Consider the following 68,564-nt stretch of genomic DNA (forward strand, 5'->3'; position numbering starts at 1 on the left):
AAGACGGAGGAGAACGAGCTCAACGGCGCCATCCGACGAGCTCCGAAACCCTAATCTCAGAGCCACACCTCGATCCACCGTCCACGTGTTCTGAAACCACACTCCATTCCGGTGAGGAGGACCGCACGGAATCGAAACCCGAGCTGAACCAGACCGAAATATTCCGAACTCTCGAAGTGGTCGAGAGAGACTCTCTCGCCATCGCCGACAGCTTCACCACTCTCTTCGCCTCCCTTCGCCTGGCTCTTTCTGAGGTCTCTCCCTCCTTTTATTTCAGTTTATTTTCTTCGAATTTGTGTTTGGTTGCCGAGAAAGTGAAGGAAACACAAGGAAAATTAAAATTACTGCAATCCTTTAATTTTTTTTCTTTAGAGTTCTCTTGATATAAGATAATAATTGAATGACTTGAAAATTTATCTAATTATGGACGATGTTGTATGAAGGTCACTAGCAACTCGGTTGATCACATGCATTGCTTTAGCGAGGCTGCTGGCCGCCTTCAAGAATCCGGTATCTGTTTGTGTAGAAGTGAACTTTCTGATCATTGATTTGAATTGTGCAATACTGGAAGGTAATAATGTTCTTGAATTTTCAATTTCAGTGCTTGATTGTGCTACCAAGGGAAATCGGTATATAAATTCAAGTCTCAGGTAATTATTGAATGCTCTAAACACCTTCTCTTACGATTTAATAGATAGCGGAAAATGGAAATGGCTTTGAATATGGTAGGATAACTCATAATTTTTTTATGCATAATATGATATGAACATGTCTGCAATAATCGTGATTCATGAATTGTGGTTTCTGCAAGGACCATTTCTTGTTCTTCATATAATAGATATCGGACTATCTAACATGCCGCTATTAATGTGTGGCGCACATCTTGCGATGACTGGCCACAGGAATACTTTCTCATGGAAGTTCTTATCTTTGTTTTCTTTTTAGCAAATCTGCTAATGCAATGCACTGATAGACGACTATCTCGGTAACTTTTGAGTCTCAGTATCTGTTGGGTGCTTTCTTAGTTTTATGATGGAGAGGAATTAAACTTTTAGGAAACTTTTTCACTTTTTGCTGCGAAATATGGGGGGAGTTTGCTTTTGCAGCATAACAAAACTTTGATTTTCCTATTTTGGGCAGATTGAATGAAGAAATGAAGGGCATAGACAGTCTAGCATTGCAGCTGTATCCTTAAACATTTGTTTCTTTGTATACCCTATGTGTGTGTCTTACCTGCGTTATGCTTTGGCCTTCCATTTGTACCAATTACTTATGCTGACAGGTGATAAAAATTGTTAAATACAGTTAATAATTTAGAATTCCCTTGAACTGCTATTCCTGAAGAGTGCTTTGCTTTTGTGATGTTGATATTGTTTTGGAGTCCTTAATGTTTGTGCAGAAAAGTCTTGAGGAGAAATGTTGATGCTCTAGACTCAGGTGTTAACAAGCTCCTCCGACTTCCATGATGTAGACCTGTCGACCTGCCAGACGTATGATTGCATCAGTTATCAATGTGGGAACTTCTCTTCCAATTTCATTGTTTATTTATGATTATTTTGCTTGGAATTTATTGTCATTATCGGTGTCAGGTCATGGGACAGCTTCATCGGAACCTTTGTTACGTAATTAATGGGCGAAATAGTTGTCCGATTGGCTGCAAAATAAGTAGATGTGCTGCTTTGTTAGCTAGCCAAAAGGTGCAGAACGTTGAGAGCATTTCTAGACTGTTACATTGTAAGCAAATATTTGTGTGCAGTAACTCGAGAGATTAGTGTACAGATTTTATCTTCTTCATTCGTTTTAGGCCTTAAGCACTGAAATTAGAGTAATGTATGAAAAGTTGCTTTACATTTTTAAGTGTTGTCTATCTCAAAAACTGTAAGCAGATTTCTCCCTTAACTCGATATTTAATTGAATTATGTAGCTAATCTTGGTAATTCACTGAATCTACTTTAAGTTAATCTGCAAAATCTACTTTCAAACACACTATTTTTTGCCTTTGCCTGTAATTGGAACCCACTGGAAATCCCTTGGCAATAAAATTCTCACGGGCAGCATATCTTTTGTAAATTGTATGCCTTGGGTAGATCTCACCTGGGTATTTTGGAAGTGAAAATTATGGATACATTAGCTGACACGGGTTCTGAAAACTTGTCAAAACTATTTTAGGAGGTCTAAATCTACCCTTTTGCAGCTTGTAGCCCAGCCCACCCCCATTTGATTTGATGGTTCTCTAACCCAACTTTGCTAATGGGTTTGGAATTCTGGTCCAAATACTATTTCAAAAACAATCCTGTATTTTATAGTGACCCTATACAATGAACCAGACTAAAATTCGAAGTATGACAAAATTTTCAACTAGTGTTCTATTGTAGCCAAAAAAATAATTATCATGTGGTCCAGTCAACAGAAAGAAAAAAAATGTAAACAAAGAGATTTCATCAATTGGGTTTTATTTATTTATTTCATTTCACCTATCTTTTCAAATTGCCAAATCATTTTAGGTTATGATCTTACATAAATAAAAACTTAGTTTTTTTATAATAAAAAAAACTTAGTTAAATATTGCAATTAATGTCAACTTATATTGATTGATATGAGACAAAATTTAATAACAAAGAAAGAGTTTGGTCAATGGCCTCGACTCCAAGGAAGAAGAAACTCTAATGTAATAGATATAATACTTTTTGCTATCTCCAATCAATAATGCAACAACATATGAATTAACTTTTTCACGTATCATTGTGTTAGTGGCTAAAAATAACAAAATAATATTATACCCGTGAAAGAGTGACAACTTGGGTTATATAAATATCCTTCTTTGCCACTACACTATATATTTGCTTACACATTATATATTTTAATCTTTTTGGTAAATCCCATATCCTGTATCTTTGCTTACACATTATAGTTTATTCACGAATCACAATGATTTGCTGTTCATCACTGTGAATAATAGACAAAAATAAATACATAAGAAAATAATTAAATGGGATGATATTGGTAAGTTTCAGATTTAAAAAAATTGGGTTGGTGAATGGTGTGCCAATGGCTAATTAAAGCGTTGTCTCGACTCACATAAAAGTAAATATATATATATCATAACATTACATCAGCCACAGTGCAAACGAGATCTTAGTTGAAAAACTTCAAAGATACACCAGACATTGGAAGCCCTAAATGGTCCCCACATTATTCAAACTTCCTATAGTTTCTAAACATAAATTCAAAACCCTACTAATCAATATACTAGTTTTTCTTTTTCTTTTTTTGTTGGCGAAACGTAAAAGATTCGAACTTACTATATTTTATAATATTAAAAAACGATATATATATATACTTATTAAACAAATAGTTAGTCAATAACTTCTTAACATTACTGATTATATTGATTTCACCGATAAACGAAAAATCACAGCGTATAATCCATACATCATCTACTAATCACCCTTTATTTAGCAATGAAAATAAAGGGAACCTTCTGCACAGTGATGCTTGTTTTCTAGCACTGCAGAACTCGAGCTGTTTAGCGACCATATGCATATATAGAGCTGTTTTCTAGCACTACAAGTAAAAACAAAAACATTCAGTCTTTCGGTGGGGAACAAAAGATTTGATAACAGTAGAAGAAAGCTACCAAAAGAATCGAACACACGCATTGGTAGCTAGCAAAACAACTTAGAATGCAGTTGCAGAATAATATATATATATTTTGCTACACAAAAAAAAAGAAAAAGAAAAAAAAAGAGCCGTAATAATTCACAGGGTAATTGAGAAAAGACATGAATTTCAGGAATGTGGTCCATGCCATGATTTAAACTATTGCCTGTACGTGGCATTGCATGTTTGGTATGTTGTTTTTGTCCTTTGTATTTGTTTCGCATTTTGTTTGTTTACACACATCAATCAAACGTTCCAGAAGAATTAGACCTTGCAATTATAGCTTCAAAGCTAGGGATACTCAAGATACTATTCTCCTATCTAAAAAAGGTCAAGATTCAAGTTCAATTTAATTCAGGAATTTTTCTTTCTGGAGCTAAATGAAACACGCCTGCCACTTTACCTAGTTTGCCCTTGGCTCATGCCGTGCCTCGACCTCTTTAATTCATAATTTTGTCGAACATCTTATCCTTATGACAATCACGCTCAAGCAGAAAATCAAATGAATATCAAGAATGGCAGTCACTAGCTAGCTCTACCATAGATCCTCCAGCGATGATTACTTTACAATATGCTTTAATTAAAGGTACTTTTTTTTTTTCGTATTATACAACTCAATATAATATCCCCTAAAATCAACTGCTCTCTAATTGTGTGCCGTGTTGCCACTTGAGCCAAGTTGTTTGGGTTAGAAATTTGAATAATAAAAAAATCCCACGTTTGCAGTTCATGATGGGAGAGTGCATGCTAACGTTGTGGAATTGCAGAAATATATGTACAAAAGAGTGATAGAGATCCATTACATGTTTTTTGTGTGTGTAAAAGGTGAAGGAAACGTAGTGGATTCTAGAGTGTCATATGATTCACACACATATATCGCATTTCTTACTATATCTATAAAAATATTATTTTATCAAACTGTGAATTTGAATTATTAATTTAATTAAATTCTCACTTTAATGTATCGTTTAAATTCACAATCAAACAAATTATCTCTAAATGAATGGGGAAAAAATGAGTTCATGTTTTGAACAATTGATGAAGTACATAATAGTAGGTTGGTCACATTATAGTTCATGTCTCCAATTGTCAAAACGACTTTTTGGTTAAATGACCCATACTCACATAAATCACATATTCAATTTTTTATATACGAAATTGAGAAGAAGAGAATAAAAAAAAGATTACATCAAATACAGAGGTGAATACCCTTAGCCACTTAAACTACATTCTCTTTGTTAATATAATTTTATTGCACTCGGGATATAAAACGGGTGAAGCTTTAATACCACTCTCTTTAGTGGGAAAGGAACTCACCACACCGCTTATTTTAGATAGTTGCTAATAGCATCATCTCCGACATGCTATCAAACGGATACTTGTGTCCAAAATATATTATTCTGTCGACATAAGAAAGAGCTTGGAAGAAAAGGTGCCTTTAAATTAGTTGAGGCCATTCAAGAAAAGGCAGACAAGCTGCAGAATGCTCTTTACCAAAGAAGAAAAATAAGGCAATCTGCAAAATTTCTTAGAGATATCCATCATTGTAATTTGCAGCCTACACTTTTATTCCTTCCTCTCCTTTCATTTCGAGTCCACATATTTTCTGTGTGGATATGATATTTAATTTATGTTCTAGAACTGCGTCCTTTGGTTACCAAGAAAGAACAAACTCTAGGTCGTCTTGAATTTTTCATTTAATTATTATTTCAATTGTGAAGTTAAACATGAAATCCAAAACGATATCATGCTAAGGTAAGGATATCATTAGTTTTCTCACGTGAGCTCTGCTGCCAGTTGTAAGTTTTGACCTAACCACTTATCTTATTCTAGCTCTTTTTTTTTTATCAAAAGAGTAAGCAGCCAAGACTTTCACTTTGGATTGTCGAGAGCATATTTTGCGAATGTTCTGCCATTTTTTCTCCGTGAGAGTGTTCATGGCTTATGAAATGAGATTTCAAATTTTTGAAATATGCTTCAGTTAAAATAAATTATGCGTTGAGTATTTTTTAGAGTTTATTCTTTCTATGCAATTTCAAAATGTGTGAGGTCAAGGTTTCGATTTTCAAATTGTTTTTTATTTACTTTGTTCTTCAAAATCTGCATTTAGTATTTCAAACACTTCATTCATTTAGATCTAGATCATATTCTTGATTGGTTTCTTAAAGAATATAATTTCTTGAAGGAATTGATTCTTTTCATCTTTGAATCTAGATTTCATGCTGGTTTGATTCTGAGATGAGCATCAGGTGTCATGGAGTGAAGAAGTTGAAAATAAAGTTGTTATGTCCATAAAAAATTAGTTGCTAACTTTGCTAAGTTGGAGAAGGAAGTTGCACAAAGAAATAGAGCTTTTACCTAAAGGTACATGCAACTATATATATATATATATATATATATATATGTGTGTAATATATCCCTGCATAATTGCTTGGAATATAATGCAAATGTTTAGATTATTCCACGTATTAATTGCATGACAATATGCACGCAAAGGAAATAGACTGACGAGTGTGTGGAGAGTTTGGAATGGTTGCCGATGCAACAGGCAAAAGCCAAAGTGACCACTAATAACCCTTCCAAAGGTTACATTTAATGTATTTCTTGCTCAATTGATAGAGTCAAAAGGATTCAACTACTCCCATTGAGAACAAAACAATTCCTCACAACACAACCATGCATATGTATATATAAAAAACAAGCATATGATATTTCAATTATATAGGCGTCAATGATTGTCAGTTTTTTGGGTCCCAATTCACTTTATGAATTTCAAAATGGTCCATCAGCTTCTTATCTCAATAGTTTCTGATAATTTCTCAACCACGGTTGGCTCAATTAGTAAGGTCTTTGTATTGCATGTAGTTCTATTAGTATTTGAGTCTCGCTGTCAATTTTTTGTTAGTGCACAATTTATAATTTTTTATATAAATTCATATTATTGGTAACTGACAGTTGGATACCACGTGTAAGTGCTTTCGGCTTCAAATTGTGAATCTACTCTGGTCTCTTAAAATTGAGGTAAAGAATTGTGTATTGTTGTTGTTTGAATTTTAGTACAGGACTCCTAAAATCTCAAGACCATCCAGTGATCTCAGGTTTAAAATCTCATACATCTTGATAGTGTGTGTGTGTGTGAGAAAATTTTCTCCCATTATACTTTAGACCATCGTTTTTATTCAGAACAACGTACCGGATCAACTTTATTTTCTTATCAAATATCACTTATGCGTGAATCTCACTATAAAGGTTTAAAAACATGCAACAAACTCATGTGTGGAACATATGAATATTATGGTGTGGAAGAACCAAATTTAGTACAGTGACATCATATGAAACTCAACAAAAACTTAGTATTGGTGATATGGCACGAGTCATGTTGAGTGTTTCTAGAATACTTTGATAATAATTCTTTTCTTCTTCTTTTTTTAATGTAAGTAAAACGCTATGGTCATTGTACATTACTTACCCTAATACTTTTAGTTGATTACTTCCGACTAGTTTTGTTTTTCTAGTCAAATCTGTCGTTTACATCTTTATTTTCAATTCTCACCAAACTTACACCAAATTGCAATAGAAACTAAAAATACAAGTAGGTTTCAAATTATAATAATAATAATTTGAGAATTTTTTTATAAAGAATCTACAAAGAACAAATAGAATCTATTTACTTGAGTAATGAACAAACGGGATATTCTCCAATAAGTATTTAAGTTAATGATTGGTTATTTACTTTTATTCTCAACCGTTGGATTGCATCTAAGAAACTACCAACATATTTAATGAATACAATCCAACAATCAAGAATTAGAAATATATAACTAATCCTTACATAGAATACTTATTGGAGAATCTCCCTTAACAAACATCTCCTCAAAAAACCAAAACACAAGGCAAAACAAAATACAGAAGATGAAAAAGAAATTAAAGAGAAAAAAAAAAAAAAAAAAAACATGCATCTTTACAAATGGTTAATCCCTAACAAAGCCAAAAATAGGACCGGGGTCAACGGATCCGACGGCTGCCATTGGTACACGTGCACATTCCATGTCTCTCAGGTTCCACCAACGCCCTCCAACTGAAAATGACGTGGCAGCCGCCGTCGGGGAATGGCTTGACTGTTAGGTACACAACTACCCTCCCTACCCAATCCCAAAGATCTTCATTTTTCTGTGGATCATCAGTTTAGACAATGGCCCACAAGTTTTTCCTTTTTTCTTTTTTCTTTTTTTTTCGGTTGTCCTTTTTTATTTTATATTATTTTGTTTTGGAATTTACTCGTGGCGAGTAGTGTGAACAATGCCTGGCCCAAAAATCGGCTGCATTTTGCTCGTCAGCCGCTGAGCCTCTCCAATTTTTGCAATCATAATTTTTTTTTTTTTCTTGAATAAAGGAAACAAATATTTGTTTCTTCGTCAACTTGTTTTTGTTTTGTATGCTTAATTAGTATTTGTTTTGTTCGTGTGAACAGGTTTTAATTCAACCAGGGTGAAGGAAAACAGGTTTTCATTCAACCAGGGTAGGGGAAAACTGGTTTTTATTCATCCACATAAGGTTTTTCGTACACTAATATTTCTTCACATATATTCAAGGCAATGATGGATTTTTAATGTCGAGATCAAGAATAAAAGGTACCGTCTCAATCACGTTTAGATGTGGGATTAGACTAATTGATTTAGATAGTGCGTCTATTCCCTTGCACCCGAACTCGACCTATCTTGCCCTATATTACAGTAGTTTTACACTTTGTCAAAAGAAAACAAAAATTACAATAACAATAGCAATGAAAATATACGTACCCATCACACTGAAAAGACATTTCATTGATTTTCGAAAACATGTGGCTGAATCTGATCATGCAGCTGCCCACAACCCTAGGAGGAGGAGGAGGAGGAGGAAAGGGGAACATAGCAGAATTTAGAAAAATGATGGGCACATGGGGGCTGGAAGCCTTGAAATCATTTCAATTATCCTAGTACACCATGGCTCAGCAAATTTTGGGTCCATTTCTTATCTTTCTTTTCTTCTTGCATTAATTTTTCTGTCATCAAAATTAACTATATATATATAAAATGTGAAATGGTGAGCAATTAATAAAATGTGACATAAATAGTAGTACTTTATGGGACACCGGTCAATCAATGATTGTATGCAATGAGGTGGAGCTGCACCTTTCCTCCTTGGAAAAGCCATTATAGGTGTTGCATATTACACTTCTGCTCAACATGGGAGGTACACTCTAGGTATTCAATGAAAAGCCTAAACGAAGTTAGTATGCTACTGCACTGCATCGCTTAGTTTTTTTTTATTTTTATAAATAATAAATCTTGACCAAAATTACGCCTCCGCTAAAAAATTTATGGATCCGCAAGTGGTGGTATGCTTTATGAAATTTTCATGTGTGCAAGTAGAATTTTTTATGTTGGTGGAGATGAGACTTTCATGCATATGTATATATATATATATATATACATATACAAGGTGTGTTAAGTTAGCTTTACATGTATATTCCCACTAGCTAGTTGCTTACTTAATTAAGGGTTTGTTTGCTAGTCCTTTAATATGAAAGCAACTCTTTCATCGACTTGTTAATCAACACCCAATTAGTCCACTACATGTATATCGTTTCTAATTTATATGAGTATGATGGATTAGTACACGCACTTGATTAATTTTTGTTCATTATATATATGATATTTTTAATTACTTTTTAAAGTGTGACTACAAGCGTCAAGTAGGCTACGGCATATACATTTATAAAAATCTAGAAAATTATCATATAAAGGAAGGCGGACGTATAACATATGACCAAAATAGCGAAAATACTATACATAAAAAAAAAATTAAGCAGTTGATTTGATTGAATAAAGTAATTTTAAGAACTTTAAGCTCAATTGAAACAAAAGTTTGTTCTAGTTTGGGTGGTTGAGAGCATTGAGTACCTTTACTTTTGAGGTCTTAAATTTGAATTTTACACATTTTCATATTTATATATTTTTAAAAGTGAGAAGTTTAACCTTTGAATATAATTAAAAAGACTAAAATGTCAATATATTTAAATACCTCAATAGAATTGGAGTTTCAACTATCTAACCTTTAAATCGTCTCTCAAAGTCAAGCCTAATATTATTTTTTTTTAAAGGGAAGAAATCATTTTATTAATTCTTCAACCAATTACAAAAGATTCGACATGCAAAACGGTGACCTCGTTAAATCCTAAAGTCACGCTTAGTATTAATATTATTATGTTGATTCATATAAAATAAATGTACGCAGTGATGAAATTGGGCAAAAGAATGACGTGGGGCTACCAACAAAAATGACTTCATCTAAACCAAACCCCTTGTTGGGCTACCCAAAAAAAAAAAAAAAAAACCCAAACCTCTTGTGGGGCCAGACAGAATAAACTAATCCACATGCTTAGAAGATTAATGATTATATATTATGGACCATTTGCGGTAAGCCCTGTTGTTCTTGCAAAAGGTCAAAAAAGTGGTTTGAATACATTGGATTAAATACTTTTTTTGGGGCAAAATCTATGACAATATTACTTTGGGAGAATGACCATTGACTATAACATGTTTGGCAATGCGTTAAACTATGAAATGAAAGTTGGTCCTCAAATCACATGTAGATCTCAGTACTCCCTTCATTATTTGTTATATAATTTTACTTTTTATGATTTAATTATGCATCTTGACACCTTATCACCAGTAAACGGCCAGGAGGACATTTGGATTTTGGGAGCATTCCAAAGTGAAATAAACAAACAACTTCTTGTTGTTGTGAATAAATTTAAATCAATGGAAATTTGTGGTTAACCAAAACTATATTTCAGTTGCAATAAATTAAAACACGTAATAGTATTTGTTTTTGGAATTAAGTTAGGTTAATTGTTCGAAATTTTTTTTTCAATAAAAATAAAGTTTACTGCACCACAATGTGTGGTGTGGTTGGTAAATTGTCACATTCAGTTGGTGAGTTATCTTTTGCCTCAGGGTTCAAAACTCGTTTGAAGCACTTTGTAGCCAGAGACAAATCGAACTCCGATGTTCAATCCAAATAAAAAAATTTAGATGTTCAATCTATAAAGAATTTTTAGTATTTCAAAATTGCACATCCGTTATTAAATTCATGTATCTGCCAGTGGATGAATGAACAGCATATTTACCTAATACCTGCAAAGCTGTCGCAAAGGAAAAATCATATTAATGCATATTCAGGGCATCACCTAACTCTGCTGTCTCTGCTGTTTGCACATTAATGTCGAAAATATGCACGTGAAAATTAAGATAAGAGAGAAAACAAAGCTGAAAGCTAGGCATCCGGGCTTGCACGTTAATTTTTTTTTTTTTTTTTGTATTTTATTACATTTTTCATTTGTTTTCTGTTTTGAGTTCTGACATGATTAGACAAGGTGTTTCGTGTGGTGGGGGGTTTTTTTTTTTCTTCTTCTTTTTGTAAAGTGAGCTTGATGGTGTTTTTATAATCATTAGGGAAAGGAAACTAGATCGTAATGAATCTAATGATGGTAGATATATCTTCTCATCAAAACTTGTTCCATCTCCATGATGTGAGGCATGATGTGTTGTGACAACTTGTGAAACCCCATGTCCAGAATTTGGTCGAACAATTTAAATGATTTTGAAATCTTTTCCGTGCATTATTAAGTGGTTTTAGGGTTTGGACGTTCAGGTTGTAATCTTCCCGTCCACCGACAGTTTCAGAAACTCATTGCATCTCAACAACAGGTATCATTCAAGAAAAAATAGTTTCATTTTGGGATAAAGAAAGGTGTACCATTTGAGCAGTAAAACTCAGAGAGCAGATGATTAAAGAGAGGGTATTGGGATTCGCCAATATCAATAATGCATGCAAGTTGTGAAGTGAAGCTACAACCAAGCAGCACATGAAAACTGATTGACATAAAAAAGGCAAAACATGTAGACGTAATATACCAAGGAATCAAATCAAGAACACAGATTTGGTGTCACAAGTACATCACTAGTAATTTACTGTATAATTGGCTGCGTCTTCTTGCTAGGCAAAATATTCCAGGGGAATGATCTTGAATACCGCTATTACTGTATCGAAGTTTTGAAACAGATCAAACAAAATCGACATAATATTAATACTTTATTTGTATTTGTACCGTTTGTCTTTGAAATAATGAGACAATCGTGACTATTTGAGAATTTTGCTATCATAATAAAGATATTTGAGACACCAAATTGTTCATATTTGAAAATGTTATTCCATTGACTTTGGGTCATTATTTGAATCGTTCATTTTCTAAACGTGGATGTGTTGATATGTATAAGTCAAATTTTGTCTACGATTAAAGCTTTTTAAAAAAGAATGCTATTATTCAAAACTCTATATTCTGGAGGGTTATTTAGAAAAGATTCATTTCATTTCATTTTAGCCAAGCATCGTTTAAGGGAGCCAGCCAAGCCAAGCCGAGAAGTTGACTTGTTGTGAAATAAAAGATTTGAAGCCGTCGTGTTCATCACATGTTTGAAAACAAAGGGCAAATTTGGAAACAAACTCTACCCGAACTTAATTTATGTTTTTTATTTTTATTTTATAAATGTATTTATTTATTAAATTATGTTTTTCAATACACCAACATTTGCTTCATACACACCCCCTCTATAAAGCCTAATTATGAAAACCATAGTGTTTATTAAATATTCACAAGAACAATAATTTGGATCTCTCCACCATCCTTACAATATGTATTTTTTTTAGACACTCTACAAAATAAGACACAAGTAAATTATTTTTTAATCCATAATGTCTTCCATATTTCTCTATTTAAGAAGTATTAATATTATAAATAAATTTAATTTATGTAATTTATCTGGATAGTGGTATTTTATTAATTTTTAATTATTTTAGACTCTAGCATTGGTCCATTTTAAGTGGTGTGGATGTAGCATGAACAATATTTTATTTATCTTAAAATGGATAAAGATTAACAATTAAAAACAAAAGCTTGGGAGACATTAATTAGTCTTGATTTCTTTTTATATAAATAATATTACATTTGAATCTAATCTAAATTACGAAATAGAGATTTAAACTCAAATACAGAATGAAGAGTACATATGTTCTAGCGAACTTAGTAGTCTTCCATTAAAGCACACACGACGGCTGCTAGCAGCGACTGTTTGAACTTGTTTGGGTGACAAGTGTTGGTGTACCACGTCTCTTTTCTCTCTGCATTTCCATAGTATTTGGGTCAAAAAATTTATTTTGTCCAAGAGATTCTTTCGCCACTCTACCATTAATTTGTATAAAGCTTTTTTTGGTTCCTCACAAATAAATGGAACTACTGCAGTGAAATTGGGAGACTTTTTCCAGAAATATGTGGAAGTGAAATCCACACACCACTACATTAAGGCTTCTTTTCTGTTTAAAGTAACTTTACTGCTCCTAGCTGTTTCCCATTTTTACAAGTTTGGTGATTTTGAGCTGGTTTTTGGGTTTTTCTTGGGGTGAAAATTTGAGAACCCACTGTGGGAAGGTTGGTTTTGGTTCTTGTTTGTAGGCCCAAAGTGTTTCAGTTTTGGGGGGGTTGATCAGAAAAACCCAGATCATTAATTGGTGATGGTGCTTTTAATTTGTATTTTATGTTTGTGTCAAAAGCTCCAAAGTGCTGGTGTTGCCCCCACCTCTTGCCACCATTAAAAGAGCTCTGTTCTTCTTGGTTTTCTATAACAGGGAGCTTGTAGCTCTTTTTAGAGCAAAAACTGAAGCAACTTATTGTTAGGTTGCAAATAACATAACATATTATTTCATTCCTTCTTCTGTTTTTCTTTTTTCTTTTTTCTTTTTTATGTTATTCTTTCTTTCATGAAAGTGAGTGTTGTGATTCTGTACAAAACTGGAAAGTCTTTTACTATTGGTCCAGTGAAGGCCCTTACTCTCTCTATTAACCAGGCTTTGTATTTTGATAATAATACTTCGCATTTTAGAGCCAAATTTTCTCTGAAATTTCCCAGCTTGAGCTTCTCTCTCTTTCAGCAAGACCATGCTGCTGGTTTTGAGTCCCAGTTCCTTGTTGTTCAGAAACCAGTAGCAGTTGTGAGTCAAACCCATCTGGGTTTTCAGTGTTAAGCAGCACCTCCATGAATTTGAGCTAAAACACCAGCACTTTTAGCTTTTCTGAGGGAATATTTTAATAAAAAAACAGAAACCAAGATTTGGTTCTGGTGCTGGGAAGTGAATAATCAAGACTTTATCTGCATCTGGGTTGATTGAGTGGCGCTTGCTTTTTGGCTTGAATATGGCTACTAGGCTTCAGAACCAGGACCGGGTGCCAGAGAACCTGAGAAAACAGCTTGCTCTTGCTGTGAGAAGCATCGAATGGAGCTATGCAATCTTCTGGTCGATTTCAGCAAGACAACCAGGGTACTGATATTTTCATCTTTGCTCAACTTGGGTTAGTTGAATTTTAACTATGTATTTTCTCATAATAAAAAAAAATTAAAAAAAAAAAAGTCGAAACTTTTATTCAAAATTTCCCAGAAAAACCTTTTGTTGTTGTTGTGTGCTTTCAATTTCTAATATTCTGCAACTTGGAGCGCTTAAGATTCCCATTTCTATATTGGGTGGCTGTCTGGATTCTGCACGTGTTGGGTTCAAAGGGAAAGTTTCACCTTAGCATGGTTGTTTGTCCCCCATCCTTCCTCTCTTGGGTTCAAAAAACTCTTATGAGTTCCTGCATTATCCGCAACATTTGGAAATTCTGCCAATGAGAGTGATGATGATTCACTAATTGGACTAATCTTCACATTAAGATGACAAAAATTGAAGTGTTTCACGCTTTCTATGACATTCTATTAGTATTAGATGAGGGAAAAGTAGTCATTTTTCATTGTTTGAAATATAAATCTCCTAAGATCTTATGGCATTGTCATTGTCTACATTATCGATTGTATCGTTTACTTTACAGGGTGTTGGAGTGGGGTGATGGATACTACAATGGGGATATCAAGACAAGAAAAACAGTTCAAGCCATAGAACTTAATGCTGACCAAATGGGATTGCAAAGGAGTGAACAATTGAGAGAACTTTACGAGTCCCTCTCGGCTGGTGAAGCAAGTCCACAAGCTAGAAGGCCTTCGGCATCATTATCACCTGAAGATCTAGCTGATACGGAGTGGTATTACCTAGTTTGCATGTCATTCGTCTTCAACGTTGGACAAGGGTAATTCTTTCCTCACAATTCTTCTTACTCAAATAGCAGCTTAAGGCCTTTCTGATATTATGATCAACAATTTGCGATATAACTTACATGAATTCTACTTTAGAAGTTAAAGCTTGAAAGGAGGAGATTTCTCTTTTGTTAGATGTGATGCACTGTAAATTTCTTGGAATGTAAAAAACACAACATGATAACCCCAAAGTTCATTCTGTGTTCTTGTCTTCATATAACTTACATGAATTCTCCCCCAAACTCTTTTCAGGTTGCCAGGACGAACATTAGCAAATGGTCAACCTATCTGGCTATGCAATGCTCACTATGCTGATAGTAAAGTGTTTACTCGCTCTCTCCTGGCAAAGGTAGCTTGCTGTTTCTTGGTTTACATAAGAAGTATCACTGACTGAATTCGTGTTCATGTTAATTGGGTAGTTTGCTCAAAAGATACTAAAACATCTGTTATCTGTTTGGTTTTCTTTTGATGCCTGGATTTGTAACAACTGACACCCTCAGAGCGCCTCCATTCAGGTACGAATACTTATTCATCCACCTATATTTAAAAGTATAAGTTCCCAAGTCTCAGCAATGTACGAAATTATATGCTGAGGTTTTAACGCAATCAATAAAAACAATGTTTTGTCATGAACTGGCTTAACCCTGCGTCATTAGGGTCGAGAAAAGCAGTTCCAATCAAAGCAAAGAATAATTCTTGCTGGTACATGTTGTCACAGTTTCAGACACAACAGACTTTGAACTGTCAATACAAGTTTTCCTTTAGAAAATACAATTCTATTTTGTAATTATGGGCATAGGCAATGTACAAAAATCTCTCTCTCAAAACTAAATATGTTTCTCTTGTTTTGCCTTCCAGACTGTGGTATGCTTTCCATTTTTGGGAGGTGTGATTGAGCTGGGTGTGACTGAGTTGGTAGGTTTTTAGAACGCTGCTTCAGTATTTTCAATTAGAAGTTCATATTTCTTCGAATTCTGATCCACTATGTACTTTTCACATTATTTTTGAAGGTTATGGAGGACCCTGATCTCATTCAGCATGTTAAAACATCTTTCTTGGAGGTTCCATATCCCATAGCTTCCAAGAAAACCAATCCTAGTGTAGGAAGCACAAGAAATGACAATAATCTTGCCTGCACTGTGCTTGATCATGATGTTATGGACGCCAAATTAATTCCTGTTGTAGGATGTGAAGAAATGAATGTAACTTCACCTAATAACAGTTCAAATGGTTTGGGGCTCAATCAACCAGCTGACGATTCATTCATGGTTGAAGGGATGAATGGGGGAGCTTCTCAAGTGCAAAGCTGGCAATTTATGGATGATGAGTTCAGTAATTTTGTACATCATTCTATGGATTCCAGTGACTGTATATCTCAAACTTTTGTATATCCTGAAAAGGTTCTCTTGGGTCCTAAGGCTGAAAAGGCAAGTGACCATTGCCTGCATGATCTTAAAGAGCGCAATAGCACAAAACTGACCTCTTTAGGTCCCCAAGGCACTGACTTGCAGTATCAGAGTGTTCTTTCTGCCCTTTTAAAGGGCTCACACCAATTGATTTTGGGCCCAAACTTCCAAAATTGTCATCAGGAATCTAGCTTTGTCAGTTGGAAGAGAGGAGGATTTGTAAAATGCCGGAAACAAAGAGGTGGAAGCCCGCAAAAATTATTGAAGCAGATTTTGTTTGAAGTTCCTCGGATGCATGTTGATTGTGTGCTCGAGTCCCCAGAAGATAACAGTAATAGAAATGGAGTTTGGAGACCAGAGGCTGATGAAATTGGTATGAATCATGCATTATCTGAGAGAAGGCGAAGGGAAAAACTAAATGAAAGATTTTGCGTTTTAAAATCGATGGTCCCCTCGATTAGCAAGGTAGGTAAACTCCATTTCCTGATATTTGGTTATTGACCTTAACTGCAAAGTAAAATGTTTTTCCACTTTGTTTGGACAGGATGACAAAGTATCCATATTAGATGATGCAATAGAATATTTGAAAGATCTTGAGAAAAGAGTTGAAGAGTTGGAATCCTGCCAGGAGCCGTCAGATTTAGAAGCCAAAATAAAGAGGAAAATCCAAGATACTATTGAGAGAACATCTGACAACTGTTGCAACACCAAAATTAGTAATGGGAAGAAGCCATTAGTTTACAAGAGAAAGGCCAGTGACATTGATGAAACGGAGCCAGAAATCAGTTATGTTGTATCAAAGCACGGTTCAAGTGATAATATAACAGTGAATATGAACAACAAGGATGTTCTAATTGAGATGAAATTTCCTTGGAGGGAAGGAGTGTTGCTAGAGATCATGGATGCCACAAGCCGTCTCCAATTAGATACTCACTCAGTTCAATCATCCACAGCAGATGGGATTCTTTCCGTCACTATTAAATCCAGGGTAGGAAATTATAGTTACGTGAGGAATATGATCTTTCATTTCTTGCTTTTAAGAGAAATGGCATTAGGGATGAGCCCCTTCCCTATCATGTGACACATTTGAGTTCCCAGATGCCTATTACAAGTAACTGATCATTGGTATTTTCTTAATTTGCAGTTCAAGGGGTCAACTGTCGCTTCAGCAGGGACAATCCAGCAAGCACTTCAGCGAATCGCCAGAAGCTGTTGATGCTTGTTCTCTTAGTGATGCTTAGAGGGTTATTTGCTCTCTCAAAGTCTGTCATTGTACAATCGTGTAACGTTGAAAGGTTCTGTAGATTTTCGCTGTAAGAAAAATGAGTCTGTTGAGGATTTTTCCTGCAGGTAAGTAGTCTAGCAACAGGAATTAAACTTTTGTTAAATGCACAATTTTCTTCAAATATTTTGATATGCGTTTCTGTACCTAACAAAACCTGACCTATAGGCCATAACTTTGAGTTCATGATACAGTATTACTTACATTCAGTAAGATGTACTTTGAAAACAACTCAAGGAGGCCTCTAAAATCTGTCAGTTCAATAAGAAATCAAACAGATTATTACAAAAACAAGTAGTTGCCAACATAACATTGCTTAAGGTCATAATCCAATTGGGTTGGAATTTGGCAACTGTGCAACACAAAGACTTGGAAGAAATTACAGTTGGCAAAAAAGTAAATGTAAATGTAATGTGCTCAAGGTTTTCTGTTATTTATCAACACTACTCCTACCAAGAATTGAGAGATGAGGCCATGTGCACTAAACGAGAAAGATTTAGTTGCAATGGGAATAGCACGTTTTATGGAAGTCTTTCTCTCAAGATGTCTTTTCTCTCGGTCATAATTGGATTCTGCAACAAGTCTTTAAATTGAGGAAAATTATAAGAGCTGTGACTTTTATGCATGTCTGCAACTTGATTTTGTTCACACAAGGGCATTGGATACGTGTCATCAGACTGAGCAAATGTAGGAGACCAGGCTTCAAGTTTCACTTTAGTCATCAGGAGTGGGTTTTCTCACATCTTGGCATCATTTGGATGGTCAAAAAGGAAGGGAGATAGGTAAAACTTTGATATTGTAGACAATAAATAAAGTACAAAAGGCTGACAATTGACAAACAAAGTTACCAACATAAAAATTCTGCAGCTACTCAATTTTTTACATAAAATAACAAAGTATTTGTCATTTTGTAACAAAGGACCTTTTTTTTATCACATGGCAGAGAGCATCTAATCTTAAATAAAATGACAACCGCTTAGCTGCCGTAAGAGGTGCACTTACTAATACTTGGCTTCTTCTCTATAAGGAATCATTGTTCAGACAAATCACAATTTCATAAGTGAGTAAAAAAATTCCCATTATGGTTAGAACTCATCTTTCAAATTTTTTTATAAAGTTAGTAAATACTTGACACTCACAATGTATCAAATCTATGGTTAGAACTCATCTTTGAAAACCGGTTTATAAAAATGGGAGTTTATAATTTTAAATACTAATTTTTCACCCTCAAGACCAGAGTTCGAATCCCGTCTTCCCATTTCATCTTTCTTTTAAAAAGAAAAAGAAATCGGATTATTAAGAAAGATAATCATAAATAATCATAGGGGTTAAAATTCACAATTCAAGACATGGTAGATTTGACCCTTGGGACCCTTCATAAGCTGCAGCCTAAATGACGAGGTTAATCATAGCTCTTCTTGTGATTAAACGTATTAAGAGGTTTTTGTTTTTACTTGGTGGATTTAAAAGCCAAAGTCCAAAGTGGCCTGTCTGATCTTCTTTTCAAAGTTGGGCAACAACTGTTCTCTGTGCATATAATTTTCAATGGTCGCCCTCAAAGAAATGATGATAGATTATCATGTAGATCATGGACTAGTTACACCATTTGCTCAAATCTTTCATCTTAGGATCTCTTTTTAACCAAAGACAATTCCTCAGAGTTTCTATTGCTAAGGTTGGTGCACCCATTTCTGCATTGGACTGTCATAATTTCCGAAGGCACAACCACCCCACCACCCCCCCACTATGAACACAATAAAGTAGACAAGAAATGAGAGCAACACCCACTAAACATTGTGCACAAAGTTTAAATTTAACCGTACTAAATTAATTTTTTGGGACAAACCCATTCATAGCGGATTGAATTCTAGACTCATTAAGTGATCTCAGCATGACCTAATTCCATCAACTCTACCTGGCTCAATTTTTACATAAAAAAAGGCTATCTATTATTACCCCCTAAAGTCAAAATTCATTGAACAAGAAGACTTCCAAAACCATCACCAAAAAGAAATATGATTTATAATCATGATGTTTACATATAAATGCTTATGGAATTACCGTTCAAATCTCCATTCAAAACAATCAAAACTTTCTGAAGACTACTTAACTTCACAACAAGTGCAGCTAGAAACATCGAATGAACAAGACATCATTCCCACTCAATTGTGGAGGGAGGCTTCGACGTAATGTCTTGAACTACTCGGTTTACACCCCGTACGCTATTGCAGATCTTTCGTGATACATCATCAAGGAACTTATGTTCGAAATAGTACCTGAAATTTTCAAAGTGGCGCCACATTATCAAGGAGCTTATGGCATCAACAAGTGATGTTAACATGCCTAACTACTTAGCATATACCCAACAACCAACATAAAGGTAATAGAAAATAAATAACAGAATATGCAGCACAGATGAAGGCATACCAATCAGCTGTCATCCCATCTTGACTTGTAACAGCTCTGAGAGCAACAACATGAGAATGTGTTCTTTGATCACCCTGAACCCCAACTGATCTTACAGGCAAAAACACCGCAAAAGCTTGCCAGATTTCATCATACAACCCAGCATCTTTGATTGATTGTATGAATATCTCATCAACCTGAAAAGAAAAAATAAATAAAAACGTGACATACAAATATTAGAAAACCAAGATGGTCAAGACTTCAACTCATGGATAAAAACAAATTTACCTGGCGGAGGACATCCAAGGCATTGCCTGTAGTCACATCACCCAAGACTCGTACTGCAAGGCCGGGCCCAGGAAATGGATGGCGCTTTAGAAATCCCTGGGGGACATCCAAGATCCTCCCTAATTGCCGAACCTTTATGTGTCGGGGAAAAAATGGACAAGTCAATAATCAGCACACTACCAAAGGAAGATTAATGCATACTATATGCAACATAGTAGGAAGGTAGAAGATGACACCTCATCCTTGAATAGAAGCTTAAGAGGCTCAATGAGCTTCAATTTCATGTCCTTGGGAAGCCCACCAACATTATGATGGCTCTTGATTGTGTGGGAGTGTGTCCTTCCACTTCCAGGTGGTGGGCAAGATTCAATCACATCTGGATACAGTGTCCCTTGGACCAAATAAGAAGGTTTCCTCCCTAATTTTTTCTCCAAATCATTTGCAAAAGCATCAAAAATGCTAATGAACTCCTTTCCAATTATTTTCCTTTTCTTCTCAGGATCAACAACACCTTTAAGCTCACTAAGAAATTGATCAGTGGCATCCACACAAGTAACAGGCAAATGAAGATCTCTTTCAAAGGTTTCCATTACACGTTCTCTCTCCTTATATCTGCATGAAGAAGAAATTTCTATTAGGTAAACACGAAATATACAATTGAAGTCTACAACATACACAAAATGTTAACCTCTCCATTTTGCTCGCTCTCTCACCTCAATAAACCATTGTCAACAAAGATACAATGAAGCCTATCACCAATTGCCTTATGAACAAGAGTTGCTGCAACTGTGGAATCGACACCTCCTGATAACGCGCATATGACATGATCTTCAGTCCCTACTGTGCTTTTAATGACTTTTATTTCTTCATCCAATACGTTTTCCATACTCCACCCTGCACTGACTTTACAAATATCAAATAAAAAGTATCGAAGTGTCTCCATCCCTTCCGGCGAATGTGTCACCTACACAGGATTTTCAAATTTCATTGACTGAAGCAAATTTTAAATGCCAATAACATTTCAAATTTTGATCGACTAACAACATTTTCAAACGCAAGTACAAACAAGAAAGGAAATAGACATTTCATGCATAGAGCAATTCCTCTAACACTTATTTTTCAATCACATTCTAACCCAGAAGGTGGCAAAGTTTCAAACAGAACCAACAACAATGTATGTTGTAAATGAAAGTCAAGTCATTTGAAGCAACTTAAAAAACATTGCATCAGAAATCAGAACACATGAACAAAAAATAAAAGCAAAGATAATTAATGAGGTAAGTTATTTTTATGCTACGCCATGACAAACATAGCCATTCCCATCAAGAACCAAATCACTACAACCCAATTCAAAAACATACCTAAACTGAACCATTTGCTTATACAAAATTGAGTACAACCTGTATAACTAATTTCAAAATCTAAAAGAGAAAAAACTCTAAATTTAATTTACCACTAATAAGCAACATCAGACACCAAATTTAATAAAACCCACATCCAGTTATCCAAAAATCAACTAAACCACAACAAAATCCAAAAATCCAAACCAAACCCAATTACCTCCGGGTGGTATTGCAACCCATAGAACCTCCTACTCGGACTTTCAATTGCAGCCACCGATCCCTGCTGGCTCCGCCCCACGACCTGGAAACCATCAGGCAGTTTCGCCACCTCATCGCCATGGCTCATCCAAACCACCTGCTTATCCCCAACTTTCTTGGACCCAAAAAGTCCAGAATTTATCTCCACCTCAATCTCCATCCTCCCATACTCCTGCTTCTCCCCAACCCTAACTTCCCCGCCAAGCCTCTGCACTATCAGCTGAAGCCCATAGCACACACCGAGGACAAAGACTCCATTGGCCTCGGCCCACTCGACGAATCCGGCAGGGAAGCTCGGCGAGTCTGGGGTGTGGACCGAATGGGGCCCGCCGGAGAGGATGACGACCTTAGGGTTAAGGTCGGTGATGGATTTGAGAGAGCTAGTGCCGGAGATGCAGAGGGAGAAGACGGAGAGGGATCGAATTCGGCGGGTGATGAGGTGGGTGTATTGGGAGCCATAATCGAGAATCAGGACGAGCTCCGATTTCACGGCTTTTGGGTCCATGGGGTTTTGGTGGTGGTGGCAGCGGTCGTGAGAGGTGGCTAGGGTTTACGGGGAGGTGAGGGTTTTTGGGGATTGAGTGTGAGTGGCTGTGCTTTACATTGGAGCGTAGGGTTTAAGGAACGCGACAAAAAAAGGAAAATTAGGGTTTTTGCAAGGTTTGGCGGGAAGTGGGTCTTTGAGTACTTTTATCGTCTATCAAATTGCTTTTTTTTTTTTTTTTTTTTTTTTGGGTGTAACATTGGGGGCTAAAAGCCCAGCACAACAAAACCTAAACAGCAACAAAACGATGCCTGGACACACCCATGGCATCAGCATACAAAATATCCTTCAGGGAGTCAGGAGCCGTCTCAAAAAGATGAATTTCAGTATCAAAATTGATGCTCCTAGCAGACAAAGCATCAGCAGAAACATCTGCTCACGGTAGATATGATCAAATTGCATTTTTCATCTCTGGTAAACACATATTTTGGAATGTACTAAATTTGCGTATTATATGCGTACGTATAGCCGCACGGCTATACTGCACAAATTGGTTTTCTTTTTTGTAATTAAGTAATATTTTAGTCTTTTTTTATAATTACTTTAATTAGTAATTATGTTTTAATTATTTTTTATTTAGTGGATAATTAGTATTTAAATATTTTACTAATTTCATAAATTACTTAATAAATAGTAATTAACTATTTTTAAATTCTTTTGTGGACTTTGTTTTTTATTTTTTATTCAAAATTAGTTCGTTTAGTTTAATATTTTCTATTAAGTAATATCTTAGCCCTTATTTAATTATATTATTTATTATTTATTTAATGAATAATTAGTATTGAAGTATTGTAATTAATTTTATAAATTACTTAATAAATACTAATTAATTACACATACATATTTTTCACAAATATGTTTTTTCGAATATTTTACAATAATAAATGTATTATTCTCATATTTTGTTTGTATTTTTTCGCATTTTATTAAAAATTGACCACAAATAACAAAATTAAAATACATAAATGAATTTTTTATATAATAGCTGAATTTTTCACCATGTATTTTTAGGAAAATTTTCTAATAATAAACGTACATATTTTATTCGTGTTATACCCGTCTGGTATTTTTATGTATATATGCTTTCCAAACGAAGGCAGAATAATAAAACCTTGAAATCCCTTGGGTATTCTTTTCCCATTGCTTTGGGAATAAAAATTCCCCTTTGTTATTTTGTTGTCTTTTTATTCTTGTTTTTTTTTTTTTTTCTTCCTTCGTTTTTGGTTTGTAAAGCCAGTTTCTGTTTTAGTTTGCGCTTTTTCTTTCCCCTGTGGGTTGGGTATTTTGGGCTTCCATTTTGTTCATCCGCAATTTACCATAAGTTGCCCAAACACCACAGTTTCGTCTTCACCACCCAAGGGAATTTACCACAAGAAAATGACATTATTCTCAATAGAGCAGAAAATGTTACACTTACAATAGAAAAACCATTCAAATTATTCTCAAGGGTGCCTTCCCTACATGCTATATGACATTATAGCAATAGGGTTTAGCAGCAGAGATTTTTAGACGGCGAGGATCTACTGGAGGATCACCATAACCTGCAGATTCATTGATAACTACTTTGATCTGAGTGATATAGACAGCCTTCTCATAACCCTCTTTTGGAAAATGGCCACTTCCCATGGGAGGGCTTAGGTATGTTGGTTGGCTGTAAACCTCTCCTCCCCATGAAAAACAAGACGCCCCTTGTTTTAAGCTGATGAATATTTGGTTTTTGCCAGTAGCCAATGTATTTGTCTTCAAACATGAACCACCAATTCCCTGTTGCCCGATCCTGTATCAAAAGGTAATTATATACACGTTAAGAAAAAGGAAAACAAAAAAAGGGAACATTTTTTACAATTAAACTAGTACTTAACACACAATGGGTTTTCTAGGCTAAGCGAAATAGATTAAGATTAGAATATGTTACGGTTTGATTAATCTCATCTCAATGTATCAAAAGACAAATTAAAAGACTTACATGATCTGTTCTTTTTACTATTTCTCATTCAGCAATCATCGTTCATGAGATTTGAACTCATGACCTCCTTTAATAAAGTAAAACTGAGATTTGAACTCATATTATTCAACCGTATAAGCGGAAATGGGTAGCTCGAAGCCTGGAGGCACACCGGAGCTAACTTGTATAAATCCTGGACACAGAAGATTGAAGCAACCAGTCTTTTGGTAACCATATCCCGGCATGTATGGTAGGAGGACATTAAATTTGACAAAGAAAAGGTTAAAAGTAAAAAGTTGATATTTGAGAATTACAGACTTACAGTCTAGTAGGCATAAAGTCGGCTGCCACTAGGATTATAAACTTAGATGAACCTGAAAGGTTTGTAAAAGCAAGCAACGAACACAGATGTGAGAAATGACAAATAGTCAATTATCATCTTTGTTAGGTTGTTAAGAAATGATACTACCTAAAACTAATTTGTGTTTTGTCACACTTGTCATAACTTACTAGTTTTTACTAGTCTCTTGTTCAATTAGTTTCAAATTTATTCACCAAATGATGTAATCGTTTCGAAATTCGGGGAGTGGGGGGGACACTAGGGTTCCATATATTGACGCGTCCTCTTTCTCCGTGATTATAGTTTCTAAATTCGAGCACTGCTGACTAATTTCATCAAGAAAAAAAATAAAAAAAATAAGAAAAAAGAAAAAGTTATGGTAGCGTCATTCGTGTGTAGGAGCATGACTTTGTCACAACCATTGATTTTTGTGGAACCAGCTACAATGATTTACTCTACATCATGACCTTCTATTTGAAGCATATTGGAGCTGCGCCAGTATTTTTTGTTGGGGTTTGGTCCTACAGATTCTGTAATTTTTTCCATTACTATTATATCTTCCTTTGTCGTCCTCCTTATTGCCACATATCCTTGTGGACACCGTATGTTCCTAGGCACATATTGTGGCATGCTTGTAAGTTGTAGGTATCAATGTGACCTGAATTGTATGATTCAAAAGCTAGTTGTTTGTAGATATCAATGCAATCTACAATATCGCCATTTTCAGTCTGTTGGTGACAAAAGAGAAAAACAAAGATATGATTAATTACAAAAGCATGCAAAAGAGAAAAAAAAAAAAATTAATAATAATAATAATAATAATAATAAGGTAAACAAAAATCAATGTCCATTCCATTTGTTCAACGCTTGGATTTCTTCTTTGAGATCAATCTTTTACTTTTGAGCAGAAGAAACTATATTCAACTTATTCTCATGACAAAGAAGCTTAAGAGGATCAACATGGTAACCTGTCTACCATTATAGCAATAAGGTTTATCAATGTACATTTTGAGATCATCATCTTCAGGATCAACATAATCTTGTGATCGATCAGTAACGACTTTAATCTGACGGATATAAGCAGACTTCCGATAGCCTTCTTCTGGAAAATGACCACTTCCCATTTGGTGGGCTTAGTTCTGTTACTTTGCTGTAAATCTCTCCTTCCCATGACATAAGAGAAGCTCCATGTGCCAAACTAGTGAATATTTCTCTTGGCCAGTAACCAACGTATGCATCTTCAAATATGAGCCACCAATTCTTTGTATGACGATCCTATATTGTCATGAAAGAGTAAAACACATTAGGTTGAAGGGAAGTGTTTCATTGATATAACATCGATGTTTGGAAGTCGTCTTTCGAGAAAAGTTAAGGACAGTCATCTAGTTACCCACGCCTGCAAGCGACTGTTTCTAGCAAAACTCTTTTATCTTTTTAATCAAAGTACTAGTTGCTTGTTCTAAGACTTTGATATAAAGTAATAAAACTGATCGCATTTTTTATCACACCTCGCACATAATCAGTAATCTATTTCTACCACATTTACTAATGACAATGATCATTATGTCTTTTATACAAATGAGACACACATTATATTGGCAGTAAAATTAGTAGAGGGATGGGCACCTGATGTAAACTGAGCAGCATATCATATTGTTTACCCCTGTAAGTAGAAGTTGGTAGCTTGAGGCCAAGGGGTATATCAGAGCTAACTCGCACAATCCTGGACATAAAATATTGGAACAACCAGTCTTTTGGTAACCATCTGCCTGCAATATACATGGTATTTCAAAATTTATAAATAAATGAAAAGAAAATGCAAAGTTGAGACTTGAAATTAAAGACTTACAGTCCAAAAAGTATAAAGTCGGCTGCCATAGGGATATAGATTTAGATTAACCTGAAAGGTTAAAAATAATTAATTTGCAATTTTATCATAAAGAGGGGTTTACAGCAGATGCTCCAACCAGCTTGTATAGTGTAATGCGGCTCCCTAGACCAATTTGCAAGAGCCATACTTGAAAGGCTAAATTGAGTTTGTGGAACACTGGGGTTCCAAATATTAATGCGTCCTCTGCCTCCATAAATTGAGTTTCTATACTCTAGCACTGCAGCCTGATGATTTAAGGAAAGAAGTAAAAAAAAAAACCAAACCAATTATTTTATGAATCAATCAATTCAATTGTAAAAAGAAAGACTAATTCATTCCAAATATGATATCAACTAGCTATTACTTTAATTGGGATGCTATTTTTTTTCTTCTTCTAATACAAGCGATATTAGGGAAAGGGGGAACCGAACCTAGGACCTATGCAGGATAAATACTCTTAACCACTTGAGCTACTTGGCGCCCCTTGCTAATTGTTATGCTAATTAAGATGATGGTCTTCTTATTTATGAGAAAGTTGAACTTACATGATGGCCCTTTATGTCAATTTTATTGGAGCTGCTCCTGTAAGTTTTTGTAATTGGGTAGTTTAGTCCCAAAGACTTCATATTTTTTGCCATTATTAGATCTACCCTTGTTGCCTTCTCATGGGCACTGATCCTTGTGGGCAATGTAGGTTCTTAGGCACATATTGTGAGTATTTAAACGTTTTCAATTCTTCATTTCCATTCCCTCTTGGCACCTTTGTAGGTTTTATCTGCATTGAACAATTTGAACCAAGATATACAAATGTGAACATACATTACTAAGCTGTATTGTATGAAGAGCTTTGATAGCGTGAGTCGCCTACAAACACGTGAGTGATTTTAACTATTAATTGGTCTGAAGTACACACCAATCAACAATTGTCAATCACTCGCGCGCGTGATACTGAAATAAACATTTAACCTGGATTGTATGATTCTTGAGCAGAGGATGATCGAAAGCAAGTTGTTTGTAGATATCAATGCAATCTACAATATCACCATATCCAGTCTGTTGGTGAGAAAAGTGAAGAAAGCCAAAGACGAGTTCAACAAACTAAAACTGTCTCAACTAGTACTGTTTTGAGCATTTAAAAGAGAGTTTAATTACCCTGAAACTCTTGATTGGAAGTTTATTGATAAGGTTAAGCAGTGTGTCCAGCTCCAAGTCTTCATCCTTTGAACTGCAATATCTCCATTAAAAAGTAAAGCAAATGTTGCCAGCAACATAAATGTCACTGTTGGAGTTTCTAGCAGCCATTCTCATAGAACCAGCTACCTTATGTACTTCAAATTTTTTTTGCATGATATGACGGTTACTAAGCTCTACCAACCTTAAGTAAAATAAAAGAAACTATATTTGACATTGGCTTGGATTAATTAATGGAAAATCTTAAGGATAGGTGCTACGAGTCTCTTTGGTTTGTTGGAGAGGAAGTGATGCGGTGTCTTTGTTTCTGTGTTTATTTTAGTATAATAATTCTCAGAAACTCAATAGGAGTTTGCTATTGTTTGTATTTAGTGTTCGACTTTTCGATGCGGATTTGTCGTTACTGCCGTTGCGCAGTGAATCTATATTGTAGGTCTGAGTACAGGTGCTTCTTGTCTGCCAAATTGGAGTTTTTAGGTTTTTCTGGCATGCGTAATTCTCTCCAGATCAAACCAATTTATTTTTGTGTTTGGTCACTGGAGATGTTGTACTCATATTTGGCATTGCGGCTACTCTGTACTTTTTTCTGTGTTGTTAATAAAATTACTATCGCTTTTAATAAAATTCAAAAAATTCAAAAAAAAAAAAAAAAGTTTGAGATTTTTTTGTAGAAAACTGAACAATGTAAAGAAGACAGTTGAAATTGACTTGCATTAATTAAAGAAAACACTAAAGATATATGGTTCGCAATAACAAGCAAACACAGGATCTCAGATGCATGGATAAATGCTCTTCACCACTATAGCTACAAGTCCCTTTGCAATTAAGGAGCATCTTAAAGGCTGAATCTTTGAGTTAAGAAGAACATTTGTCCACACTAGAAAATTTGACTGAAAAATGAAAGAAACTAGTTGAAATTGACCTGCATTAATTAAGGAAAATCAAGAGATTCACAATAACTAGCAAATTCAGCAGCACTTGAGATTTTATGAGTTACCAAATCTGATGCGCGCCAATGTGGCCTATAAGGGTATTCTTGGGTCATCAGATTGGCCAAGGTGTATTTCAGAAGTGGAGAGTTCCTTGGATACCAAGTAAGACTTTGATGATGGAGTTGAAGGGTGCCTCAGTGGTGGTGATGGTGGTCATTCTATTAATCACTGGAAATGCAATTGCAGATGACCCCTGTTTCCAGCAGTGCCTCAACAATTGTGATCAGTTACCAGTTTTATGTGTCAGACTATGTCTGGGGAAGTGTCCTCCTGATCCTAATCTACCTCAGAACCCTGTGGATCTCTCCCATTACTACTGCAAAATTGGTTGCTCACTTCACCAGTGTCACAAATTTAGCCATGGTACCCTCTGCCTCTTTATCTCTATAGTTCTTAATTTAACTCTCTCTCTCTCTCTCTCTCACATAAAAATGATTCTGTTTTTTCTTGACAGATAAAGAGAAAATGGGAAGTTGCATGCAAGACTGTTCCTACACAAACTCATCTGCACCCTATTGTCAGATTACTCCTCTTTCAATCCAAGAAACCTATTACACTCTCATCTTCTCTTCACAAACCCTAAATTGGGATTGTGAGAGTAATATAGCTGGATATGGAGGGAGTGGATATTACAAATTCCCCTCCCCTGGCTTTGCGTTCCTTCCTCACCTCTCTCTCCCTCTCTTTCTTTTATCAACAGATTTCTTCCACGCCCACAGCCCAACACTTCTGCTTGCTGTTTTTATTTATCTCCTAAATTGACATAATGCCCTCAATAATATAAACGTAGTGTTTATTGCATCCATGTACAACATATATATATATATATATATATATATATATAATAAGAAACATATATAAAAATACCATGTGTCAAATCCGTTTTCAGAGCAGAACAAAATTCTTGATGAAGAACGACTACACTTGTAAGCTATTACTTGTAAAATATTTATCACACTATGTTACATTGAAAAATTACAGAACATGTTCTACAAAAAAATATATATATATATATATATATATATATTCGGGTGCAAAAGAATAACGATGCAGTAATGCCTGCAAAATGCTGGTATGAAACTACAAGATGGACTTGAAGATCTTAGGATTCGGGTGTGGGGTGTGAGGTTGATGAGTTTATTTATTTATTTTTTCTGCTGGGTGTGTATTTAGGTGTAGTTTGGAAAGATGTTCTTGGGGTGAACTTAGAATATGGGATGAACAAAGAGAAATGCGGGGTTTAAATAGAAAAACTCGAAATAAATGCATTGACGACTCAACGTTTCATAGTATTTGTTTTCTTCCTCTTTTTTTTCTAAGCTAGCTTGATAAAACATTGAGCTCCTCTATTTAACAGGAAAAAGATGGAGAGAGTCAAAAGATCCGGGGTTTTGGGGGGGTGGGGACTGTGCACTTTGTATAGGATCATGAGCCAATAATTAGTAGCTATCTGAAGTTTAATATAAACTGTACAGAGTATACGCAAAATTTGGGCCTTACAATTGATCCAAGGGTACCCCATGACGATCTTATGCACATCTGCAAGAAGCTTCCTGATACCAGCTCCCCATGTAGTAACCTTGTGTTTGCATGATTTGTTCAAATTGTCCAAATACATTTCTCAAGTGACTTGAAACCAGTTGGTCTAACCTACCCAAGCTTGCCCTGATTTCCTTGGTCCAATGCAGACCAAAGCACAGCTATATAGCAATATACAGTTTTTCAGAAGAGCCGCTAAAATATGGTTTCCATGATCAGCCCTTCTAAAACATCTTCTACCATCTCAAAAACAGTCTCCTCAACATCATTTCGGATATCCAGCCACATTCCAGACTGTGCTATGTCCTTTTCAACAATTTGCTGCATCGTATGTGGTGATGGATGCACAGACTTCATCACTTCATGAATCACAGTTTTCTCAATGCAAAGTTTTCTTCTGGCATTTGGCTTGATAAATGACACCCAAGGAGAGCATGGAAGATGAGTATGATATACCTCGACAAGGACTTCATTTATACAGTCAAAGAGGAGCATACAATCACCATGGAATTGGTTAGGCTGCAACTTTACTGCATCAAACAAGAATGGATCAACCAGTCGATCGGATGATTGACACATCATCAAGAGCTCTTCCCAATTCAAGCCAGAAGCTTGCAGCACTGCCATCACGTACTCAGAGATACATTCATGTTCATTCAAAGAAGAGGTTTCAGGTTCCAAAGGGGACTTCACAAGAAGAGCAGAGTGGTGCTCTTCAGCTGCATGGCATGGTTGAACTCAGTTACATGAAGTGAATTGGGAAGAAGAACAAGAAAAAAAAAGAAGGAAAAATTGGTAGATCCTGATGAAGGTGTACCAGGTTCAGATATGATGCTTGCATAACTGGTGGCATCTACAAAAAACTGCTCAAGTACAGAAACTGGACTTGGCTGTTCTCCTTTATCTTCGATGCCATCAGAATCTTCCACTCTCTGAATACTTGAAGGGCTTGATTGAAAAACATCCGGTGAAGATGTTAATGGCTGATCCTCAAAAGGTGAATCCAGAAAAATCTCAAGATCAGTAACAAGACAACGTAATAAAGCACAGTAATTGGCAGCATAAAGTGGACAAAGAAAAGAACAGGTGGTAGAGAGAATAATTCCAATATAATTTGAGAGAAAATCAATTCGGGCACTTTACCTGTCTGGATCTCTTAAAATACTCCTCTTCCTCGTACATGTTGGTTGTTTCTGAGCTCTGATCAAGAGCCTTGTCTGTGCTGTCTAGTTCAGTCAGTATTTCTGAATGCTGAGTTTCTCCTTGGTATGAAGTATCATTAGTCTCTGTGGTATTGGTCTTCTCCGTGCAATCTGGTTTGGATAGAACTTCCAAATAATTAGTTTCTCCTGGCCGGATAGTATTGTTAGCTTTTATGGTATCAAATTTGTATGCGCTTTCAGATTCTGAAGGCACTTCTAAAGAACTAGTTTCTCCATGGTGCATGGTGTTATCGTTCTCTAAAATTTGGACACAGCCTGCAGGAGATGGATTATTAGCTAAACAGAAGAGAACCTTAGAGATCAATGAAAAATCTATAATTAGTAACTCCAAACCTTTAGGGCTTGAAATATCTCCCAGCACATTGATGTCAGTAAAAGGATAATCTGAGTTATTTTGCCGTGTATCAAAAACTTGCAATTGATCATCGAGTTTCTTATTGTCAGGCAGGGCCTCTACGTCCTGCCTCAATGGACTTGAGTAGCTGGCTTTCTTTTCTTTATTAAGCCTCCACTTGTTCTCATATACCATTTGGCAATTGCTGTAGGGTGAAAATGTCATTTGCTCATTAAGAAACCTATTTTCCCAGTCCCTTACCGGATTACATGTAGGCAAGAAGTCATACTCGGGAAATGACATCACACTTCCCCATGTTTTTTGTGCCTGCCTTTCAAAGTAGCTCTTCTCCTTGTTCCCATTGTTTAACAATTCTGAGAGATGTTTCCCAGCCTCCACAGAAGTTTCAGATTCCTCTCGCTCGGGTTGGCTAACATGCGAAAAGTTTGAGCTTCCAAGACCACTTCCACTGGTTGATGCAGCTTCGCGTCCAATACTTGATTCACATTGTTTCACCTTGCCTATGTTTTCTCTTTTCTTGATATCAAGAGAAGACTTGGTCACTCCTCCACCATCAACAGTAGGTGAATTGCTTCTAATGATCTTCATACCCTTTCCTTTACAATCATCTCCTGTGCTTTGGCAGGGAGATGTATTTAGTGTACCATCGATTGACTTGGAGTGCTGCTCTTTTCTGCTTTCCGATATAGCATGTCTCAGTTTCCTCTTTATACGGCTAAAAGAAGAATTTGCAGGTGTGTCTCTCTGCCCATTATTTCTCAAGCTTTGCATAGAGGTATTGATATTCTCTGAAGAAATTTCCATGCTTGGTGGGCCAGGTTTTAAAACTATTATTCTCTCTGGAAATTCGGACTCACCATTTTCCTGAGACGGGTAAATATCACAGGATTTCAACGTGTGAATACTGGAAGGACCTTCAGATTGCCTTGCTTTGCTTGTCCGATATTCTGAAATGTTGGCTTCACCGGGAGATTTACTCTGATGTGTTCTTGCCTGAGAGTCTCGGAGGTCTTCGATGTGTTTGACTAGCAGAGAATTTGGGTCTTGTAGGAGTTTTCGAAATAACTCTTTATTCGAATTCAAAATTTCTAATGCATCTAATAATTGTTTAGACTGGTGGTTCACCCCATCAACGAATTTCTGATTTATGATGGCCTCAGCTGCATTCAGCTGTACTGGCACAAGATTAATCTCATTAAGCTGGTCATGCTTCACAGTATCAATACTTTTACAACCGCATCCTCGTCGGTTTTTGCTATGTACCTCTTTGCTAGATTCTTCTGGCAGTGCTGCTGAGTTGAGCTTATTCAAAGGTTCTTCCACCAAAACTGAACTAGAATGTTTTCGATGCTTAGCTTCATGGGATCTCTGACGAGTTTTGCTAGTCTTTCCATTGTTTTTTGGTAAATGACCAACAAATTTGGAATTAGATGGTATATCTTCCCCTTCATCAGTAGCAAACTTCTTGTTCATCTGCGGCTCAGTGGACAAGTCTTCTCCCTTAAGCTTTCTTTTACTTGCCATATCCGAATCAACTGTCTGAGCTTTGCTCTTCATTCTGTCCTGGAACAATTGAAGCTGCTAATCAGTTAATTCTTCTAATGCTTTAATTGATCAAGTAACCAGCCAATGCGGTCAATACTGTGAGAGAATATTAAATAAAAAAGAGACCAAAATGAAGAAAAAGTACAGAAGAAACGAGCCTAATGGAACTTACATCCATGCTTTGGCCCTTCTCGTCCATTTTGTTAAGCAAATCAAGCTTGGTCTTAAAATTTCCATCATCTACATACAAAGAAAAATAAATAGATAAACTTTTCAATCTTATTGAATATAATAATTAGAAGAATATAAAACAAATGCAATATATTATAGGAAATCATAACAAAGTACAATGATGTTTTCAATACTGCAAAAGAATTTCAAGGTATATCTTATTCAGTACTTTTAATTACTCTTTGATAAGTCTATCAGCACTTCGTGAAATGATGAAAACAAGCGCTATCATCTTGCTTCAGCATTGTTTAGTTCACAATTATGCATGTAATAGTTTATCGAATACAGCAGCTGGGTGAGTACAAGCAGTTCATAAAGACTTGCATCTGTCTTGCATTTGTCATTGTACAGCATAACGAAAAATTCTTACCCAGTCTGTTTGTATGCCTCTTATGTGAAAGCCTCTTCTTATTGGAATGACCTTGACGGAAGTTGAAGAGGCCATATAAATGCCACATACAGCCTGTCTCGTACTTCTCACATACCATAGGGCTTTTTGGCATAGGACTTTTTGGCATAGGACTTTTCGGCATAGGGCTTTTTACTGGTGTCATCTTTGCCATGATGATTGAACTGGGAGAGCTTGGCTATAGCAGATAACACCAAATTGACATCAAACTAGAGAATAAATAAAAAGAAAAAGAAACTGTGGGGATGAACAGCTTAGTACACAGCATACAACATAATATTGTGTTAATTTCAAACCTGATGACCCCAATAATAATGCAATTATTTGTCTCTCGGATAGCATAATATTGGTACTTTGAAATAATTTCACGCAAAATAAATGAATAAAAGACATGAATAAATTAAAAGATGACTTGTCATTTAAGAATAGAAAAACAATTTTTTTCGCATAAGTTTCACCCTGTGAAGGACAGTTTTCTATAATCCAAACGCATATACAATGTCATGCACCTAACCAAGAAGAAACAACATATAAGCATAAAAATGTTTATATCCAAGTGCACACTCAAGTCAAGAGAAACACCAGTTGAACATATAATCTTCTGTACTATAGATGATTGTATTAGATGCAATCTGCAATATTGTCTTTGGCTTGTGTCCTTGTTTTATGTGTGCTTTGTCTTAGGTGTTTGTAGTGTGCAAATTATTTTAAACGTGTTGTCCCACCATGTGTTTTCTTCAACAATCACACCTAATATGATTTGTTTATTTGGAGGAAAAATCGTAGATTCCTTCTGAAGATGGAACTTTAGCCTCAAGTATTGCTAGTCATGGCTTGAGTGACAGACAGGCCATGGCCATCAATTCATTTCCCAATAAATCTTTTACCTTCAAAGTTGAAACACCTAACTAACTTTTCAGCAATTCATTGAAAATTATAGAACAAGAAAAAGAAAAAAGGAGGAAATTCAAGCCGAAGTATCTTCTACTCTGTGCTACCTCAATTTTAGCAGCTCTGTGGCTGCCTCTGTAAGTGTGATTAGCTCCTAATTTGCTAAAGCACTAATCAAATAAAGAGACATTTTCTGTTTGTTTCTAATATGGAAAGTGTTTCCAATGAAAATTCTTGTCTAACAACCAAACCAAATACATAAACTGTATAAACTTGCAAGCACAAGATTTTAAATGTTACAAACATCAACTGAGATGAAGAAATTTCTACAAGGAAATAAGAAACAGAGAGATAGAGAGAGAGAGGTACCTGAAAAAGCTTTTAGTCCTCTGCAGTGCTTGAGAAAGAAAAAGGGAAGCTTTTTGCTTTTTGACTGAAAAGAGAGAACGTATGCAGAGGAGGCTATGGACTTCTTGCTTTAAATATAGCAAGTTTCAATCTTTAACATCAAACTAAATTTATATCCAGAAACCCAGAAAGCTTAGTCCCAAATGGGAGCTGGAGAGCCATGAATAAGGAGAAGAAGAATGGAAAATCACTATGAAAAAATAAATAATAAAAAAAGTGAAAGAAAGAGATATAAAGGGGAGCGAGATTTATGGCGACAGCGACTGGTAAATTGCAATTTGCAGAGACACCAAGGATGAGGATTGAGGAGGAAAGCTTTCAACTGAAGGAAAAATTAAGTTTAGTAGCTTTCCCACTTCCCTCTCTCTCTATCTCTCTCTTTTTCTCTCTCTGCATTTCCATCTTCAACCGTCGTCAGAGTCTCATCACCTCCCTTTGTTTTCAACACTTTCTCTCTCTCTTCACGTTAAGCTAAAGATAAAAAGATGTCTGTTTACGTGTTTGAATTTTATAATAAGATTTTTATGCTATACTATGACATGAGTGTTACAATAACAATGATATTGTAAATGGACGGCCTTTGGATTTTTTTGTCTTTTCTTATCAAAGATTTCCGACATATTATATCTTGTGAAATTGATTATGTATTTTAAAATATATTGGTTAATCCACATGTGGGTTAGGGAAGTTACAAGGCAGTGTAATCGGCTGTTTGCACTCAATTACGAATTCTCTAACGAGTTCTAGTCCAATAAAAAAAGACTTTAAAATGCAAATCAGTTGTTTTAGGTTTGAATCTCCATATGTGTTACTAGTGTGTGTGTTAAAAACCCCATTCTTCTTGTAGTTAGATATTTAAAAAAGCAAAAGGTATGAATTCTCCTTTTCGTCTCATAATTTAGATACAATTATTCATAATAAGAGTACTTCCACCCCATTGTGCCATTGCAAAGGATAAGCAAAGGCAAACACTATTCATAGTGACTCTTGTAGCAATTTTTTGATGCATTCCTACCTATTGCCATGGTAACCCAAGAGCAACCACTATTTACATAACAAAAGGGATGAGTAGAAATAATCTAAGAGATTATCTCTTATCAAACAGTCGTAAGATAAACATTTTTGCACCCATCTTTTAGTTGTCTATATTTTATTAAGTACTAATAATTATTATTATATAAAGTTAAGTTGTCAAAATGGTTTAGTATTTCATTAAATCCAGAACATTAATCATCAAGATTCTTATTTGAGACATTGATAAGATAACCTTATCTCTCTTTTTCTATTTCTCTTTTCTTTTCGTCAAAGTTAGAAAATAAAAGGGGAATTTTCTTATACACACATTTTTAAAATGTCATGCAAATTTAAACTTGAGACTATCTGATAAAATAACGTTATCTCACGAACAATACAACACAATGTAAATTTTATTTGAATATGAATTAACGTTTGATAACATAACATATTATATCTAGGTTCTCGATCTAACACAACACATTCTTGGTAACAAATAATTATTTGTATAATTAATTAAAAAAAGACAATGAAAAGCTGCATTTTCATGATTACGATGTGGACTTGTTTTGTTTTGGGGTTCATGAAATAGGGTGCGTTTTCGGATTATGTGGAGGCGTTGTCGTCGTAGGTGACAAAACACTGATCTTTCTCAATCTGAATGTGAAGCAGCCATAGCCAGCCAGCCAGACAGCCAGTCCCTAAGCTTGTTGGCTCAGACAAATTTTAAAATTTTCATGTCTTTTACTACAAAAGTTTGAAATACTTGGCTTATATTTTTCAAAATTTGACCTCCATAAATACATCTTATAATTACCATGGATTTCTGGATGGGTGCCTGGCTCAGCTGGATAGTCAGGGCCTTGTACTTTTCTGTCCAAAAAAATAGTAACAGAGAAGTCATACTGGTCCGGTCAAATTAGGTGTCAGAGATATAATTTCTATGGTTATTAAAAAAGAAAAAAGAAAAAGGAAAATAGTCTTAATTGAATGACATTGTTGAGTTCTTAATTCAGATTGAGTCCTTGATGGCTGCCACAAAATGTGAAGATGGTCCCCAAATTTAGTATGTATTAATTTTGCCTTCAGTTCTAAGATAGCTAATTCATGAACAAACAACAATGAAATGTTGAAATTAAGGACAACAAACATGCTTTCTGGCTCAATCAAAATCAAAACTAATGGCCAGGTGCGCTGAAACGTGTGTGTGAGTCTTCCTGACCCTCCAAAGGGTGGATTGTCATGATTCGTCACAAGCTAATCCTTTGTTTTTTAATTATAAAAAAATAAAAACTAATGGCCCCAATAAGTCCTACGTAGATCTATAATTCCACCTACAATTTAGTCATGGAAGATATGGGACTAAAATCAACACACTCAATTGAAAATAGCTATCTGCAACCTCTATTTTACGTACCATGTTGACTATGGAAAATGAAAATGTTGAATTTAGATTTCATAGTGTTCATCTTGGAATTGTGTACATGAGCTATCTCCAGCATGTTTATCTTAAAAGTCGATTTTGTAGAGGCAAGTTCTAGTCACCACGGGATCTTATAATTTCGCATCAAGTGGTTAAACTTCCCTTTGACTTCCCAATAATACTTTTCACAACAAACTTTGGATTATGCTTGAGAATTTAGAATATTAGGCAACACCAATTATAATTATAAATAAATAAATAAAAAGTTGAGTTGTCGAAACGTTGGGAAAACAAAGTTTGAAAACAATGGAAAGAAGGAACCTTATTATATGAAAGTATGTGTAAATTATTATGATTCCTAGAGGCTCTGCGTATGCATGCTTATGTGTGTGCAACTACTACTCTTGGCCTTGCATGGGTTGCGTTAGCCTTAAGATTCCACTTGGGACCGCAAGCCCCAACAACCACATGAACATTGCAACAGAAAAAAAGGCTTATTCAAAATCGTGAGCAATGTTCCTACAACTTCAAAAGAACGTAAACTTATTTATACGAGATGCTATTGTGGCGATATTTTAAGTCAATTACATATTCTCACTGCATGAAAGTTCTTCTTGTACAAAAATCAGGGCTTGCTTATATGACAAATCTTAGATAATAATAAGTGAATATGTCACATATACTATTAATATCAAGTTGATATACAATATTCATAATAATTGATAATTATATTTTTATACAAGCGATACTAAGTGACGATAATATAATAACGAACCCATTGATTACTTGGATGTTATTATTGCGGGTCTACTTGGTGCGACTGAATATGGTTGTCTTGTCCAATTGGACCGTGCCCTCCTCTCTTATGACATGCAACAAAAGTCAATGGAGAAAATTTAACACAATACCAATCCCCATTTAATGTTGATTTGTACATATCAAACCAAGACATGTTCTACGAGTGGAACCAATAATTTATACAGAGGTGTTGGACTGGAATATTTTGACTCTTTATTTTAGGGTTAATTATTTTATTAGTCATTGAATTTAGATTCGATTTGCATTTGAGTACTTCAATTTTCAAAATAGTCCTTGTGGTCCTTGAACTTTAGTTTCGTTAAGACAAATGGTCATACCGTCAATTTTGTTAACTTTTCTGTTAAATGCAGGGGTCAAAATGGTATTTTTTTATTTATCAAAATTGATTAAAATATGAATAAAAAATTTTAAAAGCTAACAAATTAAAATTAAACTCTCTCTCCCCCTCTATCTCGATTTCTATTCACCAAAAACTTGAATTATTTTATTTTATTGTTATTTTAAAGATATAGTTTTTTATTTATTTTTTTAATTTTAATATAAAAATACTATTTTGCCCCTGCATTTAACAGAAAAAGTTAACAAACTTGACGACAAGACCATTTGTCCAAACGAAACTAAAGTTAAAGAACTATGGGTACCATTTTGAAAATTGAGGTACTCAAATACAAATCGAATCTAAATTCAGGGATTAATAAAACGATGAACCTTTTATTTTAATACTCCTTGTAGGTAGGTGGAAATTTTTGGTATATGAAACTTTAAGCTCAGGAGAAAGATCATCACAAGCATGATGCTTATTTGTAATTCTAATTGTCTTTGTGTTTTTTTTTAAAAACATCAATATTGAATCTAGGTCGCTCTGTTATTGTAATGGCCCTTTGTAACTAGTTTTGTATTGGCTATTTGTGACAAGTGACTTTTTTGACTGAATTATGAATGCAATTCTAGAATTTCTTTTTTTTTTTTTTTAAAAATATCAATATTGAATCTGGGAGATACCTTTTTATCCATCCATTTTCCCTTCAAAGCTATTTGAGCTAAAAAAACTCATGGGCATTATGATTGTCAAGATCAAGGCAAGTCGTTCTAACGAGTATGAGGATAATTGCATCATGTTTTTAACCTCTTTATTATATTGTGTTATAAGAAGGTGAAGTCGTTCTAATGAGTGCGAAGATAAATATTCTACCCTTTAAGTATTGAGTCTCCACTCAGAGGCGGACCCATTAAGGCGCAAGGAGGTGCAGCTGCACCTCCCTTCGCCCGAAAAACCATCGTAGGTACTTCAAACTGCCCATTTGCTCAACTGGTGTACAGAATACCTTATTTCCATTTTCAACATTTAAGTAAATGTCTTTGTCCTTTTACTTTAATTTATTTTTATATTACTCAATTTACTTAAGTTTACAATGTAAATAAGGAAGTATCCTCCATTTGGATTCAAATAAAAATACTAGAAAATCAAATTCCCACCAAATCAAAATATGAAAAATCGGTTTTAGTGCAAAATACGATTTAGGCTAAAAATGATGGCTCATTAAGTCAATATATACTTCATACTAAAATCCTATAAAATCAAGTTTTCTTATTTGATGTGTAAGGAATAAAAGCCGCCAAAAATTATCTTGAGAAAATGATTATTCCGAAAAACCATTTTTCATACTTAGTCAATTTTGCACATCCGCTAAAAAATTTATGGGTCCGCCAGTGTCTCCACTATTTTAACCAAGCATTTTCGTTTTACGTCTATTACTATAAAGCTAAAACAAAATTATGATTTATCTATATACCAAAAACTATTTGTTTTTCTAATGTAATTAAGATAAACATAGTAATAATAATAAAAATTTAAATAAATAACTTATTTGGGTTCATTTCACGTTTGGAAGCCCCAACTAATTTCCTAAGACTTTGAGCCCAAAACTAACCTATGAGATAGGCCAAGACCCATTTTCATTTTACCCCAAAATATTCACAAAGCCTTCATCAAGCCCAAAAAATAATATTGGGAAAAAAAAAAATCCAAAAGAAAACAAAAAGCGCGAAAACCCGCCACTCGCCACGTCAGCAATAAACCCCCTATCTCCTCCCATCTCCAAAACCTCTCTCTCTCTCTCTCTCTCTCTCTCTCTGTGTCTGTCTCTGCAACCTCACTCCCATGGCCTTCACTTTCCTCTCAATCCCCCACTTTCTCTCTCCTCAACCCAACTTTCTCTCTCTAAAACCAAACTTCACGTCCCTCAGACCTTCAATTCCCTCTCTTTCAGCTCGGCTCATTAGGCCCACCCACGCAATCGGGCCGGACGGCAAGTACTACCCGGACCCGGCAGACGACGATCCGCCCGAAGCCCCGGAAGACTCTGGTCACGGGGTGTCCAAGTTCCAGCAAATCCAGCGCCAAGCCTCGCGCCACCGGAAGCTCCAAGAAGAAGACTTCAAAAAGCACCAGGACACCTTCCTCAACGCCATTGCTGACGTGGAAGACCCGCCAGAAAATTCCAGTTCAGTAACTAACGAGAACTCCGGGGACGATTTGTTTGGAGATATTGACCACGCTATTGCCTTGAAACGCAAGGAGTTTGTGAAGCAAGGGCTTCTGAAGCCAAACCCTAAGAAGGAGATTGTTGCGGTTGACGAGTTGGACCCTGAGGAGGTCGTGGACTTGGAGGAGATTGACGAGCTTCAAGGGCTTAGGGTTGTTAGTGAGGACTTGGACGAAGGTGGGCCAGAGAAATTTGATTCAAAGGTTAGTGATTTGGATGGTAAAGATGGAAATTTGCGTTTGAATTCCGAGTTTGATTTGGATTTTGATAGTTATGGTAAAACTAGGGCTAGGATTGTGGAACCTAAGTTTAAAATGAGCTTGGCTGAGCTTTTGGATGAGAGTAAAGTGGTCCCTGTATCGGTTTATGGTGATTTAGAGGTTGAAATCACTGGAATTCAACACGATTCGAGGGTGGTTAATTCTGGTGATTTGTTTGTGTGCTGTGTTGGGAGCAAAACTGATGGGCATTTGTACTTGAGTGAGGCTATTAAGAGAGGAGCAGTGGCTGTTGTAGCTAGTAAAGAGATATACATGGAGGAAAATTTGGAGTGTAAAGCATTAGTCATTGTGGATGATACCAATGCGGATTTGCCAGCATTGGCTGCGTCCTTTTATAGGTACCCATCAAAGAATATGGCAGTAATTGGGATAACGGGAACAAATGGGAAGACTACGACTGCATATTTGATAAAGGGGTTGTATGAAGCAATGGGATTGAGGACAGGTATGTTGAGTACAGTTGCTTATTATGTGCATGGGGATAATAAGTTGGAGTCACCTAACACGACGCCGGATGCTGTTTTGGTTCAGAATTTGATGGCTAAGATGCTCCATAATGGGGCTGAAGCAGTTGTCATGGAAGCTTCTTCTCATGGGCTAGCTCTAGCGAGGTGCGATGAAGTTGATTTTGACATAGCAGTTTTCACAAATTTGACGAGAGACCATTTGGATTTTCACAAGACTGAGGAGGAGTATAGGGATGCAAAGGCTAAGTTGTTTTCGAGGATGGTGGATCCAGAACGGCACAGGAAAGTTGTCAATATTGATGACCCGAATGCAACCTTCTTCATTGCACAAGGGAACCCAGATGTTCCGGTTGTGACCTTTGCCATGGAGAATAAGAATGCAGATGTTCATCCCCTGAAGTTTGAACTTTCCTTGTTTGAGACGCAGGTTTTAGTCAGTACTCCCCAGGGTATATTGGAGATATCATCGGGTTTGCTTGGAAGGCATAATATTTACAATATACTGGCTGCTGTGGCAGTTGGGATTGCAGTTGGAGCACCGTTGGAGGACATTGTTAGAGGAATTGAAGAGGTTGATGCAGTTCCAGGGAGGTGTGAGTTAATAGACGAGGAACAGGCGTTTGGAGTGATTGTGGACTATGCTCATACTCCTGATGCCTTGTCTAGACTATTGGACTCTGTTAGGGAGCTTGGTGCAAGGAGGATTATTAGTGGTATGCTTCTTATGTTCCATTTTTTTATATTATCATTTCTAAAGCTAGAATTGCTGTTTAATTGCAGACTTTTAACATGTGTCCAAATTCTCTGCCCATTTTAGTGTACAAGAGGTTTTTTTAATCATAATTTTTTCCATTCTTTGGCATTACTCCTGATACTCATCAGAAATGCTATACTAATTTTTTTAGCACAAATAATTGAAGTTTGCAAACAATATTGTTGTTTTTTCTTTGCTGACCAACTTTTTTTGTGCTTTATGTGAAGTAATCGGATGTCCTGGGGAGAGTGACAGAGGGAAAAGACCTATGATGACCAAGATTGCAACAGATAGAAGTGATGTAACAATACTGACGTCTGACAATCCAAAGAATGAAGATCCATGTATGTATATCATACCTCCAAACTGAAAGAAAAGGCATTATTTTTATTTTCTTAGCTATATGCTATCATTGATGTGGAAAAAAAATCTTTATTCTTATATAATTAAAAAAAAAGAAGACAAATTTGATTGATGGTGCAAGTTCTATAATTTTTATGTGTCTATAAATTTAGGTGTGGTCCATATGTCTCTGAAAATGCTAGTCTATAATGTGTAGTATTCTCTCCAAATGCTTGGTCTAATGCTTGCACTTGTCATTTGTATCAGTGGACATCTTGGATGATATGTTGGCTGGTGTAGGATGGACAATGCAGGATTACTTGAAACATGGTGAGAATGATTACTACCCACCTCTTCCAAACGGTCACAGGCTTTTCCTGCATGATATTAGACGAGTAGCTGTCCGCTGTGCAGTTGCCATGGGCGAGGAAGGTGATATGGTTGTAAGTTTTCTAAGCCTCAATCTACTTTCATGTGCAAGATTGATGTATAAACAAGGAAGAAGTCACACAAAATGGAATATCCACTCTCTCTCTCTCTCTCTCTCTCTCTCAAAACCTTTTTTTTTCCCCTTCTACATTATCATTTATACATAGATTTCAATTGTACACTGCATCTAGTCATTTCAAATCTCAAAATTTGCTTTATCGTTTAAACCTCTGCATCCAAGTGTAACCCAAAAGAATTGGCATTTATTTAGTTGTGCAAGATGCATAAGTGGTATTCTTCATGAGATTCTGAGAGGACTCTGGTGAAGATAACAAAGAAACTAAAAGGTTTTGAAAACGAAATAAGCTTGTTTGGTATGCAAACAAAGTATGTTTACTCTAGCCACTATAATATAGATGAAAAAGCAAAATCTGAATTCTTTTTCTTTTCGTGTGTGATGAATGAGTCACATAATTAGTACGCTCCCTGGCATTGTTCTCCAATTCTCATAACTTTCCTTGTTACTCGTTTTAAGATTATGTTGCATTGCTGCAGGTGGTTGCTGGCAAAGGCCATGAAGCATATCAGATAGAAGGTGACAAAAAAGAGTTCTTTGATGACCGGGAAGAGTGCCGAGAGGCATTGCAGTATGTTGATGAACTTCACCAAGCTGGAATAGACACAAGTGAATTTCCGTGGAGGTAGGTTAATTGAGTGTAATTTGCATTTACTTAAACTTGAGGTATCTCTAATTTTAAGCGTCTCCAGAAGACCTATCTATTCCTATGAGAAAAAAATGGCTTCACTACTTGGCGCAGTCTTGTAATTATTCATTTATTGTTTGGTGCAGTACATCATACATAAAGATATTTCATTATTGTTGGAGTGCTATAATTGATTTGGTTTTCTGACGCTTGATTCATTCACTAATATATACATATCTGAGTCATCTGACAAACAGCACTACTAGCTTCTATCTATGATTTGTATTTTTTATTTTATTTTATCAGTATTTAGGATTTGATATGTGCAATTAGAGATACTCTGTTTAAAGAAAAACTATGTGCAATGGTTGTAGATCTTGCAATTGAGGAATTGTTGATATAATGTGGAGATTAATCATTGTTTTTCCTTGACTTGACACAGGTTACCTGAGAGTCATTGATCTCTTCCGTAAGGATTAGTCAATTATGGCGAGTCCAAGGCAGCTCCAGCACATTGTGTTGATTTACACTAGGAGATATTTCTAATACCTGGATACCATCTAGAGGGCATGTGACCAAGAGTATTAACCTTGGTTTGGTCGAGTGAATGATATGCCATATCTGTGAAGGCAATCGAGACTCGAGAACGGCTTCTTGGTTATTAAAGACTGGTGTGAATTCTACTCCATAATTTATTTGTCAACGTTTATTTCTAGAGACAAATGTTCATCCGAACTTTATGTATGCATGCAGGTTGTTGAGGCTTTGCTCTTTGAAGCGGTGTAGTTTTGCAGAAAGCTGAAAATTTTCACCTAGACGGTTATAGGCACAATTTTTGTAGGCAATGTATGTAGAATGTACTGCTATGTAAACTAAAATCCTGGGTTGCCAATATGACACAGTTTAAATTAATCCAATTGGTTGGACCAGTTAGTATGAATATTAGTTCTTGTAAGTTCCTGTATAAATCAAGATGGATGGGGGCAATGCATGATCTCTCTCTCTCTCTAGCATTTATGCATACATTTTTATGTGCAAGTGCACAACGTTTTGTATAGACAAAGACTAGAAAATTAATTGATGGATTTACACCCAAAACAAATCAGGTTCTGTAATGAAGCATTGCATGTGTTTTCTGCCCACCTGTAAATTATAATGTAATAGCTTTACGAAACAAGATATAACCAACTTTTTTCTTGAATATTTCTATAGAGTTCCATCTAATAATTAACAAATTTGTACATGGCCGACTCCGGTCAGATTTATAAACCAAAAAAAAACTCCGGTCAGATTTTTCTTTAATTCCTTTTCTATATGAGGATATTTTCTACTAAAAATGAAAAAAAAAAAATTCCTATTTTGCAATTCAAATAATTTTCCTTGCCATTGAATTTAAGAAAATGGACAAATATGTTAAACACAAGGGTCTTATTTTTCCTTTTCAAATCAAAAGGTCTTAGATTAATTACATAACCCACAAATTATTTTATATTATAATAATTATATGAGAAAACCCAAAAGGTCAAAAAAAAAAAAAAATTAACAAAAAGGGAGAGGCCTGAAGGGAAAGGCCAGATAAATTCTTGGTAAGGCAAACTTTCCTTGCCATCATGAAAAGGAAGGGGGTTGGTGGAAACAGATATGAAGCGTTAGTGTTGTGAATTTGAGTGCAGAAAATCATTAACTTTTTTACCAAATAAACAATCTTTTTTTACTTATCAAGACCAGTGAGTGTGTTTGCAAAATTGGAATTGTCCACCTCCAGTCCTCCTAGACCAACTTATTGGAAAGAGGGGAACAAAAACAACCCCATAACTTTCCCTGCCACCCCCACCCAACTCACTGACTCTCCAAATGCAGCACACTGCTCACAGTCGTGACGCAAATTAATACTTACAGCCAAAAGCATATTGTTTTGCTTTCCTTTTGGAGAGAGTCAGAGCGAGAGAGACATATGCTCTGAGGCAAAAAGCTACAGTTTTTAACATGGAGTTTTGGAGTTTGAGCAGAGGAATTTCATGGTTTCAACAGAGTTTCATCCACTGATGTATGGTATGAAAAATATTCATCTCATAAATGAATAACAAAAGAAAACCCATGGCTTGGTGTTTTTTCTTTTGCTATTTACATTATTCTTGATAATTTTCTCCATTGTTTGATACCGAATCTTCAAGCTTTTATGATTATGTTTCTGGGTTTTTGAATAAATACAGGGAAGTAATGTTAAAGTTAGAACCTGCAACAACAACAAAAATTTCTTTTGGCTAAAAACTTGAATTTTTGTATGGTATATGATTGTTCTCCTAGTGGTTTGTTGTTGCCTTTCTCTGGAGCTCAGTGATCATTATTGGAGAGATTGATTCACCTTTCATACTTGCATGTTAGTTTTGTTGGTAAATCACTAATATGATTGTTCATGTTGGTCGTTACTATCCCACTGGTGTTTTTTCTTTTGTTACTTCTTGTACTATTCTTTCATGATTTTCTCCATTCTTTGATGTCAAATGTTCAATTTTTTATAATCATGTTTCTGGGTTTCTGAAATAATATAAGTAATGAAATTTAGAACCTGCAAAGTTTTTTTGTGTGTGGCTAATAACTTGAATTTTTGTTTTGCATATATGATTGTTCTCTTAATGACGCGTGGCTTTCTTTGGAGCTTTGTGATCATTGTTGGAGATTGATTTACCTTCGAAGTCACTACTTGCATGTTAGTTATGTACTATGATTGCTGATGCTGATAGTTAATATCCCCTGGTAGAGTTTTTGAGCTGGTGAGGCACACATATTGTTCAATAAGGTAGCTTTTCATTCATGTCTTTCTGGGCTGTTATAGCTTTTGGGATTAGAAGATTTACAGGGCTCTTAATTGAAGTTTTGTTATTGTTATTGATTATTTGCTTAAATTTGGGCCGCCATGGAAATTGGATTTAGGGTTAGTAGGATTAGCAATTCAATTTTCCCTAGTGCTCTTATGGTCACACTGGTGTTTCGCTCGTATGCTGTCCAAAGGTTTCTGCTAGTTTTTATAATTGGAGTCTAGGAAATTCGTGAGTACATTTTTTTTCAACGATGTGGTTGTGTTGTTAGTGTTTAATTGTGGCTTCGTATAATTTTTCTGATGAATACTCTATTTCTATCCCATTTATTCATTCCACTTGACCCATGCTTCTTATTTTCCTTGCAGGACTCAGAAAAAGGAACTCAGTAGAAGATACCAGACCGATTTGGGTTCTAGCTAGTGGTTTTTCTAAAACCACTCATTCGATCAAATAAGTAAGCCCCAATAGGTGGTAATACTGTTAACCAACGGCCACTCTCCTTCAAGAAACCAGTTGGTGATACGCGGGCCTCATAATCTCTGTTCAAACTGTTAGGGCGTTGGATTCTTTGTAAAGCAGTGCAACATTCAAAGTTCTTTTCTGATACAAGTGAGTAAAGCTCTGATGTCACCCAGCTCCAAAATGGGTGATGGGTTGAAGCAGCAGAGGTGGGAGTTTAGGAGGAGGGACAGTGACATGGATTCTTCAAGTGATGAGTCTAAATCAAGTAGTGAGGCGGCTCACAAGAAGCATAACCTGGTTTGCAGTTTGATTCCACTTGAAAATGATGAAGCAATTGGTAACTGCAGAGTCCAGCAGACTGGCATGTTCAATCCTATGGATGATCAGATCATGTTTCAGAAAGGCAAAAGGGTGCATCTTAGGAGGAGGAAAAAGGATAATTGGATTAATAATGACATGGAGAGGGATTCTCGTAAAGAAGTTAGTAGAAAAAAGAGTAGAACTAGTGTTTACGATCCTGCTGCTTTGGATGAACTTAAAGTCTTCATGGAGTCCTTATTGGAGGATCTTAAAGTGACAAGAGAAAATTTGTTTTCATGGATGAGGAAGGAAATGCAAGAATTGGTGGCTGATGATGATGCTGCTCCACGTCTTGAGCGAAGAAAAGGAAGTTCTGGACGGAAAAATGTCCGAGTACGGAATGGTGACAACTTTGTGGAAAACACCATCTCTAAGGAGCACATACAGGTTCTTAATAAAAGAAAACTTGAGGAAAACATTATAATTCAGCATCAAAACAACTTTGACGAAAATGTCCTGGTGCAATGTGAAAGCAACTCTGAGCAGAATGCATGTCCGGATCATCATAACAAATTTAAGGAGACCTTCCAAGTGCAGCATCAGGGCAACTTTGAAAAAGTAAATGTTCAAGTGAACTATCGAAATAACTCAGACCTTGGCATGGAAGCTCAAAAATGTGATATGGGATCAATAGAGAGGAGTGTTAAAAGCAATACAGCAGCGGGTTATGATAATTGCTATCCTCTTAAGCCAAATTTTCAATCTGCAGACAAGAATGTGTGGATGCAGCATGAAAAGAACTATCTATTAGGCACAAGAGCTCAACCTTACAGTGGTAGATCTTTAGAGAGCCCTTTAATAGGCAGAAAGATGGCTCAATCTAATTATTTCTATCCAGTAATTGAACATCGAGTTGATCGTGTTCAAGAAATTGGAGCCGAAACATCATCTGAAAAGGATAGAGGTGAGAGGTTGGGATTACCTATTGAGTCCACTTTTTCTTCCAATCTTTCCAGTCAGGTAGCTTCTTCAATGTATTTGTCATTACCCACTGTGTTAACTGAGCCCTGTGGTGAGAACCATATGCTTAGTACTTCTTCAAGCAATTATATTCGAACACCATTTGATAGAAACAAACTAGATGTGAACTATGGGAAGGAAAATCCAATGCTCAAAGTAAATGGTCATCATGGAAAATCATCAGGCATGCAGCAAGAAGAAAGAAATGGAAGCTTTGCTCAACTAGGGTCCCGAAATATGAGTTGTTTCGATAAACAATGCATCCCAAGTTCAAGCATTGGAACAGGATTCCCAGTTCCACTTCATCAGGGTACGGACATTGGTGTTAGCATTCCAAGCCAAGTAAGTTTGCAATACCTACCCCAGGAAGAAACAAACATAATGGGTTTAAGGATGGACGAAGGAGCCTCAACATTCTCTGGTGGAAGCTATGCTGCTATATCAGAAGGCTATCTTGCAAACACTTTTTACAGAAATTCCATTAGTAAAGCTCATGACAGACTCAAGGCATTTCAAAATCAAGACCTTGAAGAGGGCCTTTTATTCCCAAAATAGCACAAGTTATAACAGGGTTGAACTTGAACAATGGACAAGATTCAAATTTCTGTTATGGTATGCTTTTGCAGAAAAGAAGCCAATTGTGCTTTGCTTTCTATGTTTTGTTGTTCCAGATAACAGACAACAATCAAATTAAATTTATGCTGCCTTCTTGGTTTATGTCATTTTGAAACTGGGATTCCAACTTTCTTGTTTTGTCATGTTTTGATGCTTAACCACCATTAATTTCTTGGTTCTGAGGACATATTGAAGGAGCTAGCTTTGTGACCAAGTCAACTGGCTGCAGAATTTGAAACTTTGCTGACAAGTAAATGTTGAGCTGTGTTACAACTTACTGAGATTCTGAGATGATTTAGTGGCGTGGTAAATTTTGCTTTTTTTTTTCTTCTTCTTCCCTTGATTTGGATATGATTTGTTGGTCATAATATTCTGGTGCCGATACTTCTTCTTCATACTATTATTACACATGAATGGATTGGGGGTCAATGAATCTTGAAATTCTCTAAAACACCATATCCCATTCTCATTTGCCTACCGAAATCTTATTTGTCTGCCACTAATGAAGATATGAACAGAACAAAAAAAAATAAAAATAAAATAAAATAGCTTAAATCTCATGACCAGCTAAAATGCTGCTCAACCACCTTCCATATTCACTTTATGGTTCAGTAGAAATATAGCCATTATCCCCCCCTGGTTCCCTATACGTGCAAACTTTAGATAATAAATTGAGAATGTGAACAAAGCAGCCTCATTGGTTTATCTCCTCTTAATGCTCGTACTGTAGTAAAAAATCTGTTTACTGCTGAGATTGAAATGCCAAGATGGAGATGGGAACTTTACCTGCTTCGACTTGTATGTACCAACAATTTTGCTAGCATCAGTACTCCACACGTGTATATACGAAAGACGAAATCTGAACGTCAATACATATTAATTCTCTATATGGTATATACGAAAAATGAAATCTGACCCTTAATACATGTAGGAATGGCAATTTGACTGTACTCATGTGTGCTCAACATGGACTCATTAGAGCCATTAGCTTCTGGACAGATTCTGAAGTGGGCTGCTTTACACATATCATAATCATTGGTTTATAATGTATGATGTATCATGCACGCAAATAGTAAAGTTTCCTTGATTTAGGCAAACAAATTGTAAATTATTGAGAAAGACAAGATTACATACGTTAACAAGACAAAAGATCAGGAAGAAAAAAAAACGTGATGTACCCGGCAGACAAATTTTCCTGTCAGTCTGTGTCAGATGTGGACCATTGGAGGATGGGGCATGGAAACGTAATCCTCAATTTCTTTCAACATTTCTGTTTCTGTTGAATTTTGGTTTATAATTTATGTGGTTTTTTTTTTTCTTATTACTTCTGTCAAATTCTTACCTACGGATGATGGCTGGTTGGTTCTTATGGACATTGCCACATGAAACTCAGAACACCAAAAAACACAATGCCCTGTTCGGACGCGTTTATGTCGAGGACTTCTTGGCAAAAACAAGAAATCCGTCAACACCTTTTTGTTTTAGTGTGATAATTCAGTGCCAAAACACTAAGTTCCTCCATTAATATGATAACAATTCTGACATGCTTACAAGGGGAGAAAAAAAATGGGTACAAAATCAACTACCTCACTAACATATTGTAAGAATTCACACATACGTTTTTAATTTTCTATATCTTTAGGTCATCGTTTACTAACAAATGAAGTGAGAGTTATTCTAAATTTTTGCTTCTTCAATGTTTACTAATGGTTTTTAAAAAAAAAATTTTATGAGCAAGGGGCGATAAACTCTACAAACAAAAATAACTACAAACAGAATTATAGATGGTTTTAATTATTAAATCACATTGCACAATGAAAAAAGAAAAAGGAAAAGATAACATATGTAAAGGAGAATGCAAGAAATATGCTACAGAGATAGAGGTTTGCACTGACGCTGGTGGTGAGAGTAGTAAGTCTCCTTCTAAACCTTTTTTTAATTAAAAAAAAAAAACTCTTCTGTTATATATATATATATATATATATTATATAATATTATCAGAGGAGTCCTAGTTAATCCCAAACCAGCTGGAGACCAATTTGCAAATGACACCTACATTGTTAATTCTATACCAGGTGAAGGTGTATTAAGGGTCCTTAAAAGAAAAATAATCTCACAAACCATAATTAAATGTATTTTCCTGCGGTCTTCAACTGCCCCGATGTAGTCAAATACCCATTTGCTGACAAAAATAAGTAAAAAAATTTATTTATTCTCACATTCAAGAGTCAGGTAATTAATTTAATAATGAAATTTAATTAATTTAGTTGCCAAGGCAACCATCAAAACGCACCGTCCTCCTCTTCCTTCTCTTCGGTAAACGTCACTCTGCAACGGACGCATAGATCCAAAGCATTTATTTTTATTTTATTTTATTCATATAAATTCCAGTTTGTTTTTATTTGTTCGTTTTTCCCTGAGCTAATTTTAGCTTTTCCTTTTTCTGTTAACAGTAGCATCACAGAAACAAAGCGAAAGTCTCTTTCTTTCATAGCTACAAGCTTGTGAATCTGTGATGCAGAGGAAGAAGAGCCAAAAGGGTTCTTAAAAGATCGAGGAAGGGTTCAAGAACTCATGGATTTGCAGAGGCTTTGTGGGTTTGTGTTTGTGTCAGCTCTGATTCTACTGGTCTCTAAGCCTAGCTCTGTGACAGCTGGGGATATAGTGCATGATGACGATTCAGCTCCAAAGAAGCCTGGGTGTGAGAACAATTTCGTTTTGGTAATCTAATGCTGCTTTATCTCGCCGACCCTTTTCATGTTCTTGTGTTTTAGCTACTGGGTCTTGCTTTTTGTTCATGGGTTTTGGTGTAATTATGGGTTATTTGTGGAAGAAAATGAGATGGTGATGTGATTAACTGAGTAGGATAATATAAATATTCATTTTTGTACAATTGAGAGCTGTTAGTGCACCGGATGAAGTTCAAAGTTCAAAGTGATGAATTTGCATTTGCAATTTTGTTGTTTTTATGCTTTTGGATTGGAATTGGGTTGTTGTTGTTGTTGTTTGGTCTTATTGATTAATCAGGTTGTTGAACTGATTGACATGAACATAGTTTAAGTTAGTATACAGTAAGTTTCTATATTCTCCCCTTGTAGTCATCCAGCTCATTCTTATATTTCCTTCAAAAAATTTCCCTTTTAGGTTTTTTTTTTTTTTTGGATCGAATCCCTTTTAGGTTAATGGAGGAGTTTGGGTTGGATTTGTTACTTTGATACATTTTTTTAAACCTTTGGTGATTATTTTAAAGCCATACTTTATTTGTACTGTCTCATGATTATAGATCAAGGACCGGCAATGGCAATGGTATTTCATGCCATGCAGTTTTGGGGTGGGGGTGTTTAAAAAGCAGGAGGGATACACGAGGCTAAAATTTCCTCTCTTTTGGCTCATAATGATGCTTCCTCTTCTTTTTCTTTTTATTATTTTCCTGTTTTAAATTGATATGGAAATGTGTAGACTTCTGGTCAGCTGTGATTGGTGGGACATTTATTCATGCTTCCATGGCACATGCCTTTTCAATAAGTATGGCTCATTTTTCAAATTGATGCTTTGTAACTGGTTTAGAGGAAAGTTGGTTTCAATCTGGGTAGTGAAGTTTATTCTGGATGGCTGATGCAACTTACTTGACCTTTTGGTGATTTCTATCTATATATAATTACCCACTGCTCTGTCACGAACTGTTTTGTAGGTAAAAGTTCAAACTTGGGTTGATGGTGTAGAGGCAAATGAGTTTGTTGGCGTGGGTGCTAGATTTGGAACTACTATTGAATCAAAGGAGAAAAAAGCACAGCAAACTCGCCTTATTCTTTCAAATCCTCGTGATTGTTGTAACAAACCAAAGAATAAGGTTTTGATGTTTAAACTATATTCTCTTGACATTCATGGTCACAAGCATCAAGCAAATATGTTATATTTTTTTTTTAACATCAATGTGTTTTCTTTTTAACGTTTGTTTAGCTTGCTGGAGATGTCATCATGGTGGACCGAGGCCACTGCAAATTCACAACTAAAGCAAATATTGCCCAAGAAGCTAATGCCTCCGCGGTACTCATTGTAAATAACCAGAAAGGTAAAGAATATATGTTTGGGTCATTTGACGTGTGCATTGACTAGTAATGGTATGTCAAAAAAGCTTCACTATCCAAATATATATATGTACGTATGTATGTATGTATGTATGTATGTCTTCATGTTGTTGTTATGCTACTCATAGAAAGATTGAAACTATTATGTTAGTTCTCATTTTCCTGGATAAGGGACTAATTTTAGCGCTTTCAGTTAGGTAGTTGAATGTTGAAACATAGAAATATAATCAAACAGAGATAAATGTCTTGCAAACCATATTCGTTTCATATCAAACTTGTCGCTTTTTGGCAGAACTTTACAAGATGGTTTGTGAGCCAGATGAAACTGCTTTAGATATACACATACCAGCTGTCATGCTCCCGCAGGATGCTGGTGCTACCTTGGAAAAGATGTTAATGAATAATTCATTGGGTATGCTTCCCTATACTCAAAGACAATTTATAAGCCACAAAAATTTGTGCTTTGAGATATATTGGAATTTTCCTTAGCATTTTTGTTGCTTCAGAAATGTAAGCATCTAAGATGTGCTTTTCGCTTGGGATAATAATATCTTTAGCATTCTTTGTTGGGTATATATGTACCTTATACCTTTACTGGATAGCTTTCTAATTGTAGGCTCTCTGCAGTTTCTGTGCAGTTGTACTCACCGCAACGACCTGTTGTTGACATTGCGGAAGTATTTTTATGGTTGATGGCTGTCGGTACTATCTTGTGTGCATCTTATTGGTCTGCATGGAGTGCCAGAGAAGCATCTATTGAACAGGACAAGCTATTAAAGGTCACCTTTTGCCAACCTTAGCTAAATTGGTCTAGGTTTATATTTTTATTTTTCTTTCGCGTTGTGTTGTTCTACTGGAGCTTGTTAGTACGTATTGATTAGAAATTCATTGTCTTGTAGGATGCTTCTGATGAAATTCCAAGTGCCAAAGCTCCTTTAGGTGCCAGCGTAGTAGACATCAGCACAACATCAGCTGTCTTGTTTGTTATTATTGCTTCATGCTTCTTGGTTATACTCTACAAGCTTATGTCAGGCTGGTTTGTCGAGCTTTTGGTGGTTCTTTTTTGCATAGGTGGTGTAGAGGTACGAGTCCTCCCAATTCTAGTTAATCAACTTATGATGCATCTGCATGCTCACATACTTGCACAAAGCATTTACCTCAACTTCCATTTTATATATATGCACAATGAAAAGTTATGCTCTGAAGTTGTTCTGCAGGCCGTGGTTTTGTAATCTGACATATTTTCACATTATATAGTCTCTGCATATTGCGTTGTCCAATAGATTTTCATCTAACTTCACCAATTCTTTATATCCAGGGTTTGCAAACTTGCTTGGTTGCGTTGTTATCGAGGTACAATTAGTTTCATCTCCTATTGAGACATAATTTCTGGCATTTTATGAAGATTCTCTTTTTAATCACCTAAATAACCTTATTGCACTTGCTGGCTGTCAGTTCCAACTTGTATCTGTTTATTTGGGCAGACTATATTAGGAGTCATCAAGTGTTTGTACGCATGTGTCTTAATCAGAATTTTCAATGGAATACTTTTGCATGTCCCCTTTGTATGGGGATGGTTTATCATACATTTAGCGGGAAGTTGCTTTCTATGTGGGAATCATTTTTGTGATCTTCTGATTCTTTTAAATACTTTCAAAAACATCAAGCAAGGTTTTAAGTATTTTGCACAGCTCCTGTATGTGTAGCTTTGACAATCCTGAGTGTTAGGTTAATTGACTGAAACAATTCCATAAAGTAGGTGAACCAGAAACCTGGTGGTGCATATTGAATCAGTCATGCAGTGACAACTTGCTTTAAGGTCTTGAACTCATTCTACACTTCCGCAGGTGGTTCAAACGTACTGGGGAATCATACATTAAAGTACCTATCTTGGGAGCAGTCTCATACCTTACTTTGGCTGTTTCTCCATTCTGCATAGCATTTGCTGTTCTTTGGGCAGTTTTTCGCAACATTTCCTTTGCCTGGATTGGTCAAGATATACTTGTAAGATAAACTTCCCCATCAAAAAGTTTTTCCAATGAATCATAGATTTTGACTTCTTCATGAACTTAAGCTCTGGTATAGCCCCTTTGGTTGCCACCCATGTCCTCTGAAGAGGAGGTCCTAAGTTACATTTCCCCCTCCCTTAAATGCTGTATGTGATAAAGTAATAAGTTTGACTATTGCAAAAACTGAAGGGCATTTAATCAACTAATGAGAGTTTCCTTTCAATGATTCTTCCATCAGGGAATTGCACTGATAATCACAGTTCTTCAAATTGTTCGGATACCTAATCTTAAGGTAATAATTCAAACTTATCAGTCTAACTGATTTCTTTTTCTTTTGGGGCCAGAAACCATTTTTCTGCTTGGTAACAATATATTAGGCAATCTATTTCCAAACATTCTGAAAGTACAAGTGTGCATATCTGTGCAGATGAAAGTCTCTCCCATTTGAAAAATTTTATTTATTGGATTTTGAATGAGTTGCACTTAGTGTAATTTTTGCATTGTTAACATGTGTTCACCCCTTTGTGGCACTTTTGCTGTAAATGATGTCAATCAGAAATATCAGATGTGTGCAATTATGCCTCAACGTTGGTTACTTATCTTAATAGTTGATCTTTTTAAAGAAGATTTTCATTTTTATTGGTGGGTAGTTGTTTGTGTTGAAAGCTTTAATAAAATGGATACGGAATGTACACTCACACTCACACACTTACACACATGTTTAAGCATTCCTGGCAACTGATTTAGGGTGGTTTCTTTTTAATCAGGTCGGTACGGTCCTCCTCAGTTGTGCCTTCTTGTATGACATCTTTTGGGTGTTTGTTTCTAAGAAGTTGTTCCATGAAAGCGTGATGATTGTGGTAAGTGATTCTATTAAGTTTCTCTACTTGATACGTTTAATATATACATACATATGTAATTATGGATCGGTTGGTTGTTCAAGGCTTTGTCTCCTTTTACAGGTAGCCCGTGGTGACAGAAGTGGAGAGGATGGTATTCCAATGCTACTAAAGATCCCACGCATGTTTGACCCTTGGGGTGGTTTCAGCATCATAGGATTCGGTGACATCCTATTACCAGGCCTGCTTGTGGCATTCTCGCTCAGGTTTAAGCTCTGCAGCCTATCCCAGTTTGCAAAAAAGACTTGTTCTTGGCATTTCTCCATACATCAAATTTTTGGTGTTGTTTATATGAACAGGAATAGATAAAATGAAGCATTGTTAATGGTGTTTGCAGGTATGATTGGTTGGCAAATAAGACACTTCGGGCTGGATACTTCTTATGGGCAATGATGGCTTATGGATTGGGTAAGAAATAATAAACAGATGATTTTGTCATCAGCTACTGTATCAGATTTCTTAGATGTGTTTTCCCAGAAAGACACATGATTTTTCATATTCTGTGCAGGTCTTCTCATCACATATGTGGCATTAAACTTGATGGATGGGCATGGCCAACCGGCACTGCTTTACATTGTTCCATTCACACTTGGTAAATCCCTTTCTTTCTTCTTCACCAAAATCTTAGTCCAACTTCACCCTATCCTTTAATCGAATGAATAAAAAATCCCAAGGGCACTGCACATGCGATAATTTCTACCTCAGCAAGCAATCAGGAACCGTAGTGGGATACTTCTAGATGTTTGCTTTTGGATAATATTGGGATGCTAGAACTAAACTGATTAAAATTTACACTTCAATGCAGGAACTTTTCTGACATTAGGGAAGAAGAGAGGTGACTTGCAGATTCTGTGGTGTAGAGGAGAACCAGAAAGGCCCTGCTCACATATCGAACTCGAACAGAGTCAAGAATTGGACGAAACAAAGTAAGACAGCTTGTTAAGTTAAAAAATAGAAAAAGTAAGGCAGCCTGTTCTTGTATGATATTTGTAGTGTTGGCATTTTATAATCATTAGAAATCTGGTAACGAACTCTCAAGAGCTTCCCTTAACATGGTAGTCTTTGTATGTAAGCTTATTGCCCCTTAAATTGAACGAGGGATCTCTCATAATTAAAATAGCGTTCATCTTGCATCGTCCGTTGTCACAAGTAGAAAATTTTGTACAATTTTATCAGCATAAGCAACCATTTATGTTACTAAATCATAAAGCTCTTGGTTTTTTTATGATCCTTTTTGGTTGTTGAAATTAGCCCCATTAATGTAAAGTTGCAATTATAATATGGCAATACCGCATTCTCCATAACAGATATTAAAAAAAAAAAAGCACACGTATTTGAAGTCCCAAAAACATCCCAATAGTGCCTATCATTTTTATGACAGCGATATTTTTTAAGAGAGGGATCGAACTCGGTGCAAAGAGCCAGGCACACTACCTTGACCAACTGATCTAATTTACATTTGCATCTAAATAGTGCCTATAGCTGAAGAAACACTTTGTTTTGGGCTAGTCAACATTGCTCCAAAGCTGCAAGTCAATAATCATAACCCACAAAAACAGGGGCTGATAATTATGACTTTTTTGAGGTCCAAGCCCCATGGAGAGTCATTATAAGGCCTATAACACACCTAACAAAGCAGGCTAATGAGAGGCCTGCATTGAAAGCCTGGATTAATTCTTTCGTTTAAGGTCAGGGCTGAAGATAGAACAACTAGCTCGATTATAGTATTTCTATTTTTAATATTAAAAAATGTCTTAAGTTTGAATTTTCTCTCTCGTTGATTTAAAAGAGAAAGAGAGAGAATGAGAGAGTGGTGGCTGGCATGAGGAGAGAAAGGGGTAAACTCAAATTTGTCTGTCTAGAGATCTTTTTGAGTGTCTATACAATCACCCTTCATCACCGTAGCACGACTAACAAGCCAATTTTGTTGGAATTATCACTTCCACCTTTCTTCTTATGATATTGGACCAATATAAAACATCAAACAACAATTGTTTGTTTGGATGCCAATCAAATCACCTCTATAGAAAAAATCGATTGTCAAGTGTTGCTTTCAATTTCAATGTCATCTCCGGAAGCTATCCAACAAGAATATTATCCGAATATTATGTCCAAAACACAACACAAGCTTATCAATTAATCTTCTGTATAATGTAACTACGTTAAAATCTTTAGACAAAATAGAGAGAGAGAGAGAGAGAGAGAGAGAGAGAGAGAGAGAGAGAGATTGTGATTTCGAGAGGGCCATGATATCAATACAAGAAAGAGCCACAAACCCACAACCAAAGTGGTAAAAAAACTCAAAAATGGGAAGCCTTGGATTCCACTCAACTTTTAATTATTATTTTTTGGCTCCTTGGCTTACAATGGTTTTGGGCGAAGCGAAGGGTTTGAACCAAGATTTCCAGATGAATTGGGTAGGGTATTAGTACATCTGATACGTAATTTAAATGTGGGAATTTGTCCTCTAAAAAAGGAAATATTGAATGAATTGATCGTATTGGAAGACCCAAAAGATTTTTCCAATGTATTATTTCTGGGTCCAATGAAATTCATAGGTATAGGAAGAAGCCCTGTCAAATAGAGATTTTTTCTTTCGAAGTGGGAGAAGTCATTTTAGTGACCTTAGGTTAATGGGTAGGTGTCTATTTTGACACAGGAAAGTATTAAAATACAAAAGATATACATCTCTCCAGATTGTGCCAAGCCAACTGCCACGCTTATCACATATTTTTTCTCCCTTTTTTTCCTCTTATGGTTTTTTGGGATACAGAGGACACTTTTTCTGTTTTTATAGTTTTCAATGTCATTTACATAGTTGGCATGGGGCCGCCTAAGGCTGCAACTTGCATGTGAGCTGGGGGCAGAAGAAGACCAAGCACAGAAGGCATCCCATGAGTGTGAGTTGTCCACCATAACTTGGCTACTGCTTCTTCCATTTTGTTTATTTTAGATAGAGTGCAACAATTAAGAAGATTACAATGCACAATGACACGGTTTGGGACCATAAAAGAGGAGAGAAAATGAGGGGCATGCTATCTCACACCCATCGTTAGCAAATCATGTTAGGTATGGGAAATTATTAAACAAAGATTACACAAAATTAAATATGGGAATTGTTAATGTGTTAGGTTATTTCACTTGGTTAGAACAGTGTGCATGCTTATTTGTATTTGAGTTTGAATATTCTCTCACGCAATTTGAAATTGTTTGAGAATTGTTTGACATGACATTCCAAAATAGTCGTCATGCATGATTTCCTGTATTATTATTTTTCATTAGAGAGAAGCGTAATAATTATTTTGAAGTGCCAATAGTGGCTCCCTTAAACACAAGTTTAATGTTGTTTACTAGATAATTTGATATGGTAATTATCATTCTGCGAGTAATTTTTTAATATAACTGTAACATTAAGCAGGTATGAGTAATTTTTAAAATAAACATACATATGTTATAATTTAAATGAATTGATAATACACACAAAACTTTATAATAAAAATAAATTTAGGTTTTAGATCACACTTTCATATACAATTTCGCCTTATCAATAATTCAAGTTGATAATTTAACAACGTAGCATGTTAGACAATCTGTAAAACTCGATCATAGTTAAAATCAAACCATAGTTTTGTTTGTGGGCTCGTAGCTGTGGACATGGCCCCTGTCCTTGTTGGGCGACATATATACTGTTATAATAAACAGTAACATCCGTGGAGTGGTCCATGTAATGACGTTGGCGTCCATGTGCTTACAAAAGGGTTGTCAGTTTCTTAACGGTCACAACATAAAAACGGCCAATTTTTCTCAGCCATACGATCTCCCGCCCGTTGTACTCTAATCTTCTGTGGCTCTGGTTTTCGTGCCGTTGAGAAACTATCACAGGATTAAAAAGTCAAGAACTTGAAAGTGAAAAAAGAGTCCGTAAATGACTGAACCAAACAGTAATTATAAGCTTTTCACCCCCATGAAATTCAGTAATTGGAAAATTCACTATTGGGTTCAGTTTTTATGACTATTTATAAGCTTTTTCCTCTTCATTAATCCACTCTTGTACATTTTGCAATATGGAATGCATACATGTATTTATATTTACCACATAAACACTCTATTTAAGAGAAGAAATTGCATGTCACGGAAATAACACTATTTTATTATTCTTATACAGTCACATTCTATTATGTGTAATTCTTATCATGCCTTACTCAACGTAATTAATTAAGAATAACTTTGTGACATGTAAGTTTTTCTCCCCATTTAAATTTTGTAGAAGCCCTAAACTTGGCAAGAGAGAGAAAGAAAGTACCACTCTCCTCCAAACCCCAAAACGAAGAAAGAAAAGAAAAAGTAGGGAGTTGTTTAATGATGATGAGAAAATTGGACCACAACATTTTAAAAATCAAATTCCATGTACACAATCTTTAATTTCGGTTAGGTTGCTTAGGTGTATGAATCAGATGAACATACCAGGACAGCTAACCAAAAGCTTTACAAATTTGAAAAAGCAAGCACACAAAAAAATAAGGACAACTTCTGTAGAGGATAAGAACATAAAAAACAAATGAACCAGAAAATGTCAGCATCCTTCTGCAAGTTCTGACCTTTCCAGAACCATCCCCAAAACTCTAATACCTTCTCCTTAATATTATTATAAACATTTGCTTACATTTGTTTAGGGACTACCACACAAAAAAAGTTTTATTTATTTATTTTATTTATAACAAATACTTAATTGAAAATAAATTAAAAAGAAAGACAACCTATTATTTCATTTGGCAAATAATAGACTGATAGACACCTCAGCTATAAAAGTTCCCCTTATCTTAGCCTCTCTTGCATTGCAGAAACTCACAAAACCCTTGCTTTGAGTGTGTAAAGAGAGCATCTTTGGTTTGCTTTTCAAACAGAGAGAGAAAGAGCTAGAGGAAGCTGGTTAGTGAGAGGGTGACTATGGAGGGCAAGGAAGAAGATGTTAAGCTTGGAGCTAACAAGTTCCCGGAGAGGCAGCCTATTGGGACATCAGCTCAGACAGACAAGGACTACAAGGAGCCTCCCCCAGCTCCGTTGTTTGAGCCTGGTGAGCTCACTTCATGGTCTTTTTACAGAGCTGGAATTGCTGAGTTCATTGCCACCTTCTTGTTCCTCTACATCACCATCTTGACTGTGATGGGTGTGAACAGGGCTCCTAGTAAGTGTGCCTCTGTTGGCATCCAAGGAATTGCTTGGGCTTTTGGTGGCACCATCTTTGCCCTTGTCTACTCCACTGCTGGTATCTCAGGTTAGCGTCTCCTCCCTTTCCATCTCTTCAGCTTTCAAGTCTTTATTTAAAGTTGATAACTTCCACTGAAAGATTAAAAAAAAATATTCTTGGTGTATATTTCATGGGTTTCTTCAGAATTTATTTTTAGTGATTTTTAAAAATATTTTGGGTAGATTTTTGTGGGTGTTTCAACTATCTTTGATGTGGGCTTTCCTTGTTATCTTTGATTTTTCCTCTTAAAATTTGTTCTTCTATTTTAAACTATAATTTGCTTCCTTTCATGGTTACATTTTTGTGATAAAATTCTTTTGTAACCAGATCTGTGTGCTTGCATGTAACAGGTGGACACATCAACCCAGCTGTGACCTTTGGTCTCTTCCTGGCAAGGAAACTCTCCCTTACAAGAGCTGTTTTCTACATAGTCATGCAGACCCTTGGTGCTATTGCTGGTGCTGGTGTTGTGAAGGGCTTCGAAAATAAACAATATGAGCTTTTGGGAGGTGGAGCCAATGTTGTTAACCATGGGTACACCAAGGGTGGTGGTCTTGGGGCTGAGATTGTTGGCACTTTTGTCCTTGTTTACACTGTCTTCTCTGCCACTGATGCCAAGAGGAATGCCAGAGACTCTCATGTCCCTGTAAGTATTCTTTATTATTATTATTATCTCTGTTATATACTTTTGCAGCTTCTGATTGTTTAATTGTTTTGCTATTTTGACACTCATGTGTCCGTTGAATGGGTTTAGCGATGATTGAGTGCTCCAAAGCTGGTTTATTTTTCATGGGCTGTTTATAAATTGGTTTCTGGTTTAGTTCTTTGGGCTGCTGCTGAATGTTTTTGGTTAATTTATAGTCTGTGTGGAAGAAATTGTTTTCTGATCTTCTAGTTTTTCTATTCTTTGCTCAGCTGCCCAAATGGCTGAAAGGGGGACTGTAGAATTATCACTTCTCTAGTCCTTATTTTGTGAATGCTGGAAAATAATGACACTTGCATGTTGCTTTTGTTTGTTTGTGTCATTGGTGTGGGTGCCTTTAAGGTGGAAAAAGTTCTGTTGTGCCCAGAGGGTCTCTCACATGCGTGTGAGGCCCACTGGTGTGTTTGGTGGATCAAATATGCATGTAAATGTGAAAGTGGGGACTGAATTATACCTCCCAGGACGCTCCTCCCTTTTTAAGGCAAAATGTTATCCACCATTTACGATTAAGACTCCCTAGTCCCTACCAACAAGAGATCATTTATGGGCTTGCTTATCTACTTTGTTTTGTCTCTCCATGGTTCCTTCTGCTCTACAGTACCTCTACCAAATGATCATCTTCAAACATTTGTTATATCCTAAGTCAAACTTAGCACTATGCTTTGAAGCTCAATGAATCAGAAAGGTCATTATTTGGACTGTGTTTTAACTTAGAATGTATATGTATCTGTGTATGCAGATTTTGGCTCCTCTTCCCATTGGGTTTGCAGTTTTCTTGGTTCACTTGGCCACCATCCCCATCACCGGAACTGGCATCAACCCTGCCAGGAGTCTTGGAGCTGCCATTATCTTCAACAAGGACCGTGCTTGGGATGACCATGTAAGCTTATTAACTAAAACTGATTAAACATTTTTCTTTGAACTTTTGATTGTTTAATGAGAATATGAGATTTATGGTACCATGTTTCTGTTTACAGTGGATCTTCTGGGTGGGGCCATTCATTGGTGCTGCTCTTGCTGCTATCTACCACCAGATAGTCATCAGGGCCATTCCTTTCAAGTCCAGGGGCTAATTTTCTTCCCACTCAGTGGTCACCCATCTCTGCACCCCGTGTCTTCTTCGTCACCTTTTTCTTGTTGCTGTTCTTGAGAAAAATGTGTGTAAATTAAGTATGCAGTACTAGTACTTATGATGTATTCGAAGTTGTTGTGACATGTTTTGAATGGAGAATTCTTTTATGGGTTAGTTATATGCTGCTGATGTGCCTTGTGTATTCTACATACCCTGAAATGTATTTTGGCTAAATTGTGACTTTTTTTTTCGTCAATATTGTTTGTGACTTTTCATCATATTTCAAGAGATAAAAGGACATGAAATCGCAATTGTATATTTTTTTTAAAAAAAAACTAAATTAAATAGGGTCATTGAAGAGTTGTCGTTGGATCCAATTGAAAGAGATCTATCATTTTGAAGAGCACATATGACTGTATAAAAGAGCTAATATAGATTCATATACGTGAGGCAAATAAAGCCTGAAAGATGGCGTTATTACGAGTACCTTGAAGCATTAAATTCGTTCATAAAACTAAACCGGAATATAAAAATTGGAGCAATTTTGGTTGAGGCAATTCAAGAAAAGGAAAAAGAAAATGCACAAATCTATTGCAATACTTTCATATATTATTCAACTTGGCAAGTAAATCTATTTTTCAATTAGAAAAGTTAATATTTCTTAAACGGGTAAGGACAATTAGTTTTATAAAAGAGCTAATATAGATTCATATACGTGAGGCAAATAAAGCCTGAAAGATGGCGTTATTACGAGTACCTTGAAGCATTAAATTCGTTCATAAAACTAAACCGGAATATAAAAATTGGAGCAATTTTGGTTGAGGCAATTCAAGAAAAGGAAAAAGAAAATGCACAAATCTATTGCAATACTTTCATATATTATTCAACTTGGCAAGTAAATCTATTTTTCAATTAGAAAAGTTAATATTTCTTAAACGGGTAAGGACAATACTTTGCTCCTTATCCGTACAGACCTTTTATTGTAGGGGTGGCAATTTAGGTCAATTTCGGGTCAATCCGTTATGAACCGTTTATTAAACGGGTGAGTTTCAGGTCAACCCGCTATAATACCTATCTAACCTGTTTATTAAACGTGTCATATCTACTAATGTACAATCCGCTAACCCGCCAAAAAATAAACACAAATGGAGACTTTAGCACACACACAAGAGGTTTCGAACCTCTACCATCCTCATTTCTCTTAAACATCTTATCCACCATATTACAAACAACTTTGTAATTTTATAGTATGCCTTTTGATATTTGTAATGTTTCTTTTTCTTTTGAGTTTTCCTTTCTTTTCGGTCTATCTTCTCCTCTCTCTTTTTTTTTTCTCTCTTTTCCTTTCCTCTTCTCTCCTTTTTTTTTTGTTCTTTTTTTTTTTTTCCTTCTCTTTAGTTTTCTCTCATCTCTCATTTCTCTTTCTTTCTTTCCTTCAATCTTCTCTCCTCTCTCTCTCTCTCTCTCTCTCTCTATTTTTTTTTTCTTTTCCTTCTCTCTTCTCTCCTCTCTCTATCTTTTTTTTTCTTTATTTTCCTTATATTTTCTCTACTCTCTTTTTTTTTTAATTAAAATTTTTTTGGTTGTGAGTTTTGTAACATGCATGTTATTCTTTATGAACCCGTTACACGACTCGAAACCCGCACGATAAAAGACTACCCAAACCCGACACGACACGTTTATTAAATGGGTTGAGCATTCTTGACATGTTTATTATCCTGACACGACACGACCCATTGCTAGCCCTAATTGTAGCTAGGGGTGGCAATTTCGGACACGACCCGATACACGACTCGAAACCCGCAAGATAAAAAAACAGGTCAATTTCGGGTCAACCCGTTCTGACCCTTTTAATAAACGGGTGGGTTTCGGGTCAACCTGCTAACCCGTTTATTAAATGGGTCGTGTCAACCAGTGTACAACTCGCTAACCAGCTAAAAAATAAAGACAAATGGAGACTTCAGCACACATACAAGGGGTTTCGAACCCCTACCATCCTCATTTCTCTTAAACATCTTATCCACCATGCTACAAATAACTTTGTAATTTTATGGTATGCCTTTTGATATTTATAATGTTTCTTTTTCTTTTGAGTTTTCCTTTCTTTTCCGTCTCTCTTCTCCACTTTTTTTTTTCTTTCTTTTCCTTCATTCTTCTCCTTTTTTTTTTTTTTTTTTTTCCTTCTCTTTAGTTTTCTCTCATCTCTCTTCTCTTTCTTTCTTTCCCTCAATCTTCTCATCTCTCTCTCTCTCTCTCTCTCTTCCTCTTCCTTTCTTTTCCTTCTCTCTTCTCTCCTCTCTCTATCTTTTTTTCTTTCTTTCTTTTCCTTATATTTTCTCTACTCTCTCTGTTTTTTTTTAATTAAAATTTTTTCGGTCGTGAGTTTTGTAACATACATGTTATTCTTTATGAACCCGTTACACGACTCGAAATCCGCACGATAAAAGACGACCCGAACCCGACACAACACTTTTATTAAATAGGTTAGGTTCGGGTTGAGCATTTTTGACACGTTTATTATCCCGACATGACACGACCCATTGCTAGCCCTAATTGTAGCTAGGGGTGGCAATTTCGGACACGACCCGATACACGACTCGAAACCCGCACGAGAAATTAGCGGGTTCAACCCGCACGATAAAAAAACAGGTCAATTTCGGATCAACCCGTTCTGACCCGTTTAATAAACGGGTGGGTTTCGAGTCAACCCGCTAACCTGCTATAATACCTATCTAACCCGTTTATTAAACGGGTCGTGTCAACCCGTGTACAACCCGCTAACCCGCTAAAAAATAAAGACAAATGGAGACTTCAGCACACACACAAGGGGTTTCGAACCCCTACCATCCTCATTTCTTTTAATCATCTTATCCACCATGCTACAAATAACTTTGTAATTTTATGGTATGTCTTTTGATATTTATAATATTTCTTTTTCTTTTGAGTTTTCCTTTCTTTTCCGTCTCTCTTCTCCACTTTTTTTTTTCTTTCTTTTCCTTCTTTCTTCTCCTCTCTTTTTTTTTTTTTTTTTTTCTCTCTTTTCCTTTCCTCTTCTCTTTTTTTTTTTTCCTTCTCTTTAGTTTTCTCTCATCTCTCTTTTCTCTTTCTTTCTTTCATTCAATCTTCTCTCCTCTCTCCTCTCTCTCTCTTTTTCCTTTCTTTTCCTTCTCTCTTCTCTCCTCTCTCTATCTTTTTTTTCTTTTCTTTCTTTTTTTCCCCTTATATTTTCTCTACTGTCTCTGTCTTTTTTTAATTAAAATTTTTTCGGTTGTGAGTTTTGTAACTTGCATGTTATTCTTTATGAACCCGTTACACGACTCGAAACCCACACGATAAAAGACGACCCGAACCCGAGACGACAAGTTTATTAAATGGGTCGAGTTCGGGTTGAGCATTCTTGACACGTTTATTATCCCGACACGACACGAACCCGACACGACACGACCCATTGCCAGCCCTAATTGTAGCTAGGGGTGGCAATTTCGGACACGACCCGATACACGACTCGAAATCCGCACGAGAAATTAGCTGGTTCAACCCGCACGATAAAAAACAGGTCAATTTCGGGTCAACCCGTTCTGACCCGTTTAATAAACGGGTGGGTTTCGGGTCAACCTGCTAACCCGCTATAATAGCTATCTAACCCGTTTATTAAACAGGTTATGTCAACCCGTGTACTAGGGGTGGGCACGGTTCGATTTGGACCGGTTTTTGCCTCAAATTAGAACCGATCCGATACTATTCATGCGGTTTGGTTCGGTTCGGTTTTAATTAAAAAAATTCAAAAACTGTCCGGTTCGGTTTGAACCGGTTTCGGTCCGGTTCCGGTTCCGGTTCGGTTTTGAACCGGATTATAAAAATTATTTTTTAAATTGTTTTGTAATACAATTCTCAACTGAAATATTATTTTTTTACTTGAAAATTAACAAATTATTCAATTTCATATAATAAATAAATATTAAAGTGAGAAAATAGAGATATTTTGACATTGAACTTGGATAAATATTAGGTTTTTTTTAGTGAAATTAAAAATATAGTATTAAATATAAATATATATTGAAATTATATATTTTTTTAGTTTCACCGGTTCGGTTCGGCCCGGTTCGGTTTTTGAAGACATGGAACCGGATCCGAATCCGGTCCAAACCGGTCCGGTTCGGTTTTTGACCGGTTTTTGACTTTTTGGTCAACTCGGTTTTTTTTCGGTTTGGTTCGGTGTGGTTCGGCTCGGATTTCCGGTTTGCCGGTTTGAGTGCCCACCCCTGTGTCTGACCCGGCTAACCGCTAAAAATAAAACAAATGGATTTCAAGCACACCACAAGGGGTTTCGAACCCCTACCATCCTCATTTCTTTAAAATCTTATCCACCATGCTACAAATAACTTTGTAATTTTATAGTATACCTTTTGATATTTATAATGTTTCTTTTTCTTTTGTGTTTTCCTTTCTTTTCGTTCTCTCTTCTCCTCTTCTTTTTTTTTTTCTTTTTTTTTCCTTCTTTCTTCTTCTCTCTTTTCCTTTCCTCTTCTCTCCTTTTTTTTTTTTTTTCTTCTTTCTTTTCTTTCTCTTTAGTTTTCTCTCATCTCTCTTTTCTCTTTCTTTCTTTCCTTCAATCTTCTCTCCTCTCTCTCTCTCTCTCTCTCTCTCTCTCTCTCTCTCTCTCTCTCTCTCTCTCTCTTTTCTTTCTTTTCCTTCTCTCTATCTTTTTTTTTCTTTCTTTTCCTTATATTTTCTCTACTGTCTCTGTTTTTTTTAATTAAAATTTTTTCGGTTGTGAGTTTTGTAACATGCATGTTATTCTTTATGAACCCGTTACACGACTCGAAACCCGCACGATAAAAGACGACCCGAACCCGGCACGACACGTTTATTAAATAGGTTGGGTTCGGATTTAGCATTCTTGACACGTTTATTATCAAGACACGACACGACCCATTGACATCCCTAATTGTAGCTAAACCGCTTCCTCTCCTTTTAATTGTCAAAACAGTTTTTTTTTTTTTTTTTTTTTCCTTCTTTTCACTTTTACTAAATCCGTAACTTTTTACCAAAACATCAATGCATAACCATCTTATCAAATCCTAGTCATACTCGCATATCCAACGGCTATCACGCTAGTGGGGGTCGATCGCTAATCGTATTAGTTTTGTGATTAAATTAAACCCCGAGAAGAGAAGTCATCACATCACATGTTGGGTT

The 68,564-nt window shown here is 35.9% G+C and overlaps 9 protein-coding genes across 16 annotated transcripts in view; 7 read left to right on the top strand and 2 right to left on the bottom strand.

Annotated features, from left to right (window-relative positions):
- Positions 1-1,941, top strand: part of LOC117627853 — a 2,057-nt gene extending 116 nt beyond the window's left edge. The window contains exons 1-6 of one of the 3 annotated variants that reach the window (XM_034360118.1): positions 1-254; positions 444-510; positions 602-650; positions 1,141-1,185; positions 1,400-1,513; positions 1,602-1,941. The exon at positions 1-254 is cut by the window's left edge and continues 115 nt beyond it. In XM_034360118.1, coding sequence (XP_034216009.1) covers positions 1-254; positions 444-510; positions 602-650; positions 1,141-1,185; positions 1,400-1,466 — 482 coding nt within the window. In that variant the 3' untranslated portion in view covers positions 1,467-1,513; positions 1,602-1,941. Of the gene's footprint in view, positions 255-443; positions 511-601; positions 651-1,140; positions 1,186-1,399; positions 1,514-1,589 lie in introns of all 3 variants that reach the window. The other 2 variants (XM_034360117.1, XM_034360119.1) reach the window with 2 other exon arrangements.
- Positions 1,942-12,803: 10,862 nt separating this feature from the next.
- LOC117628088 (transcription factor EGL1-like) lies at positions 12,804-17,704 on the top strand. The gene is made up of 8 exons (XM_034360453.1): positions 12,804-14,076; positions 14,621-14,875; positions 15,135-15,231; positions 15,383-15,397; positions 15,741-15,797; positions 15,893-16,753; positions 16,833-17,276; positions 17,433-17,704. Exons 1-8 carry the CDS (start codon positions 13,952-13,954, stop codon positions 17,502-17,504), a joined length of 1,926 nt encoding a protein of 641 aa, XP_034216344.1. The 5' UTR covers positions 12,804-13,951; the 3' UTR covers positions 17,505-17,704.
- A 1,855-nt stretch (positions 17,705-19,559) lies between these two features.
- LOC117629322 (GMP synthase [glutamine-hydrolyzing]) lies at positions 19,560-22,527 on the bottom strand. The gene is made up of 6 exons (XM_034361872.1): positions 21,825-22,527; positions 20,978-21,228; positions 20,501-20,876; positions 20,265-20,396; positions 19,998-20,173; positions 19,560-19,846 (listed from the first exon to the last, which is right to left on the bottom strand). Exons 1-6 carry the CDS (start codon positions 22,368-22,370, stop codon positions 19,723-19,725), a joined length of 1,605 nt encoding a protein of 534 aa, XP_034217763.1. The 5' UTR covers positions 22,371-22,527; the 3' UTR covers positions 19,560-19,722.
- A 7,659-nt stretch (positions 22,528-30,186) lies between these two features.
- LOC117629260 lies at positions 30,187-35,798 on the bottom strand. 3 transcript variants are annotated; one of them, XM_034361797.1, is made up of 7 exons: positions 35,310-35,798; positions 34,011-34,227; positions 33,582-33,649; positions 31,843-33,427; positions 31,430-31,764; positions 31,104-31,269; positions 30,187-31,005 (listed from the first exon to the last, which is right to left on the bottom strand). In XM_034361797.1, the coding sequence occupies exons 2-7, from the start codon at positions 34,201-34,203 to the stop codon at positions 30,482-30,484; spliced, it is 2,871 nt and encodes a 956-aa protein (XP_034217688.1). In that variant the 5' UTR covers positions 34,204-34,227; positions 35,310-35,798; the 3' UTR covers positions 30,187-30,481. The 3 variants fall into 3 exon arrangements, with proteins under 3 accessions (XP_034217688.1, XP_034217687.1, XP_034217689.1); XM_034361796.1 differs by having other exon boundaries at positions 31,843-33,442; XM_034361798.1 differs by lacking the exon at positions 35,310-35,798 and having other exon boundaries at positions 31,843-33,422; positions 34,011-34,208.
- Positions 35,799-40,735: 4,937 nt separating this feature from the next.
- On the top strand, positions 40,736-45,225 carry LOC117628736 (UDP-N-acetylmuramoyl-L-alanyl-D-glutamate--2,6-diaminopimelate ligase MurE homolog, chloroplastic). Its single transcript, XM_034361246.1, has 6 exons — positions 40,736-42,611; positions 42,880-42,996; positions 43,262-43,437; positions 43,979-44,124; positions 44,570-44,798; positions 44,881-45,225. Exons 1-5 carry the CDS (start codon positions 40,766-40,768, stop codon positions 44,586-44,588), a joined length of 2,304 nt encoding a protein of 767 aa, XP_034217137.1. The 5' UTR covers positions 40,736-40,765; the 3' UTR covers positions 44,589-44,798; positions 44,881-45,225.
- A 702-nt stretch (positions 45,226-45,927) lies between these two features.
- LOC117626890 lies at positions 45,928-49,473 on the top strand. Of its 2 annotated transcripts, none has more exons than XM_034358682.1 (2): positions 45,928-46,179; positions 47,315-49,473. In XM_034358682.1, exon 2 carries the CDS (start codon positions 47,574-47,576, stop codon positions 49,284-49,286), a length of 1,713 nt encoding a protein of 570 aa, XP_034214573.1. In that variant the 5' UTR covers positions 45,928-46,179; positions 47,315-47,573; the 3' UTR covers positions 49,287-49,473. The 2 variants fall into 2 exon arrangements, with proteins under 2 accessions (XP_034214573.1, XP_034214574.1); XM_034358683.1 differs by lacking the exon at positions 45,928-46,179 and adding an exon at positions 46,676-46,927.
- Positions 49,474-51,710: 2,237 nt separating this feature from the next.
- LOC117627791 (signal peptide peptidase-like 2) lies at positions 51,711-57,475 on the top strand. The gene is made up of 14 exons (XM_034360032.1): positions 51,711-52,067; positions 53,038-53,196; positions 53,307-53,418; positions 53,727-53,846; positions 54,062-54,213; positions 54,334-54,516; positions 54,753-54,787; positions 55,282-55,438; positions 55,682-55,735; positions 56,211-56,303; positions 56,406-56,548; positions 56,680-56,750; positions 56,851-56,934; positions 57,148-57,475. Exons 1-14 carry the CDS (start codon positions 51,921-51,923, stop codon positions 57,270-57,272), a joined length of 1,635 nt encoding a protein of 544 aa, XP_034215923.1. The 5' UTR covers positions 51,711-51,920; the 3' UTR covers positions 57,273-57,475.
- Positions 57,476-61,107: 3,632 nt separating this feature from the next.
- Positions 61,108-63,621, top strand: LOC117629379 (aquaporin PIP1-2). Of its 2 annotated transcripts, none has more exons than XM_034361944.1 (4): positions 61,108-61,617; positions 61,941-62,236; positions 63,033-63,177; positions 63,271-63,621. In XM_034361944.1, the coding sequence occupies exons 1-4, from the start codon at positions 61,290-61,292 to the stop codon at positions 63,441-63,443; spliced, it is 942 nt and encodes a 313-aa protein (XP_034217835.1). In that variant the 5' UTR covers positions 61,108-61,289; the 3' UTR covers positions 63,444-63,621. The 2 variants fall into 2 exon arrangements, with proteins under 2 accessions (XP_034217835.1, XP_034217834.1); XM_034361943.1 differs by having other exon boundaries at positions 61,119-61,617; positions 63,033-63,173.
- A 4,858-nt stretch (positions 63,622-68,479) lies between these two features.
- Positions 68,480-68,564, top strand: part of LOC117627441 (short-chain dehydrogenase TIC 32, chloroplastic-like) — a 3,455-nt gene continuing 3,370 nt past the window's right edge. Inside the window, exon 1 of one of the 2 annotated variants that reach the window (XM_034359553.1) lies at positions 68,480-68,564. This exon is cut by the window's right edge and continues 176 nt beyond it. The gene's annotated coding sequence lies outside the window, so the exon portion shown is untranslated. The other variant, XM_034359552.1, reaches the window with a different exon arrangement.

Source organism: Prunus dulcis, chromosome 5 (assembly GCF_902201215.1).
Source record: "Prunus dulcis chromosome 5, ALMONDv2, whole genome shotgun sequence".
NCBI lineage: Eukaryota > Viridiplantae > Streptophyta > Magnoliopsida > Rosales > Rosaceae > Prunus > Prunus dulcis.

Coding starts and splice junctions, on each gene's coding strand:
- LOC117626890 (XM_034358682.1), top strand. CDS start 47,574: ATGTCACCCAGCTCCAAAATGGGTGATGGGTTGAAGCAGCAGAGGTGG.
- LOC117629260 (XM_034361796.1), bottom strand. CDS start 34,203: ATGGCAAAGATGACACCAGTAAAAAGCCCTATGCCGAAAAGTCCTATG. Junction 33,443..33,581: donor AGAAGGGCCAAAGCATGGAT/GTAAGTTCCATT, acceptor ACTGATTAGCAG/CTTCAATTGTTCCAGGACAG. Junction 31,765..31,842: donor AGATATTTCAAGCCCTAAAG/GTTTGGAGTTAC, acceptor CATCTCCTGCAG/GCTGTGTCCAAATTTTAGAG.
- LOC117628088 (XM_034360453.1), top strand. CDS start 13,952: ATGGCTACTAGGCTTCAGAACCAGGACCGGGTGCCAGAGAACCTGAGA. Junction 14,077..14,620: donor ATTTCAGCAAGACAACCAGG/GTACTGATATTT, acceptor TTTACTTTACAG/GGTGTTGGAGTGGGGTGATG. Junction 16,754..16,832: donor TGGTCCCCTCGATTAGCAAG/GTAGGTAAACTC, acceptor TTGTTTGGACAG/GATGACAAAGTATCCATATT.
- LOC117629322 (XM_034361872.1), bottom strand. CDS start 22,370: ATGGACCCAAAAGCCGTGAAATCGGAGCTCGTCCTGATTCTCGATTAT. Junction 20,877..20,977: donor GTTGACAATGGTTTATTGAG/GTGAGAGAGCGA, acceptor TTCTTCATGCAG/ATATAAGGAGAGAGAACGTG. Junction 19,847..19,997: donor GATGGGATGACAGCTGATTG/GTATGCCTTCAT, acceptor TGAAAATTTCAG/GTACTATTTCGAACATAAGT.
- LOC117627791 (XM_034360032.1), top strand. CDS start 51,921: ATGGATTTGCAGAGGCTTTGTGGGTTTGTGTTTGTGTCAGCTCTGATT. Junction 53,847..54,061: donor GTTAATGAATAATTCATTGG/GTATGCTTCCCT, acceptor GGCTCTCTGCAG/TTTCTGTGCAGTTGTACTCA. Junction 56,751..56,850: donor AATGATGGCTTATGGATTGG/GTAAGAAATAAT, acceptor TATTCTGTGCAG/GTCTTCTCATCACATATGTG.
- LOC117628736 (XM_034361246.1), top strand. CDS start 40,766: ATGGCCTTCACTTTCCTCTCAATCCCCCACTTTCTCTCTCCTCAACCC. Junction 42,612..42,879: donor TGCAAGGAGGATTATTAGTG/GTATGCTTCTTA, acceptor CTTTATGTGAAG/TAATCGGATGTCCTGGGGAG. Junction 42,997..43,261: donor TCCAAAGAATGAAGATCCAT/GTATGTATATCA, acceptor CATTTGTATCAG/TGGACATCTTGGATGATATG.
- LOC117629379 (XM_034361944.1), top strand. CDS start 61,290: ATGGAGGGCAAGGAAGAAGATGTTAAGCTTGGAGCTAACAAGTTCCCG. Junction 61,618..61,940: donor CTCCACTGCTGGTATCTCAG/GTTAGCGTCTCC, acceptor TGCATGTAACAG/GTGGACACATCAACCCAGCT. Junction 63,178..63,270: donor TGCTTGGGATGACCATGTAA/GCTTATTAACTA, acceptor TTCTGTTTACAG/TGGATCTTCTGGGTGGGGCC.